The sequence below is a fragment of the Lolium perenne genome, chromosome 2 (genome assembly GCF_019359855.2).
Source record: "Lolium perenne isolate Kyuss_39 chromosome 2, Kyuss_2.0, whole genome shotgun sequence".
Taxonomy (NCBI): Eukaryota; Viridiplantae; Streptophyta; class Magnoliopsida; order Poales; family Poaceae; genus Lolium; species Lolium perenne.
In genome coordinates this window covers 96,314,582-96,386,670 of record NC_067245.2, presented here as the reverse complement: position 1 = coordinate 96,386,670, position 72,089 = coordinate 96,314,582, and the positions used below count along the sequence as shown (strand labels likewise).

Below are 72,089 nucleotides of genomic sequence, written 5' to 3'. Positions count from 1 at the left end.
TCTGCTGCGCCGGGAAGCGTCCAGCCTAGTCTTCGCGTGGTGCTCTGGGACGGCGTCGAGATGGTGGAGGCGACGTCGCGTCGGAATAAGGATGCTGGAGCTCGATCCCCATCTCGGCAAGGCCACTTGTGGCGGCGCCGGCGAGCTGCTGGCCTGGTTTCCTCTCAGATCTGCGGATCGGGGAGGGTGGATTCCCGGCACGGCCGAATTCGACCATGCCGTGGAGTTTGCGGAGTCTGTTGCGGTGTCGGAGGAGTGCTGCTGTTGTTGCCTTCTCCTCGGGCGGCCGTGGTGGCGAGGGAGAGGAAGGAGAGGGCACCACCTTGTCTTCCTTTTTAGGGTTTGTGTTCTTACGGTGGCTTGCGGCTGTCACGTCTTGCAGCTTCTTACGGCCGGCCTTGGTGGCGAGGAGGAGGCGGTCCGACGTGGCGACGCCAAAATCGGCAGGATGGTCGGGAGAAAGACCCTTCTTCCTCCTTGTCGGTATGATTTGTCTTGCTGTTTTTCTTCCTCCTCGGCGCCGATGCCGGAGGGAGTTCTGGTTTGCCGGGCGGATGGCCCGGCCGCGTCTTTGGACCGGTCGGTTGACTCGAGTTCCCTTCCTTCCGGAAGGGACACTTTTCGCGGTACTCAAAGCCAAAGATGGCGACGGCTGCTGCAGGCGTGTTGGATTGGTGTCCATGCCTTCTCGGCACTGGTGTCAAGGAAGGAGGAAGCAGCGTGGTGGCAATTGCACCGTGGTCGAAGATGATGACCTGCTTGCGCTTGGTTGTAGTTCTTTCTGCAGGGGTCTTCTCTCAAGTTTATGGGATGATGACACAGGGCTCCGGAGATCTTCATGGGCTATGGTGGTCTTAGGGTGTTCTAGGTGTTTTTGGTCCTTTGTATTTGTGTTTCTCTGTGCTTGTAAGGGTCAACAACTTTGTATCTTTCCGTGATATGAATGCAGAGGAATTCTCAAAAAAAAAATAATGCACATTGGGAAAAAATAGACATTAGTATTCAATTGAGTCTCAACTATTCGTAAGGCCGTTATACTTCCGTCGCCTAAGTTTCCTTTCGTGATGAGGCAATTGCTGTTAAGTAATTTAACCGTCCTCTTGCCAATTTGATTCCACCTTACGCTATCGAGAGCATGTGCATACACGGATAATGCTTGATGCAAATGGTTATCAGTCCGCGAATAAAGAAGTTACTTCCAAATTTTGGTTTGCTGGGTTGGCCTTACTTTGGAAACAGGATTAGCCATATCAAATAATAGCTCCACTTCGAGCATGTGCATATAGGAATACTTTTTCATTTATACTTTTATAGTATTCCCTCAGTCTCACGAGACTTATCTGAGATTGTTCAGAATTTGAATGTACCTAGATGCTATTTAGTGTCTAGATTCATCTCAATTTAGGTAAATCTAAGATAATTTTGTTGGGATAAAGCGAGTACTTTGTTTGTAGGAGTAACCGTGCTCAATGAGCTTCAATGCTTCAACTATTATTCAATTTGTTCGGAGCAAGATCCATTTAAATTTACATCGAACAAACTTTTTAAATTTACGTTTGTACATCCCAATATCCCATCTCTTCCGATCCTAGTACTATCGTGGATAGATAAATAAAGCAAAACAAAAGCAGCTCACCCTTTGAAGCACATTCGAGGAAGCATGCATGCACCCAAAGGAATGTTCCTCCAAGGCTCGCTGCTACTCTAGAATATTATTGATATCCATCGCAGCAAGTGGCATCTTTTGACAATATACTTTTGGAGCACGCTTTGCCCGTAACCACAATACAAAATTGGTGTGGAGACGCACATGCGCAAATGGCAGAGTATTTTACTTGTAGGAAAGTACAAAGCTCCTTAACCAGCAATGGAGGCAAACGCGTGTCTGTGGGATGATCCCAGGGTTTTCTTTTTCTTTAGTGCACCGCTATGGAGCTCCACTGAATTAGAGGACAAAGCATATGCCAACTCTTTGAGTTGAAGCTAAAACAAAAACCACGAATTCGTTCCAATACTTCCGAGCTAGAGATTCTTTTGGAGATATATTGGATCTCGGGGTGCTTGGATGATTACATGACAATCTGGCATCTTTTTCCAGGCCAAAAAGAACTAACAAAAGAACACAACGATCAGACTCCAACCACTTCGGTTGGAGCTACGTATGTACTCAACTACATACACAATCAACACCAATTGAATCAATGTATAGTACAATACTACGCTAACACACCACACGTTTTTCTTCTTCGTCTTGGTCTCGCAAATTGCTGCATCTCATTAATTTAAACCAAAATCAAACAAACAAACCATATAGTACAAAATTTTGTGACCAAAAAGAAAGATGTGGAGAGGGAAAAATAAAGGGGATATTCTACAATCCGAGCAGCCCGGGTCGATCCGGTTTCAGCTCAGCCGGGGAGAGATCCCGTTGGGGTCAGCCGGGGAATCCCGTTCGGCTCCAGACGGCGTCGCGCACCCGGGACGCGTCCCGGCCCTTGAGGGTGCGGCCGACGCCCTCGACCACCGACGCCCTGGCCTGGCGCCGCGCCAGGTACACGTGCGGCGGCACCCACCCGTCGGCGTCCTCCTGCTCGCACGGCGCGACGGGGTCGGCCGGCGCCAGCTCCGCGAACCGGCTCGGCCACGCCGGCACCTCGACCGGCGCCGACGTCGCGACCTGGCGCCCGTCCGCGAACGCCCGGCTCAGCCCGCCCACGCGGCGCGGCGCCCCGCCCGCGCTCTGCTCCTCCTCCCGATCGGCGGCGACGGCAGCAGCGGTCGGCGAGTCCGACGGCTGCGAGTACCAGATGTCGGATTCGACGAGGTCGGGCAGGTCGTCGTCGGGGAACGGGGCGACGGTGGCGGAGCCGGGCCGGGCGCTGAAGCCGAGGAAGCGCTCGGCGGCCGTCGGCTTGCGCGCCTTCGCCATCAGCAGCTGCGTACGGCCTTCGCCGGCGCCGGCGGGCTCCTCCGGTGGATTGGTTCGGCTTCTGGCGCGCCGGGTCGGAGAGCGGAAATCAGGACTCGTACGCACGGGAGACTTGAGGTTGATGGCAGGTGGTTTGGCGCCCGGGGCTACCTGGCGGGGATTTATAGGCCACGGCGGCGGCGGTGGGGCCCGCGGCGTTTGTCGTGAGGGGCTCCCCGCAACTACCAGCTTCACATTATAGTTTACGTGTCCGCCCCGTATTCCTGGGTCCTCTCTGGCCTCTATTTTTTTTTCTTTATTTTCTGATCGTATAATACGGGTCAATTCTAGCCTAGGCTAGTGGTGGTTGCTTCTCGCTTTCTATTACAGTCTACACGGCGCACAATTGGATTAAGAGATGTGTACGTATGTGTCTGTACGTGCCGTCCTTGGACTTAACACGGATTACTACTGTAATACACGTACTTCGTACGTATGAAAGGGAGTGGATAACCTTGGTACGACTTTCGAATACGTGCGTGGTGCCACGGGGATCAACGTCCTCTGTACGCCTGGGTCGTATACCTGCAGGTGGAGGTATGGGGATCGATGCACCTAGTTTGATCATTTGACATGTTAGATTAGCCATAATGAGAGTATCATAACTAGTATCATGCACTACATACATGTAAAAATCTAATGTGGCACATCAATTAATGATGAAAGAGATGATAGTGGTATCATAGATACATATTGTATCATAGCACGTAGAACTAGAAAAATTAATGCCAAACAAATCTTGTACACACTTTTGTATTGAGATTCTACAAATCATTAAATACATGTAACATATAATACTCCCTCCATTTTTGTATAGAAGGCGCAGCTCAAATATCTCTGGGACCAAGGTACTTGGCGATTGGATGATTTCCGTTAGCGTGGGAGAAGAAAATCAGTTCGCTAATTAAGGAGACATGCCTAACGAAGAGGAAAGAAAACGCCTAGTAACCCCCACGGCCAATGAATAAGCAGTTATCGCATGCAGAATTGCAAAGTATGGCATGCATTGGTGGAGACCAAATTTTCGCCTCCAAAATAGCGAGTTTCTTTCTCCCCCGCGCGCTTTCCTTCTTCGTCACGCGAATTGCTGACGAAAATTTCGCCTCAAATCCTCCCGCCGATGATCCCCGCTACGAAAATGAAATTCGAACAGAAATTAGAGGCGCGATTTCTGCTCCTTTTATACCTACGAAGATTGGCAGTCGAGCAGACGGCGCCCAACCTCTCTCCTCCTCGTTCCAATGGCGCCAGGAGATGATCGCCGGCCTCCTCCTCCTCTTGGCCTGCGTGGTCTTTCACGGGTGGCCTTCCAACCCAGATCGCCGGCGGCAGGAGGACTTCCACCTCTAGGTCTGACAGGACGCGGACCGGTGCCCTCCTTCTCCATTGGCACGGCTGCCTTCGAGCCGGTGGCAGCGGGTCCAACCAACATCCCACGGCGCCGCGTCGGACTTTCCCGTCCATCTCGCCCTCCGGCACCTAATGAGGCCGGTTCGTCTAACTGGGCGGCGTTCATCGGCGGCGGGAGTGGCAGTGCGAGCAACGCACGATCTTCTTTCGTGGGTTTTAGTCTGGCTAATGGCAGCGGCGGGATCTCCTTTGGCGGTGGCGGCGGGATATCGTTTGGCGGCGGCGGCAGCGAGTCCCTAGGAAACACGTTCAGTACGGGCGTCGGTGGCAATCAGCGACAAGGTATTTGCTGTTTTTCTGAATGATCATGTCGTGAAGTAGATCACCAAGTTTCGGATGTCCTTCTGTTTCTGTTATTTGCCCATGCTGATCTGATATTGTTTTGAACTTCTTTCTGTAAGTTCATGAACTTCTATTTGTAAGCTAATGAACTTCTCTCCTTAAGCTACTCAACTTGTTTCTGTAACATCTATTTATTTCTGTAGTTGTAAGAATTTAGCCAGACGATCATCAAGAATTTTTTGCTTTGCTTGTCACATGCAGCACAATCTGTAATCATGTACTCGTGTAATCATGTAATCATGCACAATCTGTAAGCATGTACTCGTATAATCATGTAATCAAGCATTTTTTTGCAAAGTTGTTTTCTTAGTTCATCATCAAGCATTATTTTTGTAGTTTCAATCTGTAATCATGTACTCGTGTTGTAAGGAACTACAATCGGTGTTGGTGGACACAACGGGCAGATCATGATGAATGGAGAGAACACCACAGGTTCGGCCTTGTGAACATATAAAGCAATCAGCGAGAAGGAAACTATAAACTTATGTTTCATATGCTTCATTTATCTGTTATTACAAGGTATTGGTGGAAATGATGGTACAATTGGCTATAGAGGGGAGGGATACAACCCAAATTTTGCTCATGCCGACGAATACCCTCCAAGTCAAGAGCAAGTGCACACCCAAAAAGAACCAATCGATTTGAGTAAGCAATTTTCCCATCATTCTTATTTAACTTCGATTTGAGGACGTGTGTATTTCTTCTCTAATTATTTGTGCAATGCATTCAGATGCTATGTCAAACAAGGAGACCAGACAAAGATAAAGTACAAATGACAAGAGACACATATATGCTGAGATCGTAGCCCGTAATGGAACTGGTAGTAGGTTGAAGCATGGGGTGTCAAAAGCCGTTGCAATAGCTTGTGAGTGTCCTAGGAGAGTAGTGCAAAGGGTATGGCAGGAAGCTAAAAAAGGTGGCGGAATTACAGGGGTTAAAAACAATAGGAAGCTCAAATCAGGAAGGAAGAAGATAAATTTGGACTTAGATGCATTGGAGGCCATCCCACCTAGAGAGAGAACAACATTACAACAAGTTGCTGGACATTTGAACCTCTCTACAACCACTGTTTGGCGTAGGTGAGACTAATAATTTTGACTTGATGTAAAATTTGTTGATGTCAACATTCTTTTATTTATATGTACATGTCAATGATAGGTTGAAGACGAAGGAAATTCGACGAATAACAAGTGAGTTGAAGCCCGCCTTGACGGATGCAAACCAGAGAGCTCGTCTGGAGTATGCGCTTATGCATCTTGAGCGATGTAGCATAACAGCTCTAGGTGGTATTAATCCCACATTTAGGGCTGATATGGACGTCGTTCATATTGATGAAAAATGGTTTTACCGTACGCGCAAGACACAGAGCATGTACTTGAGTCATAGAGGGGAAGCACCACATCGAGAGTGTAAACATAAAAATCACATTCAAAAAATTATGTTCTTGTCCGCAATGGCTAGACCTCGTTATGATGCACAAGGCAATTGCGTGTTTGATGGCAAGATTGGGGTATGGGCTTACACAGAGTGGGTGCAAGCTCAAAAGAAGAGTCACAATAGGTTGGTACTTCTTTGTACATGCTTATGAAGTTCTTTGAAGTGAATTGCTTATGAACTATGTGCATATTATGATGTACTTTCTCCTATGTTTGACCATATTTGTTTGTACATCCGTAGGTTGAGGGGGGCATGGGAGCTGAAGCCCGCAGATAAAGTGGACAGAGAGAAAAGTAGAGAATATTTAGTGAAATATGTCCTGCCAGCTATAAAGGAGAAGTGGCCGGAGAGTGATAGATGGAGTACCATCTATGTGCAGCAGGACAATGCTAAAACACATATAAAGCCAGATGATCCAGTTTTTTTGCAAGAGGCTGCTAGAGGTGGTTGGGATATTAGGATGATATACCAACCACCTAATTCTCCAGACACAAACATTTTAGATCTTGGATGGTTTGCCTCAATTCAAGCAATGTTCCACAGAAAGATGCCGAAGACCCTACCCGAGATTGTCCAAAAGGTATTCCATCTATCACACTTATTCTAATTCCTACATACTAAGATTGTCATACAAACACATGAACTAGTCATGCTTACATAATAAGATTTTCTCATGTGTCATAGGTTAATCAATCCCTAGCTGAGTATCCCCATCAAAAGCTTAATAGGATCTGGTTGACTCATCAATCATGCTTGAGAGAAATCATCAAGCATAAGGGGTCTATCCACTATGAGGTTCCTCACTTGAAGAAAAAAGCACTAGAGAGAAAAGGGCTTCTCCCGGTTCGTTTGACAATGGATAGAGAGTATGTTGAGCAGGCAATTCAACACTTGAACTCAAGATGAATTGTAATGGAAATTGGGCACTTGAACTCAACATGACTTGTAATGGCAATTGAGCTGAACTTCTCTGTTAATTGCTTATGAACTTCTCTGTTAATGGTTATGAACTTCTCTGTACATGCTGCTGAACTTCTTATGCAATGTTATATTACATGTTAATTGCTTATGAACTTCTCTGTTAATGGTTATGAACTTCTCTGTACATGTTGATGAACTTCTCTGTTTCTTCCTCAGCATGAACACAATCCATTGCGACAGTACATAAAGGGCAAATAAATTCATTCCATATGATCAACATGAACATAATCCATTGCGACAGTACATAAAAGGCAAATAAATTCATTCCATAGTTCACATCCAAGATCAAGTGATGTCTTTCTCTTCCCCAACTTGAACCCTAATTGAACTCGGTTTCAGGCACGAATTCATTGTCTTCTTCGGCAAGTGCAGTGGTGTTGCGACCGCAACGGGAGCACACACCGTCTTCACCTACTCCGATAGTAGTCGAGCAATCCTTGCACCAGTAGTCGTCATAGAGGAGTGGATTTGCACACATCTCACAAGGTAGCACGTCCATAGGAACCGGCATAGAGCAAGCAAGGCAACGGAATATCGAAGAATCGCCACGGACACCACACTTACGGCACATTGGAGGGAACATGCATGCATCACATGAAGATTGGAACGTCGCCCTCCGTCGCATTGCGAGATTACTTGTGCGGATGTACCGTGCCCTCGCCGATATCCTTGAATGACCAGTTGAGAGATTAGTTGCAGCATCTATTTTCTGAAACAGATCTTCAATGGTTGTGTAGACCCTCTGGAATTCGTCCTCCAATTCTTCCACTTGGCCTTCTGTCAGCTCCACCTCGTCATCAGAAGCCTCCACCTCGCCGTCGACGCCATCAGAAGGCTCCACCTCGCCGTCGACGCCATCAAACTCACCGTGGAGGCCATCCACCTTGCCGTGCTCGCCCTTCACCTTGCCGTCCTCGCCTTCCATCTTGCTGTGCTCGCCGTCCACCTTGCCGTGCTCGCCCGACACCTTCCCCTCCTCGTCCTCCGCCTTGCAGTGCACCTCCTCAACATCTCTTGGCTTCTCCATGTTGGCTTCTTGCTCGTTGGCTCAAAGAAGAGGAACGAATGGCTCATCCCTTTATACATGAACGGAAGAGGACACGGTGGAAAAAAGAGCCCAACAGTTTGCATGCAACTCATCCCTTTTCACACCTCCACAAATCTCTACTACGTTCCCACTTGCATGCACACAACGGAAGGAGAAAGGAAATAGAGAATTAATCGTTAGTAATTAATGCAGGCGCCTCAATTCTGAAAAAAATGGGAACTGGAGGTGCGCCCTCTTTTAAAAAATGGAGGGAGTACTAGTATATGATACTCCTAGTTGTGACTAGTCTAAGTAATATCATGCATGACATGTTGGCAAAAATCTGATGTGATGCACCAATTAATGAGCTGAGAGATGAGAGTGGTATCATAATATGATACCGTATCATAGCACGTAAAACTAGAAAACTTAATGGTAACACATCATGTACTATAAAACATTAAATATGATGATACTATGACCTATGTTATGATACTATGCATTATAAGGTAGTATCATAAACTAGTATCATGTGGATGATACTAGTGTATGATATTTCTATTGTGACGAGTCTTATCACTACTAGTAGTGGAGTACTCCTTCCATTTTTAAATAAGTGTCAAAACTTTCCTATACTTCCTCCGATTCATATTACTTGCAACTACTGTGGATATACTAGAATAAAATATATCGGTAGATACATTTATATTAGTATCAACTAATAACGACCAGGGGAGTATTAAGACACACCTTAGTGTATATTGTATAGAGATATTCATATATACAAAAAAAAGCTGCGGCATTTATCTTCAAATGAAGGTAATACCATTTTTTATGCAAGTTGTTGCAAGTTTATATAGATTCACATGTATCTACACACCAAAACATATATAAAAAAATAATTGTAAATTCTAATACATGTCTAGATTCGCATGTGTCTCTCTTTTATACTCAACTTTATCCATATATGTATATCTACACACAAAAAAATCACCTAGAGAGTCGTGTATTCAGATAAAGTAGAACAAACCAATTCAAAATCGGAGGGATACATACACATGTGACCGTCACCATGAAACCATTGGTTCGAGCCCTCGTTTTGTCGGGCACTAGGTACTCCCAACACATCTCATTTCTTTTACTGCTTACCTCGAAGCTTCGTGCTTCATTCTAATGCATGCATACCTCGTGCCTGCGAATGACGACAGATTAGCACATTCAGATAAGGTTTTACTGTGCGAGGTAACCACGGTCTACGAAAGACCGGGTCCACGGCGATAGGGATGAGGCGCCTGCCGCGCTGCGCGGCACGATGCAGACGCAGACGCGGGTGGGGCAGCCGTCGCCCACGTGGAGCTGCAGCTCGAGTGGCCGACACGGAAGCTCGCGCTACTGGCTGCTGGGACGTGGGGCCCACCGCCGGCCTGGATGCCGCGCTGGACGGGTCGCCAACAGGAGCGGCGTAGGTGATGACGTCACCTTTCTTGGCTCGGTACGCAGGCGGCGTTCGTTCGTGCACTCGTGCTACTACGTACTGTAGTACTTTCACGTGCGGGTTCACCGGTTCGTACCCAGCACGAGGGTTAACCTAAGCCCGTGATTAGATTACGATGAGGGAAAGGTCTAAAGTGCTCCAACTAGTAATTGGTTTGATGTACCTGGACGGGTACCTGCGCAAGGTACTGCACGGGTCATGGACTTCTTCTGGCCGTTGGTATGTACGCAGGCCCTTTTCCGCCGAGATATAATTTGCTTTATGTATTTAAATTTTAGAACGTGAAGCCCTGAGACGACCGGAAGGTAAATTCATTCTGGTCCGATGAATGTCCATGCGAGAACAAATGGTCCAAGTTCGATGAACCCGTGGCTCCTTGACAGGGTCTAATGGCGACCATCCATGCCAAAACATTGTAACTAGTGCAAAACGCCAAAATAGGAGCACTGAACTTCTTGGCCGCCAAGTTCCTGGGTACTCCTGTACTGCTTGCTGGAACATAAATGCAGTGGGCAGAGCCAAAATCTGACTCATCACGAGGTACGCGGGAGGATGCCACTTTGACTTTGGACGTGCTGCTGCGGTACGAGTATATCCAATGCTGAGATTCCACGGTCCTTCGCTGGCATCATTCTCTGCCATACTAATTCGGTTTAGTGGTGCAAGTGAAAGTGCATAAACTAATTACTATAGTGTGTGGAATAATTATACCCTCCGTTCATAAATAGATGTCTTATATTTTTCTAAATTTGGATGTATCTATACACTAAATAGTGTCTATATACATTTAAAATTTGATAAATCTAAGACATCTATTTATGGATAGAGGTAGTAGTATACTGTCTATATGAATCTACAGATGATGTGAATGATTATAGAGTGGAGCCGAATTGAATTTCCGGTCTATAGAGTGGTGTTTTGGAACATGGGAGTATATGCTCCCTTCATTGTAAAATGCATTTTACACATATTTTCAATTTTAAAAAAAATTAAAACAAAATTCTCACATACATCTTCACTTGTACACGCTCATAAAGTCGTTTCAGAAAAAATAGACTTATCATGTGGCGTGTGTAAACAAGACAAAATCCAGTGCTGAGAATAAGGTTTTTCACAAGATAATTTTTCTGTTTTTTACATAGACCATAAAAAATATTGAGTTTTTCATGAAACTTAGCAAACTCACATATATTATGTAGATATACATGTAGATTTTTTTGTAATTTTTTTTGACACACCCGGGAGCCGAATTGAATTTCCGCTCTATATGTATCTACATATTCAAAACCCGTGGAAAATCTTCTTAAAAATATTTTTAAAGAGGAAACATATAGTTTTAAAAGCAGAACGACCCTGACAAAACCTACATCTAATGGTTTTGATAAAATTAAGTTGTTTGGGTTTTAAAAATTAGAAGAACACTTTTGTAAACTCAAAAGCATATAGCATGTAAAGCTATCTCAATAAGTACATGTACAAAGATAAACCCAATATAAGAACTACTATCTAACAAGAGGAATGCATTAACACTATGTAAATTTACCTCACTTTAAATATATTAAAGTTGCAGTGATTAATTATTTAATTGAATCTAAAAGGTTAAGATATTCCCGTGCACTTTTGGCATCATACACTACTAGGAAAAGGCCTATAGATGGAATAGCACCCCCGGCGCACCAGCAAATTCATGCGCCGGTGGCAAATAGTGCCGGCGCACCTACATGTCGCCTCGCCGGCGATGGTGTCTTACTGCCGGCGCACAGAAAATGATAGAAAATTCAAAAAATTAAATCCTTTGAGATTCCCATGTAATATGTCATCTAGGTTTAGTGAAATTTTAAAAAATGAATTTTGATATATTATGCAAAATGGCATCATCTTTCGGTAAAACGGGATTTCTGGTTGCATACGACCTCCGATGAAAAACTTTTTTATATCAAAATCTATCTACGCGAAATTTCCTATCCGAATTCAACTGCCTACAGCCGTTTGGACAAAAAATGGATTCGTCAATTGGAAAACAGAAACAGGACTTTTTCAAGTTTAAGATTTGGGTGAAAAAAAGAAAAAAACACCCCCGGCGCACCACCTTAATAGGTGCGCCGGCGGTAAGCTGTACTACATATTGGATCGGGCCCTCCTCTCTCTTGTCCTTCCTCACTTCTCCTCTTTCCCTCCTCCTCTTCTCCTTACAATACTCACTGACGGCCTCCTCCTCCTCCTACTCTGGTGACCTCCTCCTACTCCGGTGACGTCCTCCTCCTCCTCCTACTCCGGTGAACTCCTCCTCCTACTCCGGTGAACTCCTCCTCCTCCTACTACTACGGTGAACTCCCCCTCCTCCTCCTACTTCGGTGACGTCCTCTTCCTCCTCCTCCTACTCCGGTGAACTTCTCCTCCACCTCCGGCCATCTTCTCCTCCTCCTCCACCCCCGGCCATCTTCTCCTCCTCCTCCTCCTCCTCCTCCTCCTAAACCACCTCCTCCGGCCTAATCATCCTCCTCCTCCTTCTAAACCATCACCTCCGGCCTCATTCTCCTCCTCTTCCACCTCCACCGGCGCGGCAACGACGACAAGGCGGCGCACGACCACTGTTTTCGAGGACCCGAGCTAGATCTAGATCTGGATCGGGCTTTTTTTTTGAATTTCGAAAAAACATACCGCCGGCGCACCAGGCATGGTTCGCCGGGGATAATTCATGTTACCGCCGGCGCACCAGGCATGGTTCGCCGGGGATAATTCATGTTACTGCCGGCGCACCAGCTGGTGCACCGGCGGTAACTCATTACCACCGGCCTGTTGCCACCGGCGGGCTCTGGTGCGCCGGTGTAACACCCCAATTTTCAATAAAAAGAAAGTTAGAGAATTCCAGAGAGCAAAATTCCAAACCAACAAAAACTTTTCAAAATTGCATATAGTACCCTGAATAGGACTTGTGCATTTGATTGATATGCCATGATGAGTGTTATTATTTGTATATGCTATACTCTAAAACCCTAATGTGATCATATGAAGATCACCAACCCAATTAAATCAAAGAGAGAAAGAAATCAAATAAATGAAAAACCCTAAAACCCTAACATATGCTCTATGGCATTTTTATAAATTTTGACCCTAGACCAATTTGGTCTTCACCATTAGTTGAATAATGTTACTAAACACTTATTACAACTTTTGGAATCAAAGAAACACAATTCAAGTGAATTTCAAATACAAAACTTGCTCACATATGAAAATGGTCAAAACTGAAATTTATAGTCTGATCACCACTTTGAGCCCTTGCCATTCATTTTTCCCAAACCAACTCTTGCTAACTCTTTGCACCATTTCAAAGTCAACATCAAGGTGAACAACTTTGATGAAGATCACCATGCCAAATTCATCTTTGATCATGAGCAAGGCTCATCCAAAGTCCCCACTTTTTAACATATGGAACATTCTCCACTTAGCCAATTTTGCAAATTTTGGAATTCTAAAAATTCCACCACCACCTCAAATCACCTCTGGTCAATTACAACTTATCTAAACCCACACATTTCAAATAGATGCACCATTTGAATTAATTCAAATTTAGACATTTTTCACAATTTCCAAATATGGCACTATTTACACACTATAGCAAATAGTGATCTAACCCAACAAATCTACTCTAACCTACACCCTTTGGTCCCCTGGTCCCCTCTCACTCTTAATGTGCATAGTAACCCTAAGAGGGAGGGCACACATGGCATAGCCATGGCCATGCCGGCCATGGGCACGTGCATGCCCCTCCTCTCTCTCCCTTCTTCCTCAGCCACGGCCACTGATACGTCTCCGACGTATCGATAATTTCTTATGTTCCATGCCACATTATTGATGTTATCTACATGTTTTATGCACACTTTATGTTATATTCGTGCATTTTCTGGAACTAACCTATTAACAAGATGCCGAAGTGCCAGTTCCTGTTTTCTGCTGTTTTTGGTTTCAGAAATCCTAGTAACGAAATATTCTCGGAATCGGACGAAATCAAGATCCAGGTTCCTATTTTCACCGGAAGCATCCAGAACACCCGAGAGCCGCCAGAGGGGGGCCCAGTGGGCCCCAGATGATAGGGTGGCGCGGCCTGGGCCCTGGCCGCGCCAGCCTATGGTGCCACCGCCTCTTCGACCCTCCTGCGCCGCCTCTTCGCCTATATAAAGCCCCTGGATCGAAAACCCTGATGCGTTCGACGAAAACCACAGAAACCTTCCAGAGCCGCCGCCATCGCGACGCCAAGATCTGGGGGACAGGAGTCTCTGTTCCGGCACGCCGCCGGAGCGGGGAAGTGCCCCCGGAAGGCTTCTCCATCGACACCGCTGCCATCTCCACCGCCATCTTCATCACCGCTGCTACTCCCATGAGGAGGGAGTAGTTCTCCATCGAGGCTCGGGGCTGTACCGGTAGCTATGTGGTTAATCTCTCTCCATGTACTTCAATACAATGATCTCATGAGCTGCTTTACATGATTGAGATTCATATGAGTTTTGTATCACAATTCATCTATGTGCTACTCTAGTGATGTTATTAAAGTAGTTCTATTCCTCCTGCACGTGTGTAAAGGTGACTAGTGTGTGCACCATGTGGTTCTTGTCGTAGGCTATGATCATGATCTCTTGTAGATTGTGGAGTTAATTATCATTATGATGGTATTGATGTGATCTATCTGGTTATGTTGATCTATCTTACACTATAAGGTTACTTAAATATGAACAAATTGTGGAGCTTGTTAACTCCGGCATTGAGGGTTCGTGTAATCCTACGCAATGCGTTCATCATCCAACAAGAGTGTAGAGTATGCATTTATCTATTCTGTTATGTGATCAATGTTGAGAGTGTCCACTAGTGAAAGTATAATCCCTAGGCCTTGTTCCTAAATATTGTTGAGTTACTACTGCTTGTTTACTGTTTTACTGCGTTACTACTGCTGCAATACTACCACCATCAACTACACGCCAGCAAGCTATTTTCTGGCACCGTTGCTACTGCTCATACTTATTCATACCACCTGTATTTCACTATCTCTTCGCCGAACTAGTGCCCCGAGTAGGTGTGTTGGGGACACAAGAGACTTCTTGCTTTGTGGTTGCAGGGTTGCATGAGAGGGATATCTTTGACCTCTTCCTCCCTGAGTTCGATAAACCTTGGGTATCCACTTAAGAGAAAACTTGCTGCTGTTCTACAAACCTCTGCTCTTGGAGGCCCAACACTGTCTACAGGAAAGGAGGGGGAACGTAGACATCAAGCACTTTTCTGGCGCCGTTGCCGGGGAGGAAAGGTAAAAGGCACTCATACTCCGGTTCCAGGTAAAGTACTTTTCTGGCGCCATTGTGTTTGTGCTCGAAGCTATTTCCTTTAGATCCTGCAATTGCATCTTTTTGTTTCTTGTTTACACTAGTAAGGCATAATGGAAAACATCTGTGAGCTCTTTGTACTATTTCCTGAGTCAAGACATGAATGGTTTAATGCGAAAATTAAAAAACCCATGGAACATGTTAGCATGAATACTTTGAACACCATTGTTGCTAATGATATGGAAAATTCTAAGCTTGGGGAAGCTGGTTTTGATGAGCATGATCTTTTTAGTCCACCAAGCATTGAGGAGAAAATTTTCTTTGATGATACTTTGCCTCCTATTTATGATGATTATAATGATAGTAGTCTTTTGGTGCCACCTACTATGGAGAGTAAATTTTGTTGTGATTATACTATGCCTCCTACACTTGATGAGAATAATAATGATAGCTACTTTGTTGAATTTGCTCCCACTACAACTAATAAAATTGATTATGCCTATGTGGAGAGTAATAATTTTATGCATGAGACTCATGATAAGAATGCTTTATGTGATAGTTATATTGTTGAGTTTGCTAATGTTGCTACTGAAAGTTATTATGAGAGAGGAAAATATGGTTGTAGAAATTTTCATGTTACTAAAACACCTCTCTATGTGCTGAAATTTTTGAAGCTACACTTGTTTTATCTTCCTATGCTTGTTGCATTATGCTTCTTGAACTTGTTTATTTACAAGATTCCTATGCATAGGAAGCATGTTAGGCTTAAATTTGTTTCATACTTGCCTTTTGATGCTCTCTTTTTGCTTCAAATACTATTTCTTGCGAGTGCATCATTAAAACTGCTGAGCCCATCTTAATGGCTATAAAGAAAAGAACTTCTTGGGAGATAACCCATGTGTTATTTTGCTACAGTACTTTGTTTTTATTTTGTGTCTTGGAAGTTGTTTACTACTGTAGCAACCTCTCCTTATCTTAGTTTTGTGTTTTGTTGTGCCAAGTAAAGCCGTTGATAGAAAAGTAAGTACTAGATTTGGATTACTGCACAGTTCCAGATTTCTTTGCTGTCACGAATCTGGGTCCACCTCCCTGTAGGTAGCTCAGAAAATTAAGCCAATTTACGTGCATGATCCTCAGATATGTACGCAACTTTCATTCAATTTGAGCATTTTTATTTGAGCAAGTCTGGTGCCATTTTAAAATTCGTCAATACGAACTGTTCTGTTTTGACAGATTCTGCCTTTTATTTCGCATTGCCTCTTTTGCTATGTTGGATGAATTTCTTTGATCCACTAATGTCCAGTAGCATTATGCAATGTCCAGAAGTGTTAAGAATGATTGTGTCACCTCTGAATATGTTAATTTTTATTGTGCACTAACCCTCTAATGAGTTGTTTCGAGTTTGGTGTGGAGGAAGTTTTCAAGGGTCAAGAGAGGAGGATGATATACTATGATCAAGAAGAGTGAAAGCTCTAAGCTTGGGGATGCCCCCGGTGGTTCACCCCTGCATATATCAAGAAGACTCAAGCGTCTAAGCTTGGGGATGCCCAAGGCATCCCCTTCTTCATCGACAACATTATCAGGTTCCTCCCCTGAAACTATATTTTTATTCCATCACATCTTATGTGCTTTTTCTTGGAGCGTCGGTTTGTTTTTTGTTTTGTTTGAATAAAATGGATCCTAGCATTCACTTTATGGGAGAGATACACGCTCCGCTGTAGCATATGGACAAGTATGTCCTTGGTTTCTACTCATAGTATTCATGGCGAAGTTTCTCCTTCGTTAAATTGTTATATGGTTGGAATTGGAAAATGATACATGTAGTAATTGCTATAAATGTCTTGGGTAATGTGATACTTGGCAATTGTTGTGCTCATGATTAAGCTCTTGCATCATATGCTTTGCACCCATTAATGAAGAAATACATAGAGCATGCCAAAATTTGGTTTGCATATTTGGTTTCTCTAAGGTCTAGATAATTTCTAGTATTGAGTTTGAACAACAAGGAAGACGGTGTAGAGTCTTATAATGTTTTCAATATGTCTTTTATGTGAGTTTTGCTGCACCGGTTCATCCTTGTGTTTGTTTCAAATAAACCTTGCTAGCCTAAACCTTGTATCGAGAGGGAATACTTCTCATGCATCCAAAATCCTTGAGCCAACCACTATGCCATTTGTGTCCACCATACCTACCTACTACATGGTATTTTCCGCCATTCCAAAGTATATTGCTTGAGTGCTACCTTTAAAATTCCATCATTCACCTTTGCAATATATAGCTCATGGGACAAATAGCTTAAAAACTATTGTGGTATTGAATATGTAATTATGCACTTTATCTCTTATTAAGTTGCTTGTTGTGCGATAACCATGTTCACTGGGGACGCCATCAACTACTCCTTGTTGAATTTCATGTGAGTTGCTATGCATGTCCGTCTTGTCTGAAGTAAGAGAGATCTACCACCCTATGGTTAAGCATGCATATTGTTAGAGAAGAACATTGGGCCGCTAACTAAAGCCATGATCCATGGTGGAAGTTTCAGTTTTGGACATATATCCTCAATCTCATATGAGAAAATTATTAATTGTTGTTACATGCTTATGCATAAACGAGGAGTCCATTATCTGTTGTCTATGTTGTCCCGGTATGGATGTCTAAGTTGAGAATAATCAATAGCGAGAAATCCAATGCGATCTTTCTCCTTAGACCTTTGTACAGGCGGCATAGAGGTACCCCTTTGTGACACTTGGTTAAAACATGTGCATTGTGATGATCCGGTAGTCCAAGCTGATTAGGACAAGGTGCGGGCACTATTAGTACACTATGCATGAGGCTTGCAACTTATAAGATATAATTTACATGATACATATGCTTTATTACTACCGTTGACAAAATTGTTTCATGTTTTCAAAATCAAAGCTCTAGCACAAATATAGCAATCGATGCTTTCCTCTTTGAAGGACCATTCTTTTACCTTTATTGTTGAGTCAGTTCACCTATTTCTCTCCACCTCAAGAAGCAAACACTTGTGTGAACTGTGCATTGATTCTTATATACTTGCTTATTGCATTTGTTATATTGCTTTGCATTGACAACTATCCATGAGATATACATGTTACAAGTTGAAAGCAACCGCTGAAACTTAATCTTCTTTTGTGTTGCTTCAATGCCTTTACTTTGAATTATTGCTTTATGAGTTAACTCTTATGCAAGACTTATTGATGCTTGTCTTGAAGTGCTATTCATGAAAAGTCTTTGCTTTATGATTCAGTTGTTTACTCATGTCATTACCATTGTTTTGATCGCTGCATTCACTACATATGCTTTACAAATAGTATGATCAAGTTTATGATGGCATGTCACTTCAGAAATTATCTGTGTTATCGTTTTACCTGCTCGGGACGAGCAGAACTAAGCTTGGGGATGCTGATACGTCTCCGACGTATCGATAATTTCTTATGTTCCATGCCACATTATTGATGTTATCTACATGTTTTATGCACACTTTATGTCATATTCGTGCATTTTCTGGAACTAACCTATTAACAAGATGCCGAAGTGCCAGTTCCTGTTTTCTGCTGTTTTTGGTTTCAGAAATCCTAGTAACGAAATATTCTCGGAATCGGACGAAATCAAGACCCAGGTTCCTATTTTCACCGGAAGCATCCAGAACACCCGAGAGCCGCCAGAGGGGGGCCCTGTGGGCCCCAGATGATAGGGTGGCGCGGCCTGGGCCCTGGCCGCGCCAGCCTATGGTGCCACCGCCTCTTCGACCCTCCTGCGCCGCCTCTTCACCTATATAAAGCCCCTGGATCGAAAACCCTGATGCGTTCGACGAAAACCACAGAAACCTTCCAGAGCCGCCGCCATCGCGACGCCAAGATCTGGGGGACAGGAGTCTCTGTTCCGGCACGCCGCCGGAGCGGGGAAGTGCCCCCGGAAGGCTTCTCCATCGACACCGCTGCCATCTCCACCGCCATCTTCATCACCGCTGCTACTCCCATGAGGAGGGAGTAGTTCTCCATCGAGGCTCGGGGCTGTACCGGTAGCTATGTGGTTAATCTCTCTCCATGTACTTCAATACAATGATCTCATGAGCTGCTTTACATGATTGAGATTCATATGAGTTTTGTATCACAATTCATCTATGTGCTACTCTAGTGATGTTATTAAAGTAGTTCTATTCCTCCTGCACGTGTGTAAAGGTGACTAGTGTGTGCACCGTGTGGTTCTTGTCGTAGGCTATGATCATGATCTCTTGTAGATTGTGGAGTTAATTATCATTATGATGGTATTGATGTGATCTATCTGGTTATGTTGATCTATCTTACACTATAAGGTTACTTAAATATGAACAAATTGTGGAGCTTGTTAACTCCGGCATTGAGGGTTCGTGTAATCCTACGCAATGCGTTCATCATCCAACAAGAGTGTAGAGTATGCATTTATCTATTCTGTTATGTGATCAATGTTGAGAGTGTCCACTAGTGAAAGTATAATCCCTAGGCCTTGTTCCTAAATATTGTTGAGTTACTACTGCTTGTTTACTGTTTTACTGCGTTACTACTGCTGCAATACTACCACCATCAACTACACGCCAGCAAGCTATTTTCTGGCACCGTTGCTACTGCTCATACTTATTCATACCACCTGTATTTCACTATCTCTTCGCCGAACTAGTGCACCTATTAGGTGTGTTGGGGACACAAGAGACTTCTTGCTTTGTGGTTGCAGGGTTGCATGAGAGGGATATCTTTGACCTCTTCCTCCCTGAGTTCGATAAACCTTGGGTATCCACTTAAGGGAAAACTTGCTGCTGTTCTACAAACCTCTGCTCTTGGAGGCCCAACACTGTCTACAGGAAAGGAGGGGGAACGTAGACATCAGCCACCGTGCCCAAACGACGCCACCTCATCTCCTAGCACCGCCTAGCATCGCCACGGTCGAGGAGGAGCTCGACACTGGCCAGACCAGCTCGCGCCCATGGCGGCCTGTATGCCGCTCATGTCGCACGTGGCGCGCCATAGGCACGCCCTGTCCACCTCGCACACGCCCTGGACCACCTCGCTGCAGGTTGAGCACCGCCTGGCGACCAGGAAGCCACCAGACACGTCCACGACAGCGACCCGTGCCCGCCGCCGCCGGAGATGGAGACGACATCCCGCCGCGGACGCGCCAGAACCCGCGACAGCCCGACCAAGTTAGGCACCGCCTGGACTAGCTAGCGCCGCCTATCGGACCGCCTGGACACACTGAGCAGTACGCCGCCCTCGCCTAGCTCGCTAGACCGCCGGAGACGCCGCGCCCTTGTCGAGTTCGCCGTAGAGCCTCGGGCACTCGCTCGCCTATAAAAGGAGGCCTCGCCTCGTCGATTCCTTCACACCACCACTCCTCCCTCTCCTTCCTTGATCTCCCAGCCACCTCGCCGCCCCACATTGACCACCAGAGCCGCCCAATTTCTACCTCACTGCCGCACGCCGCCGCGGAAGCTCGCCGACGATTGGAGCCACCTCAGGCGACGCCACCGGTACCTGGAGCTTCGCCGTCGTCCACATCTACCCCAAGCACACTGCCATCCCTCGCTGGAGCACTGGTTAGCTCGCCGACCCCCTACTGCCGCCGTCGCATCGTCGGGTTCTCGTCGGCGACGACGATGAACCACGGCCGTTGATCTGGATTCTAATCCAACGCTCCCCTTTAAAACATACCGCTTCGGGCGTTATGAGCCGCTGACAGGCGGACCCCACCCTGTCAGGCAGCCCGCGCGTCTGTGGACCGTGGTGGGCTGGACTGGGCCGTTTTATTTCGAATCTGGCACAGTTTAGTTTCCCGCCGGCCTTTTTAATTCAAACTGGATTTAATTAATTTAAATAGTTTTCAATACTGCCTCCACTTTGAAAATCAATAGATTCAAATTGGCTAAACCAAATTTAGTGAATTTTATGTTGTTGGAAAGCTACTGAAATTCTCTACAACATGCCACTAGTCCCATGACCAGATTCATTGTAGAATTAATGTGATAAAAATAACAAGACAGGGACTTTTCCCTATTCAAATAATTCTTAAAAATCAACCAAAATAGATATTAAGTTAATTCCAACTCTAATAGCTCACATTTGACTTACACTAATTGTTTATGCAATAAAATGGTGTGGTCACTTTGCATGATCATGCCCTAGTTTAATTAGTGGATCATTTGACTAGTTTAACTAGTTGATATTGTCCAAAACTATTAAAGTAAATTATGTGGAGTATTACACTTCATTTAAACTTGTCTCACATGAATTCATGGGATGTTTGGACCCCTGGTCCCAAACTCTGTTATATGAATTACTTGAGATTTAAATCATATGTAGAGTTATTAAATGATATGAGGTGATCTACCTCATTTAAATCATTTTCACAAATGCTGATGATGAACATTTGACTTAGGTCAATATGAGTTCATATATGATTGTTTGAGAAATTAAATCTTAAGAAGATTTCAATGAGAGGAAATTATTTCTCAAGAAACCTATGGAAACTATCATTTACATATGGAATACAAAGAAATGAATTCTACTCAAACAACACAACCCATGCACCCTAAGTAGATTATTTGTGTGCATAGAATAGTTTGTGTGTTTATATGTGATATATGGAATAGCCATTGAATTAGTGAGTAATTATCCTCGTATTCAAATTTAGACGGTAGCACCGGAGAGTACGCCGAAGAAGAAGGTTGCTACCAAGAGGAGGAGGAGGAGGAACAGTTTGAGAACTACCAAGGCAAGCTAATATTCTTGCAAAGTGCAAAGCCCCTTGGGGCAAGGCACCATGAACCTTACCTTTTCTTACATGATCCTATCCCAAGTTTTTACGTTACAAGTTTTACTTGTTTTCTAAATGAGTTACATTTATAGTTAACTTTGGTCAAAGTACAGGTTGGTTACTAGAGTAGTGAAGTTAGTCTCTTCCAAGCAAAGCAAGATAGCACCCCTCATGATTTAGAGCTAGTGCTAATGAAATAAAACTTGACTACTCTGGATGGGAACAATGTGAATTTTGAAATGAATTTGAAACCTTGGAATGATGAAGCATTCCATTGAATGATTTTTGAAGGTGAATATGGCCAAGAGAAGATGGTGATTTTTGATAAACAATGATGTTGGTTTGAATGCGATACCTTTCCAATTATTAAGTACCCCCACAATACCTGATTATGGGTAGGGCTTAACTGGAAGTTTATGCGTCTTAGTATGGGTTCCCTCTGAACACACGTCATAGGGGTTACGCTTGAGGCTGCCTCCGTTGTTGAGAAATGATGTGAAATTGAGGTGAATTGTACGGCCAAGCCCTGTGCAGTTCCCAGGTTGACAGTTGGTCTTCACTGGGAGGCCAAGCTCATGGGGAGAGGTGCTCATACTAGGGTTTGTAAGTGAAAGGTTATGGTTGATGATCCGCGTACTGTGTTACGATGATTCGGGGTAATCCCGACGGATGAAATCAAATGTTGTGGCACAAGTGTGCAACCTCTGCAGAGTGTAAACCTATTCGAATAGCCGCATCCACGGTTACGGACGGTTGGAAAGGCCATACAGTTTCCGATGTCATATCTTTGAAAAGGAGGTTGAAAAGGGTGATGGTGAAATGACTTGTGGTGAATTGAATTGAAATCACCACTTGAATGGTGGGAATGACACTAATGTTCCCACTTGAGTTAGTTAGCACTTGAATAAGCTTTTCTAAAACTTTGTGAACTAAAACTAGCTTTATGCAAATAAACTAGAGCTTAGCAAACCATACTAGAATGTCTAGCACTTACATTAGTATTAGTTTGCGAGTACTCAACGTACTCACGGCTTTGTCCCTGGCTATTCAAATGGCCAGAGTATGAAGAGGATCAAGGAGATGACCAGCAGGACGCCTACGACAACTAAGCGCTTTCCGACGTCAAGCGTTGGCCTGTGGACTAGAGAGTCCTTGTATCTTACGCTTCCGCTATGTTGAACTATGAACTTGTGTTTGTTCGTTGATCCATAGATCAACTATTCGTGTAATATGGATCATGTGATTCCAATTTGTAAGACTTATGGTTTGTAATGAATGATGATTGTGATACTTAACTATTATGCCTCGCAACAACAATATTCCTGGGATTGCGATGTATGACATAATAGGCATCCGGACTTAAAAAAATCCGGGTGTTGACAAGTTGGTATCAGAGCATTTGTTTGACCTTAGAAGACCTTAGTTAGAATGGGCGTTCTGAAAATCTTAACTTTGAAATCAAATGAAAGAAACTATTTGTGAAAATTTACTACACTCTTGTCTTTGAGACTTTGCCAAAATTTGATGAATCATGTTCTATCTTATTTGAATCCAACTTAAAATGTTGCCACACTTGCGCTCTCTAACTTACTCATCCAATTCTCTTTCAGATGGAGCCAAATGAACCCATCAACACCAAGTTTTATCAGCTTGGGAACGGAGGGAGCTTGATCTTCGAGCACGACCTCAACGCCGTCTCTGACTTCCTTGGGCGCCCACACCCCGAGTTTCACGGGGTTCAGCTGGACGACACGCCCGGAGGAGAGTTGCAGTGGGTGATCACTGCCGACTTGAGGGGCAAGATGGAGCCTCCCACCTCGGAGAGGATCCTCTTCTCCTTCCGCGAGAGCAACTGGCTCGACGGACTCGCACGTGGCCTACAGGAGGCACTTGCGCGCCTCTGTGGACAGAACGTGGTGCGCATCCTCGCCTCTCGCTACGCCCACCTTGTGAGGCGTGATGCTACGGGAGTGCCCATGGAGCTGCAGCCGCACCCGGAGTTGAGGCACCATGCTGAGCACCTGGACTTCATGCTCTACCAGACTCAGAAGGACCTCGACGCCTCTCGCGCTTACGCGAACCAGACCCATGCTCACATCACCGAGCAGGGTGAGGCGATCAAGCTACTCAACAACGACCGCAAGAGCCTTCGCCAACAGCGTGCCAAGAAGGACGCTATGATTCGTCGCCTTCACGCCCGGATCGCGTCACTTGAGGCCACTGTCAAGGCCCAGGAGGATCAGATTCGTCAGCTGGAGGATGACGATGGAGGCATCGACATTCAGGGAGGAGACGCCTTCCTGAGTGACGACAACGACTTTGAGGAGGACGAGAACACCGAGGAGGAGGACTACGAGTTCCTGGAGGCAGGACCCGACGACTACGTCCCGATCGATGTCGATGATGAGGAGTAGTTGCACTAGTTCACTTATAGTAGGTGTGAGTTGTATCTCGTCCCTTGTATCGTAGCATGAGAATGGTTCTTAAAACCATTGGAGTATGTGTGTAGTTGTACTATGTGTTGCATGAATGAATGAATGTTATGTTTGTCATGAAAAGATTACAAGTTTTCAAATTGTTTTCAAACTTAACCAAAATGAACCATAGAATGTTCCCTCTTATCTCATAATCTTCTACATCTTCAGATGGCCCCTCCAAATCGCACCAACGATGCGATGCTGCAACTGCTGCAAACCATGCTTGCAGACCGGGAAACCGAAAGAGCCGAACGCCAAGCCAACCTCACCGCCTTGCAAAACATCGCCAACCAAGGCCATGGAAATCATGACCACCCCGGATCCAAGCTCGAGAACTTCCAAAACACCAACCCTCCGGTGTTTAGCAAGACCGAGGAGCCCCTCGACGCCGACAATTGGCTCCAGACTATGGAGAACAATCTGAAAGTAGCCGGAGTAGAAGCCAACGAGAAAGTCCTGTTCGCCACACACTATCTCGCTGGACCAGCCCGCGCTTGGTGGACAAGCACCCGTGCCATGAACGGAGGTCAATTCATGACTTGGGAGGATTTCAAACTCAAGTTCAGCAAGTACCATGTACCCCCGGGTCTTATCAAGAAGATGAGGGATGAATTCCGTGAGCTGAAACAAGGTCGCATGACGGTGGTTGAATACCGCGACAAGTTTCTCACTTTGTCAAGGTATGCCCCTGATGAGACCGACACCGTTGAGAAGAGGAAGGAGAGATTCCTGAACGGACTGCATGATGAGATGCAGACTGTCCTCGTCAACATCCCCTTCGCCGACCTCGAAGCCCTTGTTGACTCCGCCATCCAGATGGAGGGCAAGTTAAACCAAGCCAATGAGAACCGCAAGCGCCGCATGGCAAATCAAAGTGGATCAAGCCACCCCCAGAAGTTTCGCCCTAGCTCAAGCGGAGGTTTCACTCCGAGAAACAACAAACCCCAGATGCAGAACTCTCGCCCCGGTTATCAGAACCGGAGTGGAGGAAACTCCAAGCCAGGAGGCTACAACAACAACTACAACCACAACAACAACTACAACCGCGCTCCACCCCGAGCCCCTAACAACAACAACAACAACAACACCAACACCGCTCCCAGAACCGGAAGCAATGCCGTTCCCGTTGCGAACAAGCAGGACAAGACCACTATCACTTGTTATGAGTGTGGTGTAGTGGGGCACTACTCCAACGAGTGTCCCAAGCGTCTTGCCAAGCTCGCTGGCAACACCGCTGCACCTGCTCAGCAGCAACGCCGTGTCTCCACCGGCAAGAAGTTCGCCCCCAACAACCCCAACAACCGCAACGGCCGCCTCTACCACATGAACGCCGAAGAAGCCCAGGAAGCACCAGATGTTGTACTGGGTATGTTTTCTGTCAATCACATCCCTGCCAGAGTGTTGTTTGATTCCGGAGCATCTCATTCGTTTGTCACCGAAGACTTTGCGTCAACAAGTAAAATTCAACCTCTCAGTTTGAAACATGTTATGATAGTTCAAATCCCCGGATCAACCACCAAAGCCAGAAAATTTTGCAAAAATGTGCCAATCAAAATCCATGATGTAGATTTCTTTGCAAATCTAATCATACTTGGAACCAAAGGTTTGGAAGTTGTCCTAGGAATGGACTGGATGTCCAAGCACAATGGATTGATAGACTGCGCCAAGAAAGCCATAACCATGACTAGCAGCACCGGTATCGTAGTTGAGCACGTCTCTGAGAAACTACCCAGAAAATTTACCTGCAACCAAAGTGTATCCAAGCCAACTCTGGATCAAATCAGGGTCGTTTGTCGCTACCCTGATGTGTTTCCGGATGATCTACCCGGTATGCCCCCGGATCGGGATATCGAGTTTATCATCGAGTTAATCCCCGGAACTGGACCCATCGCACAGAGAGCCTACAGCATGAACGCAACCGAGCTTGTGGAGCTGAAGAAGCAAATAGATGACATGTTAGCCAAAGGTTTGATTAGACCAAGTGCATCCCCCTGGAGATCCCCCGTCTTGTTTGTCGACAAGAAAGATGGTGCAAATCGTTTATGCACGGACTATCGTAAGCTTAACGATGTCACCATCAAAAACAAATACCCCTTACCCAAGATCGAAGACTTGTTTGACCAACTCACCGGATCCAGAGTTTTCTCCAAGATAGATCTTAGAACTGGATACCACCAACTGAAGATCCGAGCCACCGACATTCCAAAAACTGCCTTTACCACCAGATATGGGTTGTATGAGTACAACGTCATGTCGTTTGGACTGACCAACGCCCCCGCTTATTTCATGAATCTCATGAATAAGATCTTCATGAACTTTTTGGACAAGTTTGTCGTTGTATTCATCGACGACATCCTCGTCTACTCCAAGTCCGAAGAGGAACATGAACAACATTTGGAGATTGTCTTAGAAACCCTTAGACAGCACAAGTTGTATGCCAAGTTTAGCAAGTGTGAGTTTTGGCTGGAAGAAGTTGGATTCCTCGGACACATCTTGTCTGCAGGAGGAATTGCCGTAGATCCCGCCAAAATCAAAACTGTTATGGAATGGCAAGCCCCAACCACGCAAACCGAGGTAAGCGCTTTTCTTGGATTAGCCGGATACTACCGCAGATTTGTAGAAGGTTTTTCGAGCATCGCTCGACCAATGACCCAACTGCTGAAAAAGGACAGAAAGTTTGAGTGGACCGATAAATGTGAAGAGAGCTTTCAACATCTCAAGAGTAGATTGACAACAGCCCCAATCCTGATCATGCCAGATATCGCAAAGCCCTTTGACGTATATTGCGATGCCTCCAAGATTGGTCTTGGATGTGTGCTTATGCAAGAAGGCAAAGTTGTATCCTACCTTTCAAGACAGCTAAAACAACATGAACAGAATTACCCAACCCACGACCTCGAGCTTGCAGCCGTGGTCTTAGCCTTGAAAGTTTGGCATCATTACCTCATGGGTAATCGATGTGAAATCTATTCCGACCACAAAAGCCTCAAATACATATTCACCCAGAAAGAGTTGAACATGAGACAACGCCGATGGATCGAACTGATCAAGGATTACGACATGGAGATTCACTACCACCCCGGCAAGGCCAATGTGGTAGCGGATGCTTTGAGTCGATCGCCGTGCAGTTGAACTCCATGCTCGCAACCGAACAGCCCAGCTTGCATCAAGAGTTTGAACAGTTCAGACTTGAACTTGTTAGTGAAGGATTCCTAGCCAGCATCGAACTGCAACCCACCTTGGTTAGTCAGATCAAGGAAGCCCAGAAAGACAACGCTAGCATTGACGGAATCAAGAAACAGATAGCCGCAGGAAAAGCCCCCGGATTCACCGTAGACGAAGCCGGAGTTCTTTGGTACAAAGAACGTCTCTGCGTACCATCGGACTCTGACTTGAAACAAGTCATCCTGCAAGAAGCCCATGACACCCTTTACTCAATCCACCCCGGAGGTACCAAGATGTACCAAGACCTGAAAGAACAATTTTGGTGGCACGGAATGAAGAGAGAGATCGGTAGCTATATCGCTAAGTGTGACATCTGTCAGAGAGTCAAGGCAGAACATCAACGACCCGCCGGACTGTTACAACCCCTCCAGATTCCGGAATGGAAATGGGACTCCGTAGGAATGGACTTTATCACCGGACTGCCCAAATCCAGCAAAGGCAATGATTCAATATGGGTAGTGGTCGATAGATTGACCAAAGTCGCCCATTTCATCGCCGTCAAAACCACCTATCAAGGCCCCAAGTTAGCTGAACTTTACATCTCCAGAATAGTCGCTCTGCACGGAACCCCCAAATCGATAGTGTTAGATAGAGGATCACAGTTCACCTCAAGGTTCTGGCAGAAAGTGCATGAAGGACTAGGCACCCGCCTAAATTTCAGCACCGCCTATCACCCTCAGACCGACGGACAGACTGAGAGAGTCAACCAGATATTGGAGGACATGCTTAGAGCATGCGTACTGGAATATGGATCCAAGTGGGAAGACTGCTTACCTTACGCAGAATTCTCTTACAACAATAGTTACCAAGCCAGCCTACAGATGGCCCCCTTCGAAGCCTTGTACGGAAGGAAATGCCGCACACCCCTGAACTGGTCAGAAGTCGGAGAGAGCCAAGTTTTTGGCCCAGACGTTCTTCGTGAAGCCGAAGAGAAAGTCCACAAGATTCGCGAGTACCTCAAGACGGCGCAGTCAAGACAGAAGAGCTACGCCGACAAGAGACGTCGGGAGATGACCTTCGAGATCGGAGACTTCGTCTATCTCAAGGTATCCCCCTTGAAAGGAATGCAGAGATTCCAACTGAAAGGAAATCTTGCACCCAGATATGTCGGACCTTTCAAAGTCCTCAGCCGCCGAGGAGAAGTATCCTATCAACTGGAGCTACCGGACGAGATGTCGGCGATGCACGACGTGTTTCACATCCCACTTCTCCGGAAGTGCCTTGAAGTCCCGGAGAAGACCGACGTGTTCAAGAACATCGACCACCGATCGGTGGATATCAACAAGGATCTGACTTACCGCGAAGTGTTGATTCGCATCCTGGAGGAAGCTTACCGAACCACCCGCACCCGAAGCATCAAGTTTCTGAAGATCCAATGGAGCAATCATACCGAGGATGAAGCCACATGGGAACGCGAAGACTTCATGAAGAAGGAGTACCCAGATCTCTTTAGTATCTAACTTTCTTTTCGATCTCGGGACGAGATCTTTTGTAAGGGGGAAGGGTTTGTAACACCCCAATTTTCAATAAAAAGAAAGTTAGAGAATTCCAGAGAGCAAAATTCCAAACCAACAAAAACTTTTCAAAATTGCATATAGTACCCTGAATAGGACTTGTGCATTTGATTGATATGCCATGATGAGTGTTATTATTTGTATATGCTATACTCTAAAACCCTAATGTGATCATATGAAGATCACCAACCCAATTAAATCAAAGAGAGAAAGAAATCAAATAAATGAAAAACCCTAAAACCCTAACATATGCTCTATGGCATTTTTATAAATTTTGACCCTAGACCAATTTGGTCTTCACCATTAGTTGAATAATGTTACTAAACACTTATTACAACTTTTGGAATCAAAGAAACACAATTCAAGTGAATTTCAAATACAAAACTTGCTCACATATGAAAATGGTCAAAACTGAAATTTATAGTCTGATCACCACTTTGAGCCCTTGCCATTCATTTTTCCCAAACCAACTCTTGCTAACTCTTTGCACCATTTCAAAGTCAACATCAAGGTGAACAACTTTGATGAAGATCACCATGCCAAATTCATCTTTGATCATGAGCAAGGCTCATCCAAAGTCCCCACTTTTTAACATATGGAACATTCTCCACTTAGCCAATTTTGCAAATTTTGGAATTCTAAAAATTCCACCACCACCTCAAATCACCTCTGGTCAATTACAACTTATCTAAACCCACACATTTCAAATAGATGCACCATTTGAATTAATTCAAATTTAGACATTTTTCACAATTTCCAAATATGGCACTATTTACACACTATAGCAAATAGTGATCTAACCCAACAAATCTACTCTAACCTACACCCTTTGGTCCCCTGGTCCCCTCTCACTCTTAATGTGCATAGTAACCCTAAGAGGGAGGGCACACATGGCATAGCCATGGCCATGCCGGCCATGGGCACGTGCATGCCCCTCCTCTCTCTCCCTTCTTCCTCAGCCGCGGCCACCGTGCCCAAACGACGCCACCTCATCTCCTAGCACCGCCTAGCATCGCCACGGTCGAGGAGGAGCTCGACACTGGCCAGACCAGCTCGCGCCCATGGCGGCCTGTATGCCGCTCATGTCGCACGTGGCGCGCCACAGGCACGCCCTGTCCACCTCTCGCCTGGCCACCTCGCACACGCCCTGGACCACCTCGCTGCAGGTTGAGCACCGCCTGGCGACCAGGAAGCCACCAGACACGTCCACGACAGCGACCCGTGCCCGCCGCTGCCGGAGATGGAGACGACATCCCGCCGCGGACGTGCCAGAACCCGCGACAGCCCGACCAAGTTAGGCACCGCCTGGACTAGCTAGCGCCGCCTATCGGACCGCCTGGACACAATGAGCAGTACGCCGCCCTCGCCTAGCTCGCTAGACCGCCGGAGACGCCGCGCCCTTGTCGAGTTTGCCGCAGAGCCTCGGGCACTCGCTCGCCTATAAAAGGAGGCCTCGCCTCGTCGATTCCTTCACACCACCACTCCTCCCTCTCCTTCCTTGATCTCCCAGCCACCTCGCCACCCCACATTGACCACCAGAGCCGCCCAATTTCTACCTCACTGCCGCACGCCGCCGCGGAAGCTCGCCGACGATTGGAGCCACCTCAGGCGACGCCACCGGTACCTGGAGCTTCGCCGTCGTCCACATCTACCCCAAGCACACTGCCATCCCTCGCTGGAGCACTGGTTAGCTCGCCGACCCCCATCGCCGCCGCCGCATCGTCGGGTTCTCGTCGGCTACGACGCTGACCCACGGCCGTTTCTCTTGATTCTATTCCAACGCTCCCCTTTAAAACATACCGCTTCGGGCGTTATGAGCCGCTGACAGGCGGACCCCACCCTGTCAGGCAGCCCGCGCGTCTGTGGACCGTGGTGGGCTGGACTGGGCCGTTTTATTTCGAATCTGGCACAGTTTAGTTTCCCGCCGGCCTTTTTAATTCAAACTGGATTTAATTAATTCAAATAGTTTTCAATACTGCCTCCACTTTGAAAATCAATAGATTCAAATTGGCTAAACCAAATTTAGTGAATTTTATGTTGTTGGAAAGCTACTGAAATTCTCTACAACATGCCACTGGTCCCATGACCAGATTCATTGTAGAATTAATGTGATAAAAATAACAAGACAGGGACTTTTCCCTATTCAAATAATTCTTAAAAATCAACCAAAATAGATATTAAGTTAATTCCAACTCTAATAGCTCACATTTGACTTACACTAATTGTTTATGCAATAAAATGGTGTGGTCACTTTGCATGATCATGCCCTAGTTTAATTAGTGGATCATTTGACTAGTTTAACTAGTTGATATTGTCCAAAACTATTAAAGTAAATTATGTGGAGTATTACACTTCATTTAAATTTGTCTCACATGAATTCATGGGATGTTTGGACCCCTGGTCCCAAACTCTCTTATATGAATTACTTGAGATTTAAATCATATGTAGAGTTATTAAATGATATGAGGTGATCTACCTCATTTAAATCATTTTCACAAATGCTGATGATGAACATTTGACTTAGGTCAATATGAGTTCATATATGATTGTTTGAGAAATTAAATCTTAAGAAGATTTCAATGAGAGGAAATTATTTCTCAAGAAACCTATGGAAACTATCATTTACATATGGAATACAAAGAAATGAATTCTACTCAAACAACACAACCCATGCACCCTAAGTAGATTATTTGTGTGCATAGAATAGTTTGTGTGTTTATATGTGATATATGGAATAGCCATTGAATTAGTGAGTAATTATCCTCGTATTCAAATTTAGACGGTAGCACCGGAGAGTACGCCGAAGAAGAAGGTTGCTACCAAGAGGAGGAGGAGGAACAGTTTGAGAACTACCAAGGCAAGCTAATATTCTTGCAAAGTGCAAAGCCCCTTGGGGCAAGGCACCATGAACCTTACCTTTTCTTACATGATCCTATCCCAAGTTTTTACGTTACAAGTTTTACTTGTTTTCTAAATGAGTTACATTTATAGTTAACTTTGGTCAAAGTACAGGTTGGTTACTAGAGTAGTGAAGTTAGTCTCTTCCAAGCAAAGCAAGATAGCACCCCTCATGATTTAGAGCTAGTGCTAATGAAATAAAACTTGACTACTCTAGATGGGAACAATGTGAATTTTGAAATGAATTTGAAACCTTGGAATGATGAAGCATTCCATTGAATGATTTTTGAAGGTGAATATGGCCAAGAGAAGATGGTGATTTTTGATAAACAATGATGTTGGTTTGAATGCGATACCTTTCCAATTATTAAGTACCCCCACAATACCTGATTATGGGTAGGGCTTAACTGGAAGTTTATGCGTCTTAGTATGGGTTCCCTCTGAACACACGTCATAGGGGTTACGCTTGAGGCTGCCTCCGTTGTTGAGAAATGATGTGAAATTGAGGTGAATTGTACGGCCAAGCCCTGTGCAGTTCCCAGGTTGACAGTTGGTCTTCACTGGGAGGCCAAGCTCATGGGGAGAGGTGCTCATACTAGGGTTTGTAAGTGAAAGGTTATGGTTGATGATCCGCGTACTGTGTTACGATGATTCGGGGTAATCCCGACGGATGAAATCAAATGTTGTGGCACAAGTGTGCAACCTCTGCAGAGTGTAAACCTATTCGAATAGCCGCGTCCACGGTTACGGACGGTTGGAAAGGCCATACAGTTTCCGATGTCATATCTTTGAAAAGGAGGTTGAAAAGGGTGATGGTGAAATGACTTGTGGTGAATTGAATTGAAATCACCACTTGAATGGTGGGAATGACACTAATGTTCCCACTTGAGTTAGTTAGCACTTGAATAAGCTTTTCTAAAACTTTGTGAACTAAAACTAGCTTTATGCAAATAAACTAGAGCTTAGCAAACCATACTAGAATGTCTAGCACTTACATTAGTATTAGTTTGCGAGTACTCAACGTACTCACGGCTTTGTCCATGGCTATTCAAATGGCCAGAGTATGAAGAGGATCAAGGAGATGACCAGCAGGACGCCTACGACAACTAAGCGCTTTCCGACGTCAAGCGTTGGCCTGTGGACTAGAGAGTCCTTGTATCTTACGCTTCCGCTATGTTGAACTATGAACTTGTGTTTGTTCGTTGATCCATAGATCAACTATTCGTGTAATATGGATCATGTGATTCCAATTTGTAAGACTTATGGTTTATAATGAATGATGACTGTGATACTTAACTATTATGCCTCGCAACAACAATATTCATGGGATTGCGATGTATGACATAATAGGCATCCGGACTTAAAAAAATCCGGGTGTTGACAGCCGGCAATAGCGTTTTTTGGTGCGCCGGCAATAAGGCTTTTCCTAGTAGTGATAGGCATCAGGGCATGCCCAATGCACTGCCCTAGAGGTACTGCCTCACACCTTTAGCTAGGTTCGGATGATCCAAAGTAAGTTCAGATGAGGAGGCAACCTCCTCTTGAGGAAGTGGGATCTTAAGCCTTAAAAGCATGATTTTTTGAGAGAGAAAGAGATACATAGTGTCATATTTGTGGGATCCCTTCTCTCTTTTTCACACTAAAGTTGTAGCTTCCATTGGAGAGATAAAATTCACCATGTTGCTTCTGACAACTTTTTTTACATGAAGCAGCTAGTTGTGTATGCCACCAATGCTCATGCCCTCAATCGGCACGTCAAAAAAGGAGGAACATAAAGTACACAAAATGCTCGTTGGGCTACAATGGGAATCGAACATGCAACCACATAGCCATCCAATTACTAGTCGTGAGAAGGCCAAAGCCAAATGGGCTTTATTGCTTCTATAATTATTTCTTCTATTATAACTTATATAAAGGGAAGTCCCCAAATTTCGTGGGCCCTGCGCGGTAGCACGGGACACACTACCATGGGCTCGGGCCTGCTCTTGTCAAAAGGATATACCAAATTTAGAGTTTGTTCGAACAAGTGCACACATATTGAACCTGGTATTTTTGAACATATCAAAAAAATTATCCAAAAGGTACAACATATAACTTTTTGCCCATACACATCAAGATTTTTTTTTGAACCTGCAAAATGTTGAAAAAAGGTGCAATGTATTTTGATTGACGCAAACCACGAGAATGTTGAAAAAATACATTGCATTAAAAAATTGGATTTCACTTTTTTTTGTCTTGACCGCATGTAATTAATATGGTAGTTGGATAGTGAATTCCACTGCCGGTTGTAGTTCATATGCTTTTTGGGTAGAACACTATATGATCTCTAAAATGCTAGGAAAAGAAAAGGGTATCTTGAATCATATATTATATGTTTTCTTTTGAGTGATAGTTATGTTGTACTCACTCTGTTTCATAATTCTTGTCGCAGATTATCCAAATCCGTCACAAGGTTGATGGAACGGAGGGAGTATATACGAAATGTGCATGCAAAGTGTAAGTTGGTTGATTGCGAAACCTCTCAAAGAGCATCTGAAAATCGAACATGTTTCGTAATCTACGAGTAGATCTATGAGGTAGAGTTACTATAGATGAAAATGTGCATGCAAAGAGTAAGTTGATTTATTGCAAAACCTCTCAAAGTGTATCTAAAAATCGAACATGTTTCTACCTTTTCTTCACACAAACACCTCTTTTGTATCCACAGGAAAAACCTTGCGTGGGATTTCCGGACCATCGAGAGATGAATGATACGTCTCAAACGTATCTATAATTTCTTATGTTCCATGCTAGTTATATGACAATACTTACATGATTTATTCATATTTTATATCATTTTGATGCATTTTCCGGCACTAACCTATTAACAAGATGCCGAAGCGCCAGTTCCTGTTTTCTGCTGTTTTTGGTTTCAGAAATCCTACACAGGAAATATTCTCGGAATTGGACGAAACAAAAGGCCACGTTCCTATTTTTCCAGGGGCTTCATGGAGTCCGAAGGAGAGATGAAGGGGGCCGCGAGGAGCCCACACCCTAGGGGGGCGCGGGCCACCCCTTGGCCGCGCTGCCAGGTGGGGACCCCACCTCGGGACTCCACCGACATCGCCCCTTCGCCTATATATGCTCCCAGATATGAAAACCCTAGAACACCAGACGATATTCCACGAAGAGTTCCGTAGCCGCCGCCATCGCGAAGACAAGTTTCAGGGGACAGAAGTCTCTGTTCCGGCACGCCGCCGGGACGGGGAATTGCCCCCGGAGTCATCTCCATCGACACCACCGCCATCTTCATCGCCGTTGTTGTCTCCCATGATGAGGAGGGAGTAGTTCTCCCCCGAGGCTGAGGGCTCTACCGGTAGCTATGTGGTTCATCTCTCTCTCCCATGGTGTGATCTTTATGAATATGTAGATGTTACTCTTGTCTATTATGCACTCTAGAGGTTACTTTAATATGAACTCCGGATGTTGTGGAGCTTGTTTACTCCGGCTTGAGGTGTGCTCTTGTAGCCCTACACAATGAATGGTGTTTGTTATCCAACAAGAGAGTGTTTGAGAGTAGCACTTATTTGTTCATTGATACGTCTCCGACGTATCGATAATTTCTTATGTTCATGCTACATTATTGATGATATCTACATGTTTTATACACATTATATGTCGTATTTATGCATTTTCCGGCAATAACCTATTAATAAGATGCCGAAGAGCCAGTTGCTGTTTTCTGCTGTTTTTGGTTTCAGAAATCCTAGTAAGGAAATATTCTCGGAATTGGACGAAATCAACGCCCAGGGGCCTATTTTTACACGAAGCTTCCAGAAGACCGAGGGGGAAAGGAAGTGGGGCCACGAGGCGCCGCCACACTAGGGCGGCGCGGCCCAGGCCTTGGCCGCGCGGCCCTAGCGTGTGGGGCCCTCGTGTGGCCCCCTGCGTTGCCCTTCCGCCTACTTAAAGCCTCCGTCGCGAAACCCCCAGTACCGAGAGCCACGATACGGAAAACCTTCCAGAGACGCCGCCGCCGCCAATCCCATCTCGGGGGATTCAGGAGATCGCCTCCGGCACCCTGCCGGAGAGGGGAATCATCTCCCGGAGGACTCTTCACCACCATGGTCGCCTCCGGAGTGATGAGTGAGTAGTTCACCCCTGGACTATGGGTCCATAACAGTAGCTAGATGGTCGTCTTCTCCTTATGTGCTTCATTGTTGGATCTTGTGAGCTGCCTAACATGATCAAGATCATCTATCTGTAATTCTATATGTTGTGTTTGTCGGGATCCGATGGATAGAGAATACTATGTTATGGTGATTATCAATCTATTACCTATGTGTTGTTTATGATCTTGCATGCTCTCCGTTATTAGTAGAGGCTCTGGCCAAGTTTTTGCTCTTAACTCCAAGAGGGAGTATTTATGCTCGATAGTGGGTTCATGCCTCCATTAAATCTGGGACAGTGATAGAAAGTTCTAAGGTTGTGGATGTGCTGTTGCCACTAGGGATAAAACATTGATGCTATGTCCGAGGATGTAGTTATTGATTACATTACGCACCATACTTAATGCAATTGTCTGTTGTTTGCAACTTAATACTGGAAGGGGTTCGGATGATAACCTGAAGGTGGACTTTTTAGGCATAGATGCATGCTGGATAGCGGTCTATGTACTTTGTCGTAATGCCCAATTAAATCTCACTATATTTATCGTATCATGTATGTGCATTGTCATGCCCTCTCTATTTGTCAATTGCCCGACTGTAATTTGTTCACCCAACATGCTATTTATCTTATGGGAGAGACACCTCTAGTGAACTGTGGACCCCGGTCCTATTCTTTACATCGCATACAATCTACTGCAATACTTGTTCTTTACTGTTTTTTGCAAACAATCATCTTCCACACAATACGGTTAATCCTTTGTTACAGCAAGCCGATGAGATTGACAACCTCACTGTTTCGTTGGGGCAAAGTACTTTGGTTGTGTTGTGCAGGTTCCACGTTGGCGCCGGAATCCCTGGTGTTGCGCCGCACTACATCCCGCCGCCATCAACCTTCAACGTGCTTCTTGGCTCCTCCTGGTTCGATAAACCTTGGTTTCTTTCTGAGGGAAAACTTGCTACTGTCTGCATCACACCTTCCTCTTGGGGTTCCCAACGGACGTGTGTTAATTGCACGCATCATTCATCTATGTGATCATAGGCTTTGCAATCTAGATGTCATATGCTATTCAAGTGTTTTATTATGTGAACTTTGGAGTTACTGTGACCTCGGTGTAATGGTGACAGTGTGTGCGCCGTGTGTAACTCCCTTATGAATTGTGGTGTGTTAGTACCTCCTATGAATGCTCACGGTGACAGTGTGGGGTGTTTATTAGTACTTGGGAATACGCCTTTGAGGTGTGCTTTTGCACACTTGCCCAATGAATTTGAGTTCTTTATCCAATAAGAGAGTAGTATGATGAAGTGCTTATATTTATATTCAATTATGATTGCAATGTTAAGAGTGTCCACTAGTGAAAGTAGGATCCCTAGGCCTTGCTTCCAAATACTGCAAACATCGCTTATTTACTGTTATACTGCATCTTTACTTCCTGCAATATTTACTTCAGATCGCAATTACCGTTTACCACCATCTATACCACCTGCGTTTTAATATCTCTTCGCCGAACTAGTGCACCTATACATCTGACAAGTGTATTAGGTGTGTTGGGGACACAAGAGACTTCTTATATCTTAATTGCAGGATTGCTTGAGAGGAATATCTCTGACCTCTACCTCCCTGAGTTCGATAAACCTTGGGTGATTCACTTAAGGGAAACTTGCTGCTGTTCTACAAACCTCTGCTCTTGGAGGCCCAACACTGTCTACAGGAATAGAAGCGTGCGTAGACATCAAGCTATTTTCTGGCGCCGTTGCCGGGGAGGTAAGGTAAAAGGTATTCACATTCTCCGACTACTAAGCTATTTACTAGCGTTGTTGCTGGTGTGTGAGTGCTCGAAGGTATCTCCTTTAGATCCTGCAATTATATCTTTTTGTTTCTTTTTTTTATTTTCACTAGTTAGGCTTAATGGAAAACAACAACAAAATTAGAGATCTTTATGAACTTTATATTGAATTAGGACATGAGGTGTTTGAAGAGAAAATTTAAAAACCTATGGAACTTTATATGCATGCTAATGGCAATGTTATTAGTATGAATGCTTTGAACACCATTGTTGCTAATGCTATGGAAAATTCTAAGCTTGGGGAAGCTGGTTTTGAGGAGCATGATATTTTTAGTCCCCCAAGCATGGAGGAGAAAATTTACTTTGATGATACTTTACCTCCTATATATGATGATTACAATGATGACTATCATATTTTCAGTCCGCCTACTATTGAGGAGAAAATTAATTATGATTACAATATGCCTCCTATATATGATGATTATGGTGATGAGAATAATAATGATAGCTATCTTATTGAATTTGCTCCCACTACAATTAATAGTAGTGACTATGCTTATGTGGAGAGTAATAATTTTATGCATGTAGCTCATGATAAGAATGTTTCATGTGATAGTTATATTGTTGAGTTTGTTCATGATGCTACTGAAAGTTATTATGAGAGAGGGAAACATGGTTATATGCATCTTAATAATATTAAGTTTCCCCTCTTTATGTTGAGAATCTTGAAGTTGCGCTTGTGTTGCCTTTAGCTTGTTGCTTTGTGCTTTCAGTACTTGTTCCCTTACAAGATTCCTTTTCATAGGAAGTGGGTTAGACTTAAAATTGTTTCTTATTTTCTTTTTATGCTCTCTTTTGCTCCAACTCTTATTTCTTGCGAGAGCATGATTAAAATTACTGAGCCCATCTTAATGGCTATAAAAAAAGCACTTCTTGGGAGATAACCCATGTTTTTATTTTGCTACTGTTTTGTTGTGTCTTGGAAGTTGTTACTACTGTAGCAACCTCTCCTTATCATATTGTTGTGCCAAGTAAAGTCTTTGATAGTAAAGTTGATACTAGATTTGGATTCCTGCGCAGAAACAGATTTTTACCTGTCACGAATTTGAGTAGATCTCTCTGTAGGAAACTCGTAAAACGCTGAAAAATTTCATGCATAATCCTCAGATATGTACGCAACTTTCATTAAATTTGAGCTTTTTCGTCTGAGCCTGTTAAGTGCCTCTAAAAAATCCGTCTTTACGGACTGTTCTGTTTTGACAGATTCTGCCTTTTATTTCGCATTGCCTCTTTTACTGTGTTGAGTGGATTTCTTTGTTCCATTAACTTTCAGTAGCTTTGGGTAATGTCCAGAAGTGTTAAGAATTATTGTGTCCTCGCTGAACATGTGAATTTTTGATTATGCACTAACCCTCTAATGAGATTGTTTTGAGTCTGGTGTGAAGGAAGTTTTCAAGGGTCAAGAGAGGAGGATGATATGATATGATCAAGAAGAGTGAAAAGTCTAATCTTGGGGATGCCCCCGTGGTTCACCCCTGCATATTTCAAGAAGACTCAAGCGTCTAAGCTTGGGGATGCCCAAGGCATCCCCTTCTTCATCAACAACTTATCAGGTCACCTCTAGTGAAACTATATTTTTATTCCATCACATCTTATGTGCTTTACTTGGAGCATCTGTGTGCTTTTATTTTCATTTTGTTATTTTCATTCTCTGAATAAATTGGATCATACCTTGTTTGGGAGAGAGACACGCTCCGCTTTTTCATATGAACACTAGTGTTCTTCGCTTTTATTTTTAATGTTCAATGGCAAAAGTTGAAAGCCGCTGCATTTATTGCTATTTGGTTGGAAACAGAAAATGCTTCATGTGGTAATTGATATATTGTCTTGAATAATTTGATACTTGGCAATTGTTTTGAGCTCTCAAGTAGATCATGTTTAAGCTTTTGCATCATGTAGTTTAAACCTATTAGTGGAGAACTACCGTAGAGCTTGTGGAAATTTGGATTGCATGATTGATCTCTCTACAGTCTAGATATTTTCTGGTAAACGTGTTTGAGCAACAAGGAGACAGTGTAGAGTCTTATAATGCTTGCAATATGTTCTTATGTAAGTTTTGTTGTACCGGTTCATACTCGTGTTTGCTTCAAACAACCTTGCTAGCCAAAGCCTTGTACTGAGAGGGAATTCTTCTCGTGCATCCAAAACCTTGAGCCAAAACCCATGCCATTTGTGTCCACCATATCTACCTACTACATGGTATTTCTCTGCCATTCCAAAGTAAATTGCTTGCGTGCTACCTTTAAAATTGCATTCCTTGTCTTTGCAATACATAGCTCATGGGAAAATAGCTTAAAAACTATTGTGGTATTGAATATGTCGCTTATGTATCTTATTTCTTATAAGTTGCTTATTGAGCGGTAACCATGTTTCTGGGGACACCATCAACTGTTACACCTTTGTTGAATATCATGTGAGTTGCTATGCATGTTCGTCTTGTCTGAAGTAAGGGTGATTTATCATGATTAAATGGTTTGAGTATGCATATTGTTAGAGAAGAACATTGGGCCGCCAACCAAAGCCATGTATCATGGTGGAAGTTTCAGCTTGGACATTAATCCTCAATCTCTTATGAGAATATTATCTGTTGTTGAATGCTTAAAGCATTAAAGAGGAGTCCCTTATCTATTTTCTATGTTGTCCCGGTATGGATGTCCTTAAGTTGAGATCTATCAAAACTGAGAAATCAAATGCGATCTATCTCCTTGGACCTTTGTACAGGTGGCATAGAGGTACCCGTTTGTGACACTTGGTTGAAACATATGTAATGCAATGATAATCCATGGAAATCCGAGCTAATTAGGACAAGGTGCGAGCACTATTGGTATTCGATGCATGCGGCTTGCAACTTATAGGATGTTTTATGCATAACACATATGAATTATTACTACCGTTGACACAATTGTTTCCATGTTTTCAAAATAAAAAGCTCTAGCACATGAGTAATCCTTGCTTCCCTCTGCGAAGGGCCTTTCTTTTACTTTATGTTGAGTCAGTTTACCTACTTCTTTCTATCTTAGAAGCAAACACTTGTGTCAACTGTGTGCATTGATTCTTACATGTTTACTTATTGCACTTGTTATATTGCTTTATGTTGACAACTATCCATGAGATATACATGTTACAAGTTGAAAGCAATTGCTGAAACTTAATCATCCTTTGTGTTGCTTCAAAACCTTCTATTAAGAATCTATTGCTTTATGAGTTAACTCTTATGCAAGACTTGTTGATGCTTGTCTTGAAAGTACTATTCATGAAAAGTCTTTGCTATATGATTCAGTTGTTTAATCATTATCTTTACCATTGCTTTGAATCACTTCATTCATCTCATATGCTTTACAATAGTATTGATCAAGATCATGTTGGTAGCATGTCACTTAAGAAATTATCCTTGTTATCGTTTACCTACTCGAGGGCGAGTAGGAACTAAGCTTGGGGATGCTTGATACGTCTCAAACGTATCTATAATTTCTTATGTTCCATGCTAGTTATATGACAATACTTACATGATTTGTTCATACTTTATATCATTTTGATGCATTTTCTGGCACTAACCTATTAACAAGATGCTGAAGCGCCAGTTCCTGTTTTCTGCTGTTTTTGGTTTCAGAAATCCTACACAGGAAATATTCTCGGAATTGGACGAAACAAAAGGCCACGTTCCTATTTTTCTAGGGGCTTCACGGAGTCCGAAGGAGAGACGAAGGGGGGCCGCGAGGAGCCCACACCCTAGGGGGGCGGGAGCCACCCCTTGGCCGCGCCGCCAGGTGGGGACCCCACCTCGGGACTCCACCGACATCGCCCCTTCGCCTATATATGCTCCCAGATGTGAAAACCCTAGAACACCAGATGATATTCTACGAAGAGTTCCGTAGCTTCCGCCATCGCGAAGACAAGTTTCGGGGGACAGAAGTCTCTGTTCCGGCACGTCGCCGGGACGGGGAATTGCCCCGGGAGTCATCTCCATCGACACCACCGCCATCTTCATCGCCGTTGCTGTCTCCCATGATGAGGAGGGAGTAGTTCTCCCCCGATGCTGAGGGCTCTACCGGTAGCTATGTGGTTCATCTCTCTCTCCCATGGTGTGATCTTTATGAATATGTAGATCGATGTTACTCTTGTCTATTATGCACTCTAGAGGTTACTTTAATATGAACTCTGGATGTTGTGGAGCTTGTTTACTCCGGCTTGAGGTGTGCTCTTGTAGCCCTACACAATGAATGGTGTTTGTTATCCAACAAGAGAGTGTTTGAGAGTAGCACTTATTTGTTCATCTATGTGATCATAGGCTTTGCAATCTAGATGTCATATGCTATTCAAGTGTTTTATTATGTGAACTTTGGAGTTACTATGACCTCGGTGTAATGGTGACAGTGTGTGCGTCGTGTGTAACTCCCTTATGAATTGTGGTGTGTTAGTACCTCCTATGAATGCTCACGGTGACAGTGTGGGGTGTTTATTAGTACTTGGAAATACGCCTTTGAGGTGTGCTTTTGCACACTTGCCCAATGAATTTGAGTTCTTTATCCAATAAGAGAGTAGTATGATGAAATGCTTATATTTATATTTAATTATGATTGCAATGTTGAGAGTGTCCACTAGTGAAAGTAGGATCCCTATGCCTTGCTTCCAAATACTGCAAACATCGCTTATTTACTGTTTTACTGCATCTTTACTTCCTGCAATATTTACTTCAGATCGCAATTACCGTTTACCACCATCTATACCACCTGCGTTTTAATATCTCTTCGCCGAACTAGTGCACCTATACAGCTGACAAGTGTATTAGGTGTGTTGGGGACACAATAGACTTCTTGTATCTTAATTGCAGGGTTGCTTGAGAGGAATATCTTTGACCTCTACCTCTCTGAGTTCGATAAACCTTGGGTGATCCACTTAAGGGAAACTTGCTGCTGTTCTACAAACCTCTGCTCTTGGAGGCCCAACACTGTCTACATGAATAGAAGCGTGCGTAGACGTCAATGACCAAGAGAGAAAAATAATTATACTCCTCTTTTTTTCTTAACATTCAACCGAAGATTTATGAGAACCATTGGGTCTAAGTTTTTCACCTACGAAGGAGTCACTAGATGATTGTAGATATTTTTAGTAAATGTTCTTTGGAACCTTTGAGCCAGGACATATAAGTTTATGTTCATATCGTTTTAAGAGTTTTTTTTCGAAACTTCCAAGAAGAAATTTCACGGTGCTACCAAGCATCACTCATATGCCTTGGGTAGTCACTTCCTTTTATTTATTCAGAACCTCCTAACGCCCCTTCCCGATACCTGTGAGGTGATACAATTTTTGGTCTTCTGAATAGTCCAGTACATCCAGGTATCATGGCTGGTACTTCCAAGACATTACCATTGCAACACGTGCAAGAAGGAAGGAGAGGCGTACACACCAATTGTGAAAATTACACATATACAAGGGATACACAAAGATACACAGAAAGAGCAACATAAGGTACACACCTTACACACTAAATTAAGAAGTACACTGTACACCCACACATCAACATGTGAATTATCGATACAAACACGAGAAAATACACACACAATTACGAGAAGTACACACCCAACCAGAAAGCACACACAAACACAAGAAATACACAATCATACATGAGCAGTATGCATAAAACACACACACTCAAGCATGCAAAGTACACACAAAACATGAAAAGCACACACAAAAGGACATCGATAGACTCACCATGCGAATTAGACACTAATATTAGAAGTATGTGCATAGTTCCGTGGAAAGTAGACATATGAATATGTACCTGTTATCATAAAATCCGAGAATATTAATTTGCATCATAAAAATCATGTCGAAACATATGAATATGTACCTGTTATCAAAGATTACGACGCGATAAGCGCAAGATGAAAATTGTTCCTAATTCAGACAAATGGTTTTACTCTGTAAGATATTTCATTTTATAATTTTAGTCCCATAAGAAGTGCACTTGCTATAACCCAACCATCGTATGAACTATACACTAATATTACCAAATGAGAAAAACACACTCATACAAAAAGAAGCAAAGAGATAATAACTCGGGACATACGTACAGCACATGAAGTACACATGCACTAGTGTGTGAAGTACGTCTTATGTCAAAATATCGCCGGAACCAATCAAGCAAACCCAATGATGAAAATAATTTATAATTCAGACAAACGATTCAAGAGTTATGTCGTTTTGAACATCCCATCTGTTTTGGGAAACAAAATTATAAAAAAATCGTGATACTTCTCAAGCTTGCTCCACGCAAGACAAGCAAAACTGAACTCTTTTTTTTAGAACAATTGATATTTTTCTAACCTTTGCCAACGGACACATTATAAGTGTAGTGCTCAAATTTTGCCAAGACTAGTCATAGTGGGGAGTAACATATAGTAGTAACATGGTGCATGTTACTATCCTATGTTGCTACATTCATAGTGGTTAGTTACATATATGTGGTATCATGCATGTTATATTTATTAGATTGTAGACTTATTTTGTCTTGAGAAGTGTGATGTTATGGTAACATAGCTAGTTACCACCCCACTCTCTTTCTTCATTTATTGTCATGCCATGTCACCAAAATGTCTTGGGGTGTGTGATGTTACTACCTACTCCCTCCGTTCTGATTTAATCTACATTCTAGAAAAAAATGAGACAAATTAGTAGTGCATTTATTAGTACTACTTAGATATTTGAACAACCAATCCAAGCTACATTGAAAATAACAACATCCAATAAAGAGAGTAAAATCACCTCGTTTTCAGTGTTGTTGTTGACTAAAAGTTAGAATGTAGAGTATTTCAGAACAAACTTTGGGGCTAGAATGTAAACTATTTCAGAACGGAGGGAGTATGTTACTCCCACTATGAGCAGTCTAAGAAATGGGGCTTGTGACTATTTGATGGGCTTATCAGGCCACCAAAGTATTGGGTCAGGAATTAATACTAGTAATAAAACTTGTTTGGGGCATCATAAAAGGCTTTAAAGCCCACTAGTGCTTCGAACGTCCTCGTCTCTATTTCCCAGTTCCCACCATCCTCAAGAAAAAAAATCTCTATATCCCTCAGTCCCACTCCCCTCCCAAAATCCTCGCGCAATCACACCCACAGTCGCCTCTGCCATTTCTCCAGCGTTCTTCCCCGCCCCCGCCGCCGCCGCCGCCGCCGGGACCCTGCCCATTAGGGTCTCCGTCTACGGCAGCGGCGTTGTGCCACAGCTCCTGCCGGTCCCCCGGTGGCATCTCCTTCGGCGGACCCTTCGCATTTGCCTACAGCTCCGTGACCGCCGGTTTGTTCTCGCCGGAGCGGCATATCTGCTTCCCTGCGCTACACTGCTCAGACTGGTGAAGAATGTGAGTCTTATCGTTTCTTTTACAGTGATCTGTTCGCTTACCTGAAGGATTTGATAGACTGTGTACCTAGGTAGCAATCATCTTCAATCTTTCTTGCTCTTCTGCAGCGAAGAGGTTGCGGTGGAGATGGGAGAGGCCATATTCGGTAACCTCAACGCCCTCCTACACCGCCGTGTAGCTTCAGAAGCCCGTGCTCTCTGTCTCCGCTTAGGCGAAGCTGGTGTCCGGATCTGATGCACCGGCGAGGCGGCCGGAGTTGGAGATCGGGGAGTGGCATAGCTCCGACGACGGCGTCCGTGTCACAGCTTCCGCTCGCCCTCGCGTGTGAAATCTCCGTCAGCAGGGTAGGCGAAGAATCACCGCTCTTGGTCCACTTCTACTACATTCCTTCCTTCCACAAGCAGACGACGGCGCTTCAGTTGGATCCCTTTACTGCGCGGGCCTACAAATTGGCATTTCGCCGACGGCATTAACCACCGGAGTACGGCATTCGCCACAGCAGACAAGCGGCCGTCCGATGGCAGCAGTCATCTCCTCTGCCGTCGTGGTCGCTCTGTTCTGCCTGCTCGCGGCCCATGGATGTTGCGGCTGCGGCTTTCTGCCTGATCTGTTCTGTTACCCACCTCCACCTGCGCCCACCACCAATGTCCCTGCAACCAATGTCCCCGCAACCAATGTCCCGGCCACCATTGTCCCCGCCTCCAATTCCAGCTCCGGCGGCACCAATGCAGACGACGGCAGCTGGATCGCTGCCAGGGCCACCTGGTACGGCGCTCCAAACGGCGCCGGGCCGTATGACAACGGTACTGCCACTGCTTTGTCTATCAGTTGTTCTGTGTGAATTGCATTGCTGAATGCTGATTATGGTCCCTGTATGTCGACACCAAATCACCGGATGCAGGTGGTGCTTGCGGGTTCAAGAACGTGAACCAGTACCCCTTCTCCTCCATGACGTCGTGCGGCAACCAGCCCATCTTCAAGGACGGCAAGGGGTGCGGCGCATGCTACCAGGTTAGCTACCTACTGTCGGCGGCCGGCATATGCACTCTCGTTTCACACTGACAGTATAATGTGCCGACGCTGTCGTCTCGTGCGATTTCTTTCCCCTAGAGACAGCCTGTGATGGAGAATAATTTGATTCCATGGATCTTGGATTCTTGCGTGCGATGCAGATTAGGTGCCTGGCCCACCGTGCCTGCTCCGGCGTGCCGGAGACGGTGATCATCACGGACATGAACTACTACCCGGTCTCGCGCTACCACTTCGACCTCAGCGGCACCGCCTTCGGCCGCATGGCCAAGTACGGCCGCAACGACGAGCTCCGACACGCCGGCATCATCGACATGCAGTTCAAGAGGTCATCATCTTATCTTACTACTTAATGTTAGCATGCTTAACTTTAACCTTACATGGCATCCGTCCTCCATCCATGGCATCCGGCTTTCCTTCGCCACCATTGGCTACTTTCCTTGCGACGGCCGCTTCTGTACAAAAGCAAACTTATAAAATCAGCTTTGTTCTTTGCCTGCACTTTCATGTTTCATCTCGCTAATTGTCAATTGCACATCCTACCTTTACGGTTATAAAAATATTCTAGTGGCAGATCTTTTATTATCAGAAAGCAGAAAACACCAAAAAGCAGATTTGTTAGCATGCTGCTCTTGCTGTTCATTCATGGTTGCTCCTGAAACTGACACTGGAAAACGTTCTTCTTCATCCCAGGGTGCCCTGCCAGTACCCGGGGCTCACGGTGACGTTCCGCGTGCAGCACGGCTCCAACCCCAACTACCTGGCCATCCTGGTGGAGTACGAGGACGGCGACGGCGACGCCGTGCAGGTGGACATCATGGAGTCGCGGCTGCCGGACAGGGTGCCCACGGGGTTCTGGACGCCGATGAAGGAGTCCTGGGGCTCCATCTGGCGCCTCGACAGGCTCCGCCCGCTGCAGGGCCCGTTCTCGCTGCGTGTCACCGACGAGTCCGGCAGGTCGCTCGTCGCCGACCAGGTCATCCCCGCCTTCTGGCAGCCCAACGCCGCCTACAGGTCCTTCGTCCAATTCGACGAGACGCTGCCGACGTCTCTTGTGACATCCGGTGCCAACAGTGTGACATCTCGTGCAAGCCGTCGTCTTGTTCTACCTATGTATTCTGGCCCGCTCACGTATCTGTGGCGCTGTGTACGTTCGATACTGTCTCTATGATCTATTCTGGAAGAAGAAGCTGGTATATTGTTGCCAACAATGGCAGAGATGAACTCACAGGAACACGAACAAGGCAACCAGAGAGAGACAGAGTATTTTGCGTGGTGTACAATTAACCACTTCTCTGTTTTTTCTCCTTTTATTTGAGGCTCGGTTACAACTGAAAACGCTGAAAACTGGGATCAAAGACTGGCTTACTGACAGTGCCATCCCACCATCGCCATGTCCATCTCCCCTACAAACTCGCCACGCCCTCCACAACTCGTGCCATCCCACGAGGATCAGACGTGGTTTAAGTCTAAACAAACGTTAACTTAAACTTAGCTACTGACAGACGTGTTTGTATACAAACACACAGACCACTGCACTTTATTGTAACTGAAGAAACTGAACTGACACTTGAGCAGTAGCGACAGCGGACAGACGTGTTGATGTTAGTGTACAAACACACAGACCACGGCTTCGGGCGACCAGAATAACCGATCGGCGCTATCAGCCAATGACCATCTTTGTATTGCAGCTTTCTATAGCAGCTGAACAATTTATGAAAATCGAACAATTTATCTATTTCTAGCTGGCTTGGCAATTGGCATTGCAAGTTTAGCCACGGTCAACAACATCTTCAGCAGCGAATCGATTAAGACTTGGGAACATAGTGACCCAGATTTGCATAATCCTTGCCAGGAAGTAATAGGTAATTGAGCTTGATGCCAGCGCGTGAGACCGATGCTTGCTGCTGGCCCGCGGCTGCCTGCCGACGGCAGCGTCCTGGTCGGAGACAAACAGGCAGCATGCTTTGCTTTATAAACCTGTCTCCTGAATGCGGATTAGCCCATTTCAGTATAGGTCTTGGCTGGGCCGGGCTGCCATCAGGGGCCGACGAAGGAACGTATTCTCCATGTTTTGTTAGTGGTTTTTTTTTTTATGTTTTTGGTACCACTTGTTAGATTTTTTCGATAAGGGGCGCTCTATTACTCAAAAAGTTTTAAGCATTACGAGACACACAACCGTTCAGAAGTCTAGGATCCATCGATATGCGATACCAAAAAGATAAAAGCCAACTACTATGACACTCCGTTGGCTTCAATTCTCCGATTATGCAGCCACCCATGTTGGGAAATAAACTCCGTGTCCGTGTTCTCCAATCGTGTAGACACCTTCATAAAGAGGTCGCGATCCTCCAAACGCTGAAGTGACGACCATGAACGGAGCAAAGCCGTACACCGGTAGATGACCTGCATAAGAGAAGAATTTTTGTCATTAAAAACCTTGTCATTCCTATATAGCCAAAGCGACCATACAACTGCAATCGCTCCCACTCTGATAATCGTTTTGTACCTAGAATCAACCCCATTAAGGCAATTGCCAAAAATGTTTGCAATGCTACGGGGAGGGTATAAGGTAGAACCTATCTGAGTGATTGACCATATAGATCTAGCAACTCGACAGTTGAAGAAAATGTGTTTTATTGTCTCTTCCTCGTGACAGAACACACATTTCGTACAACCTTGCCAGTTGCGCTTTACAAGGTTATCAATAGTAAAAATCACACCTCGACGAAGATACCATGCAAAGACCTTTGTTTTGAGAGGTATCTGTTGGAGATATGCCCAAGAGGCAATAATAAAAGTGGTTATTATATATCTTTGTGTTTATGATAAATGTTTATATACCATGCTATAATTGTATTAACCGAAACATTGATACATGTGTGATATGTAAACAACAATGAGTCCCTAGTAAGCCTCTTGTATAACTAGCTTGTTGATTAATAGATGATCATAGTTTCATGATCATGAACATTGGATGTTATTAATAACAAGGTTATGTCATTGTGTGAATGATGTAATGGACACACCCAATTAAGCGTAGCATAAGATCACGTCATTAAGTTATTTGCTATAAGCTTTCGATACATAGTTACCTAGTCCTTTCGACCATGAGATCATATAAATCACTTATACCGGAAAGGTACTTTGATTACATCAAACGCCACTGCGTAGATGGGTGGTTATAAAGGTGGGATTAAGTATCCGGAAAGTATGAGTTGAGGCATATGGATCAACAGTGGGATTTGTCCATCCCGATGACGGATAGATATACTCTGGGCCCTCTCGGTGGAATATCATCTAAATAGCTTGCAAGCATATGAATGGTTCATAAGAGACCACATACCACGGTACGAGTAAAGAGTATTTGTCAGGAGACGAGGTTGAACAAGGTATAGAGATACCGATGATCAAACCTCGGACAAGTAAAATATCGCGTGACAAAAGGAATCGGTATCGTATGTGAATGGTTCATTCGATCACTAAGTCATCGTTGAATATGTGGGATCCATTATGGATCTCCAGATCCCGCTATTGGTTATTGGTCGGAGAGAGGTCTCAACCATATCTACATAGTTCGCGAATCGTAGGGTGACACACTTAAGGTTTGATGTCGTATTAGTAGATATTGAATATGGAATGGAGTTCGAAGTTTTGTTCGGAGTCTCGGATAGGATCCAGGACATCACGAGGAGTTCCGGAATGGTCCGGAGAATAAGATTCATATATAGGAAGTCATTTTATAAGTTTGAAAATGATCCGGTGCATTTATGGAAGGTTCTAGAAGGTTCTAGAAAAGTACGGAAGAAATCACTATGGAAGGCGGAGTCCCGGAGGGACTCCACCTAGCATGGCCGGCCAACCCTAAGGGGTGGAGTCCCAGGTGGACTCCACCAAAGGTGGCCGGCCACCCCCATCATGGAAAGGTGGGAATCCCACCTTGGGTAGGTTTCCCTACACATGGAAGGTTTTGGGTTTGGGTCTTATTTGAAGACTTGTAGTCCAACACTTGGGGGTTCAACCTATATAATGAGGAGCAAGGAGTGGGGGCCGGCCACCCCAAAGCCATAGCTTGGCCGCACCCCTAAGTGGCCGGCCACCCCCTCTCCCCAAACCCTAGCCGCCCCTCTTCCCCCACCTCTCCTGCATACGCTTAGCGGAGCTCCGCCAGAGATCTCCATCAACACCGCCACCACACCGTCGTGCTGCCGGGATTCAAGGAGGATCTACTACTTCCGCTGCCCGCTGCAACGGGGAGAAGGACGTCGTCTTCATCAACACCGAACGTGTGACCGAGTACGGAGGTGCTGCCCGATTGTGGCACCGTCAAGATCTTCTACGCGCTTTTGAAAGCGGCAAGTGATCATCTTCAGCAACAACGAGATCTAATCTCGTAGGCTTTGGAAATCTTCAAGGGTTAGTCTCGTTCATCCCCTCATTGCTACCGTCTTCTAGATTGCATCTTGGCTTGGATTGCGTTCTCGCGGTAGGAAATTTTTTGTTTTCTATGCTACGAATCCCTACAGTGGTATCAGAGCCGTGTCTATGCATAGATGGTTGCACGAGTAGAACACAATTGTTTTGTGGGCGTTGATGCTTTGTTGTCTTTAGTTTGAGTCTTTTGCATCTTTGTGGAATAGTGGGATGAAGCAGCTCGGGCTAACTTTACATGACCGCGTTCATGAGATTTGCTCCACGCTCGACATGCAACTTGTATTGCATAAGTGGCTTTGCGGGTGTCTGTCTCTCCTACTATAGTGAAGATTCAATTTACTCTTCTATTGACAACACTAGTATCACCGTTGTGGTTCATGTTCGTAGGTAGATTAGATCTCACTCGAAAACCCTAAACCACGTAAAATATGCAAACCAAATTAGAGACGTCTAACTTGTTTTTGCAGGGTTTGGTGATGTGATATGGCCATAATGTGATGATGAATATGTATGAGATGATCATTATTGTATTATGGAAACCGGCAGGAGCCTTATGGTTGTTTTTAAATTTCATGTTGAGTAGTATTTCAAAGAAGTTGTAATAGTTGCTACATGTGAGAACAATCATGAAGACGACGCCATTGACCTTGAAGCTACGCCGACGATGATGGAGATCATGCCCGTTGATGATGGAGATCATGTCCGTGCTTTGGAGATGAAGATCAAAGGCGCAAAGACAAAGGGGCCATATCATATCACATATAAATTGCATGTGATGTTAATCCTTTTTATGCATCTTATTTTGCTTAGATCGCGACGGTAGCATTATAAGATGATCCCTCTCACTAAAAAATCAAGATAATAAAGTGTTCATCCTTAGTAGCACCGTTACCAAGACTTGTCGTTTCGAAGCATCTCGTGATGATCAGGTATGATAGATTCAACAAGTGCATACAACGGGTGCAAGCCAGTTTTGCACATGCGGATACTAAGGTTGCCTTGACGAGACTAGCATGTACAGACATGGTCTCGGAACACGTGATACCGAAAGGTAGAGCATGAATCATATGATTGATATGATGAACACTTCGAGTGTTCGCCATTGAAGTTACTGTAGGATAACGTTGCATAGAAAACAAAAATTTTCCTACCGCGAACACGCAATCCAAGCCAAGATGCAATCTAGAAGATGGTAGCAACGAGGGGGTATCGAGTCTCACCCTTGAAGAGATTCCAAAGCCTACAAGATGAGGCTCTTGTTGCTGTGGTAGACGTTCACTTGCCGCTTGCAAAAGCGCGTAGAAGATCTTGATCACGATCGCTTCCGGCGCCACGAACGGGCAGCACCTCCGTACTCGGTCACACGTTCGGTTGTTGATGAAGACGACGTCCACCTCCCGTTCCAGCGGGCAGCGGAAGTAGTAGCTCCTCTTGAATCCGACAGCACGACGGCGTGGTGTCGGTGGCGGTGGAGAACTCCGGCGGAGCTTCGCTAAAGCTACGCGGGAGATATGGAGGAGAGGGGGGGCGGCTAGGGTTTGGGAGGGGGTGGCCGGCCACTTCAATGGGGCGGCCAGCTTGTGGTCTTGGGGTGGCCGGCCCCCTCCCTTGGCCCCTCATTATATAGGTGGAACCCCAAGTGTTGGACTCCAAGTCTTCGAATAAGACCCGAAACCAAAACCTTCCATCTGAAAAGGAAACCTACCTAGGGTGGGAATCCCACTTGGGGTGGGATTCCCCCTTCCATATGGGGGGGTGGCCGGCCCCCATAGGGGGAGTCCACTTGGGACTCCTCCCCCACTAGGGTTGGCCGGCCATGGAGGTGGAGTCCCACCGGGACTCCACCTTCCTTGGTGGTTTCTTCCGGACTTTTCTAGAACCTTCTAGAACCTTCCATAGAACCTTTCGCATCATTTTAATTCACATAAAATGACATCCTATATATGAATCTTATTCTCCGGACCATTCTGGAACTCCTCGTGATGTCCGGGATCTCATCCGGGACTCCGAACAAATATTCGAACTCCATTCCATATTCAAGTTCTACCATTTCAACATCCAACTTTAAGTGTGTCACCCTACGGTTCGTGAACTATGCGGACATGGTTGAGTACTCACTCCGACCAATAACCAATAGCGGGATCTGGAGATCCATAATGGCTCCCACATATTCAACGATGACTTTAGTGATCGAATGAACCATTCACATACAATACCAATTCCCTTTGTCACGCGATATTTTACTTGTCCGAGGTTTGATCTTCGGTATCACTCTATACCTTGTTCAACCTCGTCTCCTGACAAGTACTCTTTACTCGTACCGTGGTATGTGGTCTCTTATGAACTCATTCATATGCTTGCAAGACATTAGACGACATTCCACCGAGAGGGCCCAGAGTATATCTATCCGTCATCGGGATGGACAAATCCCACTGTTGATCCATATGCCTCAACTCATACTTTCCGGATACTTAATCCCACCTTTATAACCACCCATTTACGCAGTGGTGTTTGGTTTAATCAAAGTACCTTTCCGGTATAAGTGATTTACGTGAATCTCATGGTCATAAGGACTAGGTAACTATGTATCGAAAGCTTATAGCAAATAACTTAATGACGAGATCTTATGCTACGCTTAATTGGGTGTGTCCATTACATCATTCATACAATGATATAACCTTGTTATTAATAACATCCAATGTTCATGATTATGAAACTAATCATCCATTAATCAACAAGCTAGTTAAGAGGCATACTAGGGACTTCTTTGTTTGTCTACATATCACACATGTACTAATGTTTTGGTTAATACAATTATAGCATGACATATAAACATTTATCATAAACATGAAGATATAAATAATAACCACTTTATTATTGCCTCTAGGGCATATCTCCTTCAGTCTCCCACTTGCACTAGAGTCAATAATCTAGATTACATTGTAATATACCTAACACCCATGGCATTCTGGTGTTGGTCATGCTTTGCCCTAGGGAGAGCTTTAGTCAACGGATCTGCTACATTCAGACCAGTGTGTACTTTGCAAATCTTTACTTCTCCATCTTCGATGTATTCGCGAATCGAGTGGTAACGCAGCTTGATATGCTTCAGCCTCTTGTGTGACCTTGGCTCTTGTGCATTGGCGATGGCACCCATGTTATCACAGTAAATGATTAATGGGTCCAATGCACTAGGAACCACACCGAGCTCTACAATGAACCTCTTCATCCATACCGCTTCTGATGAAGCCTCTGAAGCCGCTATGTACTCTGATTCTGTTGAAGACTTCGCCACCGTGCACGGCTTCGAGCTTGCCCAGCCATCGCAGCACCATTCAATATAAACACGTACCCAGACTGTGACTTAGAGTCATCAGGATCAGTGTTCCAACTTGCATCGGTGTAACCACCTACAACGAGCTCTTGGTCACCTCCATAACAAAGAAACATATCCTTAGTTCTTTTCAAGTACTTCAGGATATTCTTGACCGCTGTCCAGTGTTCCATTCCTGGATCACTTTGATATCTGCTAGTCAAACTAACAACATGTGCTATATCCGGTCTAGTACATAGCATGGCATACATGATAGATCCCATTGCCGAGGCATAGGGGATATTACTCATCCTTTCTCTTTCTTTCGTCGTAGCCGGTCCTTGAGTCTTACTCAAGACCTTGCACAGTAACATAGGTAAGAACCCTTTCTTACTTTCGTCCATTCTAAACTTCTTTAGAATCTTGTCCAGATATGTACTCTGTGATAGCCCTATTAGGCGTCTTGATCTATCTCTATAAACCTTGATGCCTAATATATACGATGCTTCACCAAGGTCTTTCATTGAAAAACTATTATTCAAATAACCTTTTACACTGCTTAATAGTTCTATATCATTCCCGATCAATAATATGTCATCTACATATAATATCAGGAATGCTACAGAGCTCCCACTCACTTTCTTGTAAATACAGGCCTCTCCATGACACTGTATAAACCCGAAGTCTTTGATCACCTTATCAAAGCGTCGATTCCAACTTCTCGATGCTTGCTTCAGTCCATAGATTGAACGCTGAAGTTTGCATACTTTGTCAGCATTTTTAGGATCGACAAAACCTTTGGGTTGTACCATATACAACTCTTCCTCAATGTCTCCATTAAGGAACGCCGTTTTGACATCCATCTGCCAAATCTCATAATCGAAAAATGCAGCTATTGCTAACAAAATCCTCACAGATTTTAGCTTCGCTACAGTTGAGAAAGTCTCATCGTAGTCAACTCCTTGAATTTGTCGGAAACCCTTTGCGACAAGTCGAGCTTTATAGACAGTAATATTACCATCAGCATCTGTTTTTCTCTTGAAGATCCATTTATTCTCGACAGCCTTTCGGCTATCAGGTAAGTCTACCAAAGTCCATACTTTGTTATCATACATGGATCCCATTTCGGATTTCATGGATTCTTGCCATTTGTTGGAATCTGGGCCCATCATCGCTTCTTCATACGTCGCAGGGTCCTCATCATTGTTATCCACAATCATGACATTTAGACAAGGATCATACCAATCAGGAGTGGTACGTTCCCTTGTCGATCTGCGAGGTTCGATGGTTTCCTCGTTCGAAGTTTCATGATCATTATCATTGGCTTCCTCTGTTGCCGGTGTAGGCGATGCAGTACGACTTCGATCTTTGCGCTACTCGATCAACGAGTATAGATTCATCAATCTCATCGAGTTCTACTTTTCTTCCAGTCACTTCTTTAGTGAGAAATTCTTTCTCAAGAAAGGTTCCGTTCTTAGCAACAAAGATTTTGCCTTCGGATTTGTGATAGAAAGTATACCCTATAGTTTCCTTAGGGTATCCTATGAAGATGCATTTCTCCGCTTTGGGTTCTAGCTTGTCCGGTTGTAACTTCTTTACATAGGCTTCGCAACCCCAAACTTTCAGGAACGACAGCTTAGGTTTCTTATTAAACCATAATTCATACGGTGTCGTTTCTACGGATTTTGATGGTGCTCTATTTAAAGTGAATGCAGCTGTCTCTAATGCATAACTCCAAAATGATAACGGCAAATCAGTAAGAGACATCATAGAACGAACCATATCTAAGAGAGTTCGATTACGACGTTCGGACACACCGTTACGTTGAGGTGTTCCCGGCGGTGTCAATTGTGAAAGTATTCCGCATTTCTTTAAATGCATGCCAAACTCATAACTCAGATATTCACCTCCACGATCAGATCGTAGAAATTTAATCTTCTTGTTACGTTGATTTTCTACTTCACTTTGGAATTCCTTAAACTTCTCGAAAGTTTCGGATTTATGTTTCATGAAATAGATATACCCATATCTACTCAGATCATCTGTGAAAGTTAGAACATAACGATAACCACCGCGCGATGCTACGCTCATTGGTCCACACACATCGGTATGTATGATTTCCAATAAGTCAGTAGCTCGCTCCATCATACCAGAAAATGGAGTCTTTGTCATTTTTCCCATTAGACATGCTTCGCATCTATCAAGTGACTCAAAGTCAAGTGATTCAAGTAATCCATTAGTATGGAGTTTCTTCATGCGTTTCACTCCAATATGACCAAGACGACAGTGCCACATATAAGTAGAATTATCATTCAATTTAATTCGCTTAGCATCAATGTTATGTATATGCATATCACTACTATCGAGATCTAACAGAAATAAGCCATTCTTTTGTGGTGCTCGACCATAAAAGATATTATTCATAAAAATAGAACAACCATTATTCTCAGACTTGAATGAATAACCGTCTTGCATTAAACAAGATCCAGATATAATGTTCATGCTCAACGCGGGTATAAAATAACAATTATTTAGGCTTAAAACTAACCCCGAAGGTAGATGTAGAGGAAGTGTGCCGACAGCGATCACATCGACTTTGGATCCGTTTCCAACGCGCATCGTCACTTCATCTTTCAGTAGTCTTCATTTATTCTTTAGTTCCTGTTTCGAGTTACAAATATGAGCAACCGAACCAGTATCAAATACCAGTGTACTAGAACGAGAACCAGTGAGATAAACATCTATAACATGTATATCAGATATACCTTCTTTCTTCTTCTTGACAAGGCCGCTCTTCGGATCAGCCAGATACTTGGAGCAATTACGCTTCAGTGTCCCTTCTCCTTGCGATAATAGCACTCAGCATCAGGCTTAGGGCCGTTCTTAGGTTTCATAGGAGGCGTGGCAGCTTTCTTGCCACCCTTCTTGAATTTTCCCTTAGACTTGCCCTGTTTCTTGAAACTGGTGGTCTTGTTGACCATCCACACTTGGTGCTCTTTCTTGATCTCAATCTCAGCAGCTTTTAGCATGCCAAAGAGTTCAGGTAACTCCTTGTTCATGTTCTGCATATTGTAGTTCATCACAAAGTTCTTGTAACTTGGTGGCAGTGATTGAAGGACACGATTAATCCCCAGTCTGTTAGGAATCACTATTCCCAAGTCACTGAGTTTCTTCGCATGCCCGGTCATGGCGAGCATGTGCTCACTAATGGAGCTGCCTTCTTCCATCATATAGCTGAAGAAATGTTTCGATGCTTCATAGCATTCCACGGCCGCATGAGTCTCGAATATAGCTTTCAGCTCATTCATCAACTCATGAGGATCGTGGTGCTCAAAACGTTTTTGAAGATCGGATTCCAGACTGCACAGGATGGCACACTGAACTTGAGAGTACCGAGTTTTCCGAGTCTCGTAAACAGCTTTTACTTCATCGGTTTCGGTTTCTGCAGGAGGGTCACCTAGCGGTGCATCAAGCACATATTGCAGATTTCCGCGAGAGAGTAAGATCCTCACCTGACGGAACCAGTCGGTGAAGTTGCTACCGTTGCTCTTAAGTTTTTCTTTCTCTAGGAACTGGTTAAAATTGATTGGGGACGCCATCTCTACAACATATATTTGCAAAAGTTTAGACTAAGTTTATGACAAATTGAGTTCAAATTTTAATTCAACATAATTAAAAATCTAGGTGAACTCCCACTCAAAACAATATCCCTCGCATTGTCTTAGTGATCACACGAACCAAATTCACCGCACCTATGTCCGATCATCACGAGACAAGGTGTGATTTCAATGGCGAACACTCAAAGTGTTCATCATATCAACCATATGATTCATGCTCTACCTTTCGGTATCACGTGTTCCGAGACCATGTCTGTACATGCTAGGCTCGTCAAGGCCACCTTAGTATCCGCATGTGCAAAACTGTCTTGCACCCGTTGTATGCACTTGTTGATTCTATCACACCCGATCATCACGAGATGCTTCGAAACGACAAGTCTTGGCAACGGTGCTACTAAGGATGAACACTTCATTATCTTGAGATTTTAGTGAGGGATCATCTTATAATGCTACCGTCGCGATCTAAGCAAAATAAGATGCATAAAAGGATTAACATCACATGCAGTTCATATGTGATATGATATGGCCCTTTTGTCTTTGCGCCTTTGATCTTCATCTCCAAAGCACGGACATGATCTCCATCATCTTCGGGCATGATCTCCATCATCGTCGGCGTAGCGTCAAGGTCAATGGCGCCGTCTTCATGATTGTCCTCCATGTAGCAACTATTACAACTACTTTGAAATACTACTCAACATGAAATTTAAAGACAACCATAAGGCTCCTGCCGGTTGCCACAATACAATGATGATCATCTCATACATATTCATCATCACATTATGGCCATATCACATCACCAAACCCTACAAAAACAAGTTAGACGTCTCTAATTTGGTTTGCATATTTTACGTGGTTTAGGGTTTTCGAGAGAGATCTAATCTACCTACGAACATGAACCACAACGTTGATACTAATGTTTTCAATAGAAGAGTAAATTGAATCTTCACTATAGTAGGAGAGACAGACACCCGCAAAGCCTCTTATGCAATACAAGTTGCATGTCGAACGAGGAACAAGTCTCATGAACGCGGTCATGTAAAGTTAGTCCGAGCCGCTTCATCCCACTATGCCACGAAGATGCAAAGTACTCAAACTAAAGATAATAAGAGCATCAACGCCCACAAACCATTGTGTTCTACTCGTGCAACCATCTATGCATAGACACGGCTCTGATACCACTGTAGGATAACGTTGCATAGAAAACAAAAATTTTCCTACCGCTAACATGCAATCCAAGCCAAGATGCAATCTAGAAGACGGTAGCAACGAGGGGGTATCGAGTCTCACCCTTGAAGAGATTCCAAAGCCTACAAGATGAGGCTCTTGTTGCTGCGGTAGACGTTCACTTGCCGCTTGCAAAAGCGCGTAGAAGATCTTGATCACGATCGCTTCCGGCGCCACGAACGGGCAGCACCTCCGTACTCGGTCACACGTTCGGTTGTTGATGAAGACGACGTCCACCTCCCGTTCCAGCGGGCAGCAGAAGTAGTAGCTCCTCTTGAATCCGACAGCACGATGGCGTGGTGTCGGTGGCGGTGGAGAACTCCGGCGGAGCTTCGCTAAAGCTACGCGGGAGATATGGAGGAGAGGGGGGGCGGCTAGGGTTTGGGAGGGGGTGGCCGGCCACTTCAATGGGGCGGCCAGCTTGTGGTCTTGGGGTGGCCGGCCCCCTCCCTTGGCCCCTCGTTATATAGGTGGAACCCCAAGTGTTGGACTCCAAGTCTTCGAATAAGACCCGAAACCAAAACCTTCCATATGAAAAGGAAACCTACCTAGGGTGGGAATCCCACTTGGGGTGGGATTCCCCCCTTCCATATGGGGGGGTGGCCGGCCCCCTAAGGGGGAGTCCACTTGGGACTCCTCCCCCACTAGGGTTGGCCGGCCATGGAAGGTGGAGTCCCACCGGGACTCCACCTTCCTTGGTGGTTTTTTCCGGACTTTTCTAGAACTTTCTAGAACCTTCCATAGAACCTTCCGCATCATTTTAATTCACATAAAATGACATCCTATATATAAATCTTATTCTCCGGACCATTCCGGAACTCCTCGTGATGTCCGGGATCTCATCCGGGACTCCGAACAAATATTCGAACTCCATTCCATATTCAAGTTCTACCATTTCAACATCCAACTTTAAGTGTGTCACCCTACGGTTCGTGAACTATGCGGACATGGTTGAGTAATCACTCCGACCAATAACCAATAGCGGGATCTGGAGATCCATAATGGCTCCCAAATATTCAACGATGACTTTAGTGATCAAATGAACCATTCACATACAATACCAATTCCCTTTGTCACGCGATATTTTACTTGTCCGAGGTTTGATCTTTGGTATCACTCTATACCTTGTTCAACCTCGTCTCCTGACAAGTACTCTTTACTCGTATGTGGTCTCTTATGAACTCATTCATATGCTTGCAAGACATTAGACGACATTCCACCGAGAGGGCCCAGAGTATATCTATCCGTCATCGGGATGGACAAATCCCACTGTTGATCCATATGCCTCAACTCATACTTTCTGGATACTTAATCCCACCTTTATAACCACCCATTTACGCAGTGGTGTTTGGTGTAATCAAAGTACCTTTCCGGTATAAGTGATTTACATGATCTCATGGTCATAAGGACTAGGTAACTATGTATCGAAAGCTTATAGCAAATAACTTAATGACGAGATCTTATGCTACGCTTAATTGGGTGTGTCCATTACATCATTCATACAATGATATAACCTTGTTATTAATAACATCCAATGTTCATGATTATGAAACTAATCATCCATTAATCAACAAGCTAGTTAAGAGGCATACTAGGGACTTCTTTGTTTGTCTACATATCACACATGTACTAATGTTTCGGTTAATACAATTATAGCATGACATATAAACATTTATCATAAACATGAAGATATAAATAATAACCACTTTATTATTGCCTCTAGGGCATATCTACTTCAGTTACATCTTGTCTCATGATGATCGGACTTGGTGTGGTGGATTTGGTTCGTCTGATCACTAAGACAATTCGAGGGATATTGTTTTGAGTGGGAGTTCACCTAGTTTTTAATTTTGTTGAATTAAAATTTGAACTTAATTTGTCATAAACATTAGTCTAAACTATTGCAAATATATGTTGTAGATCATGGCGTCCCCAATCAATTTTAACCAGTTCCTAGAGAAAGAAAAGCTTAAAAGCAACGGTAGCAACTTGATACGTCCATTTTGCATCACTATTTATATCATAATTTACTATTATTCAGTGATATATTTCGTATTTAGAGGTGATACTTATGTTATTTCATCTATTTTGCATGTTTCATGATTGTTGGAGAATCGCGCACCGGAGTGAGGATTCTGCTGGAAAAAGCGCTGTCAGAATGCAATATTTCGGAAGATCAACAATTGACGGAAATTATACTAAAAATCCTATTTTTCCAGAAGACGAAGAGAGCCAAAAGGAGGAGCCGAGGAGGGCCACCATGGGCCCCCCATAGGCCGGCGCAGGCCCTGGCCTGGCCGCGCCGCCATGTGGGGAGGGGACCACAGCCCCCTCTGGCCTCCTCTCCTTCACGTACTTCTTCGTCCCGAAAACCTAAGCTCCAGAGGATAGTCGCGAAGAGTCACAGCCGCCTCTGCGGAGCGGAAAACACCAGAGAGAAAAGAGCTCTCCAGCAGGCTGAAATCTGCCGGGGAAATTCCCTCCCGGAGGGGGAAATCGACGCCATCGTCATCGTCATCGAGCTGGACATCATCTCCATCATCATCACTGATACGTTTCCAACGTATCGATAATTTCTTATGTTCCATGCTACTTTATTGATGATACCCGCATGTTTTGTACATACTTTATGTCATATTTATGCATTTTCCGGCACTAACCTATTAACAAGATGCCGAAGAGCCAGTTGCTATTTTCTGCTGTTTTTGGTTTCAGAAATCCTAGTAAGGAAATATTCTCGGAATTGGACGAAATCAACGCCCAGGGGCCTATTTTTCCACGAAGCTTCCAGAACACCGAAAGGGAACCGAAGTGGGGCGACGAGGCGCCGCCACACTAGGGCGGCGCGGCCCAGGTGCTGGCCGCGCGGCCCTGGCGTGTGGGGCCCTCGTGGCGCCCCCTGACCTACCCTTCTGCCTACTTAAGCCTTCGTCGATAATAGCTCCAGTACCGAGAGCCACGATACGGAAAACCTTCCAAAGACACCGCCGCCGCCAATCCCATCTCGGGGGATTCAGGAGATCGCCTCCGGCACCCTGCCGGAGAGGGGAATCATCTCCCGGAGGACTCTTCACCGCCATGGTCGCCTCCGGAGTGATGTGTGAGCAGTTCACCCCTGGACTATGGGTCCATAGCAGTAGCTAGATGGTCGTCTTCTCCTAATTGTGCTATCATTGTTGGATCTTGTGAGCTGCCTAACATGATCAAGATCATCTATCTGTAATGCTATATGTTGCGTTTGTTGGGATCTGATGAATAGTGAATGCTATGTTATGTTGATTATCAATCTATCATCTATGTGTTGTTTATGATCTTGCATGCTCTCCGTTGCTAGTAGAGGCTCTGGCCAAGTTTTTGCTTGTAACTCCAAGTGGAAGTATTTATGCTCGATAGTGGGTTCATGCCTCCATTAAATCTGGGACAGTGATAGAAAGTTCTAAGGTTGTGGATGTGCTGTTGCCACTAGGGATAAAACATCAATGCTATGTCTAAGGATGTATTTATTGATTAGATTACGCACCATACTTAATGCAATTGTCTGTTGTTTGCAGCTTAATACTGGAGGGGGTTCGGATGATAACCTGAAGGTGGACTTTTTAGGCATAGATGCATGCTGGATAGAGGTCTATGTACTTTGTCGTAATGCCCAATTAAATCTCACACTACTCATCATAACATGTATGTGCATGGTCATGCCCTCTTTATTTGTCAATTGCCCAACTGTAATTTGTTCACCCAACATGCTTATTCTTATCGGAGAGACACCACTAGTGAACTGTGGACCCCGGTCCATTCTTTTACATCGAATACAATCTACTGCAATACTCGTTCTACTGTTCTCTGCAAACATCATCATCCACACTATACATCTAATCCTTTGTTACAGCAAGCCAGTGAGATTGACAACCTCTCTGTCACGTTGGGGCAAAGTAATTTGGTTGTGTTGTGCAGGTTCCACGTTGGCGCCGGAATCCCTGGTGTTGCGCTGCACTACACTCCGCCGCCATCAACCTTCAACGTGCTTCTTGGCTCCTACTGGTTCGATAAACCTTGGTTTCTTACTGAGGGAAAACTTGCCGCTATACGCATAACACCTTCCTCTTGGGGTTCCCAACGGACGCGTGCTGTACGCATAACAAAGCAATCAATCACCATCATCTTCATCATCATCACCGCCATCTCCACCGCTGCACCTCATCACCGCTATAACAATTAGGGTTGGATCTTGATTGTTTGATAGGGGAAACTCTCTCGGTATTGATTTCTACTTGTTATTGATGCTATTGAGTGAAACCATTGAACCAAGGTTTATGTTCAGATTGTTATTCATCATCATATCACCTCTGATCATGTTCCATATGATGTCTCGCGAGTTGTTCGTTTAGTTCTTGAGGAAATGGGTGAAGTCTAAATGTTAGTAGTGAATTATGGTTGAGTAATATTCAATGTTATGATATTTAAGTTGTGGTGTTATTCTTCTAGTGGAGTCATGTGAACGTCGACTACATGATACTTCACCTTTATGGGCCTAGGGGAATACATCTTGTACTCGTTTGCTAATTGCGGGGTTGCCGGAGTGACAGAAACCTAAACCCCTGTTGGTATATCGATGCAGGAGGGATAGCAGGATCTCAGAGTTTAAGGCTGTGGTTAGATTTATCTTAATTACTTTCTTGTAGTTGCGGATGCTTGCAAGGGGTTTAATCACAAGTATGTAGTAGTCTTAGGAAGGGCAGTGCATTAGCATAGGTTCACCCACACAACACTTATCAAAACAATGAAGATTAATCAGCTATATGAAGCGAAAGCACTGGACTAAATTCCCGTGTGTCCTCAAGAACGTTTGGTCATTATAAGTAATCAAACCGGCTTGTCCTTTGTGCTAAAAAGGATTGGGCCACTCGCTGCAATTGTTACTGTCGCATTTTACTTACTCGTACTTTATTCATCTGTTACATCAAAACCCCCTGAATACTTGTCTGTGAGCATTTACAGTGAAACCTTCATCGAAACTGCTTGTCAACACCTTCTGCTCCTCGTTGGGTTCGACACTCTTATTTATCGAAAATACTACGATACACCCCCTATACTTGTGGGTCATCAAGACTATTTTCTGGCGCCGCTGCCGGGGAGTGAAGCGCTATTGGTAAGTGGAATTGGTAAGGGAAACTTTTACTGTTCGTGCTGATTTTAATTCTGCCTGCTGCTATAATTCATTATGGAGAGATCCTCTCTTGAATTTTTATTTGGAAAATCTACTACTACTGCAAAGGTAGTGGATGAGGCGCCAGGTGAGAAAGAGGTTCCATACAAAATACCTATGAAAATTATTGAACGTGTTGTGGATAACCGCTATGAAGGGGATGGAACTGTCCATCCGGGTGATCATTTATTGTTCTTACATGAATTATGCGGCTTATTCAAGTGTGTAGGTATTGCTATGGATGAAGTTAGGAAGAAACTATTCTCTATATCGCTGTCTGGTAAAGCGGCGCATTGGTATAAATTACTGAATAATGGGGATTCTCTTGAATGGAATGATATTGTGCCCCTGTTTTATTCTAAGTTCTATCCTCCAAGTGAAATTCACAAGGACCGGAACCACATATATAATTTCTGGCCTCATGATGGAGAGAGTATTGCCCAAGCGTGGGGGAGATTGAAGTCTTTAATGCTCAAATGCCCCATTCATGAGCTTCCTGGTAATATTATTATTGATAATTTCTATGCAAGACTTTCTTTTCAAGATAAGACCTTGCTGGTGTTATCACCAGATTTTGGCCAAATCAGGAGGTGGGCCGTAAGAGAGATGGGCTTGGAAGATTACACGTGGGAGATCTCTGAAGCGGCCTTGCACGAAGAGTTTGGGCTAGATTGCCCGTGTATCTTTAATTATGGTAGATTGTATCTTAGATTAAAAGTTAGAGTTTGTATCGTACACGGTGGGGATTATTCCCACGTTAGAAAGTCCCCTGGACTATAAATATGTATCTAGGGTTTATGGAATAAACAACAACCAACGTTCAACCAACAAATCAATCTCGGCGCATCGCCAACTCCTTCGTCTCGAGGGTTTCTACCGGTAGGCAACATGCTGCCTAGATCGCATCTTGCGATCTAGGCAGCACAAGCTCCATGTTGTTCATGCGTTGCTCGTACTGAAGCCTTGTTGATGGCGAGCAACGTAGTTATCATAGATGTGTTAGGGTTAGCATAGTTCTTCGCGTAACATGCTATCGTAGTGCAACCCTTGCATATCTAGCCGCCCTTACACCTATCTTAGGTGTAGGGGCGGCACCCCGCTTGATCATTATTTAGTAGATCCGATCCGTTACGGTTGCTCCTTGTTCATCAAGGATTAGTTTAATATCTGCAATAGTTAGGCCTTACAAAGGGCTGGAGGATCCAGCGGCACGTAGGGTGTCGTTTGCTAGTCCTAGACAGGATGTTCCGGGGATCAACCTCGTGTTGGTTTTTAGGCCCTATCTAGGATCGGCTTACGATCACCATGCGTGGCCGCGAGGCCCAATCCTGAGTAGGATGATCCGATTATGCGGTGAAAACCCTAAATCGTCGTAGATCTCATTAGCTTTATCTTGATCAAGCAGGACCACCATATATTCGTGCACCTCGTACGAATCATGGGTGGATCGGCTCCTTGAGCCGATTCACAGGATAACCTGAGAGCCGATCGAGGCTCGTATTTAATGTTTACGTGTATGCCATGCAGGAAACTAAGCGAGGCATCTCCATTACCTTCCTGACCAGGTATAGGTCAGGTGGCACGCCCTTGCAATCAGCATCGGACGTGTGACCAGAAGGCTTTGCGGGCCGTCGCTCGGAGGGACCTCGGCCAGCCGCAGCCCTAGGTTGTTCCCGGCTCTACGGTGTTGCCCGTCGCTGCCCGCCGGTGGTTTTCGGACGTCAACACATTCTGGCACGCCCGGTGGGACAAGCTTCTACATCAACCACATCGCCATCTACATCTGAGATGGCGGACGGCACGCCAGTCACGTACGAGGATCTGACCGACGAGCTCAAGAAGAAGTATGACGAGATCAAAGTCATCCTCGAAGCCGACCTCATCGGCTCTTTCCACGTAACCCGTTCACATGGCATCGGTGGAAGGGGTTCTCGCCTAATGGTGCACTAGATGGGATAGACCTCTCTGCCCCGTCGGAGGAACGCACCAGGTCCCTGCGGCAGGAGATCAACTACTTGGTGGCTCACTCGCTACACCGCCACTCTGAGAACCTGGTAAACACGTTGGAGCGTGTCGCTCTTCGCGTGATCCAGGAGATCATGAGGCACCAGTACTCGCCGTCAGGACCAGCTCTCGGGACACATCAAGGAGAGTTGCCACTCCAGTCCCGTCCACCGCTGCCATTTGCATTGGCGGCGCCAGAAGTGCCGAATTCACCGGCATTCGTCGTCTACAAGATCGGTGGCGACCCTAGTGACTACCAGTTCTTGCTTGAGGCGCCTAAGGAGATCCCTCACGGGTACACGTGCACGTATGTGCCAGATTGTGGCAACTGGGCACTCACAAACCAGGCCACAACATCAGGGACTTCTGGGAAAACAGGAGGGACGTCAGCGACAGAGCTTGAGAACCAGACGTGGCTAACTAAGTACGCCACCCCGACGAACCTCCAGAGCTCAGCTCCTGCAGTTGGCTCAGAGCTGGAAAAGCAAACATGGCTGGCTAAGTACGCCACCCCGACGAATATCCAGAGTTCAACTCCTGCAGCCAGCACAGCGGATCAGATCAGTACCATACTGAGAGACCAGTTCGGCATGGTGCCGAAAAGAAGGGCAATCGGCTATTCCAAGCCGTACCCCGACGACTATGAGATGATCCCGCTACCACCTAAATATCGGCTCCCTGATTTCTCCAAATTCAGTGGATCAGATGGTTCCAGCTCCATCGAGCACGTGGGCCGATATTTAGCACAGCTAGGACCGGCCTCAGTGTCGGACCAACTACGCGTGAGGCTCTTTTCACAGTCCCTCACGGGATCGGCTTTCGGGTGGTACACCTCGTTGCCACCGGACTCCATCCGGACTTGGAAGCAGTTGGAAGAGCAGTTCCATATGCAGTACCATTCAGAGGCTTCCGAGTCCGGCATTGCCGATCTAGCACAACTACGTCAGAAGCGTGGAGAAACTGTGACAGAATACATCCAGCGGTTCCGGAATCTTAGGAACCGATGTTATTCGGTTCGTATAACGAAAAGGAAACGATCGAGTTGGCGATAGCGGGCCTTGCAACACCGCTCAAGGACATGGCCTCCCAAGCGGACTACCCCTCACCGGCGCACATGGTTCAGAAACTGTCGGCATATGAACAGCGCCACCCGGACCTGTACCAGGACAAATTCAAACGTGCAGTAGTCCTGGTCGATGCAGAGGAGGACGAAGTTTCTGCGGGAGAACAGGAGGTAGCAGTGGCTGAATGGACTCGGGGAGGAACCCCCGTGTCCTGCAAATGGGTAAAGCCACCAGGCCCGCCCAGGGGGTTTGATTTTGACGTGACCAAGACTGAGCAAATCTTCGACCTCCTGCTCAAGGAGAAGCAGTTGACAATTCCCGAAGGTCTCAAATTCCCCACGGTGCAAGAGCTGAACGGAAAGCCATACTGCAAATGGCATAACTCGCTCTCCCATGCCACCAACGACTGCAGGGTATGGCGTCAGCACATCCAAGCGGCGATAGAAAAAGGGCGTCTAATTTTCAACCAGTACGCCATGAAGGTCGACACCCAGCCCTTCCCCGCCGTTAACATGGTAGAATGCACTTACCCTGAAGGTTGCCAGCCAGGATCCTCGTTCAGCATCAACATGGTAGGACCTGGGCACCACTCTGGCAAAGATGTAGACGAGGGCAGCTGCTCTCGTAGCAAGGACACAGAGGAGGCCGCTCCACGCGATCGGCTCCATCATGATGGCAAGCGCTACGTCACAGAGGGAGAAGTGAAGAACATAAGATATCAGCGACCCCTCTCTGATCACCTCCTCAACAAGTATGTAAGTCAGTATGACCAACGCCGACGGTCCAGCTATGATGATGAAGGAGATCGTCTGGCTAGAGAAGCCAGAAGATATCGTCGGCATGATCGTGATGAGGAGGAGCACGAGCGCCATGCCATAGAAAAATCAAGGGAGCAAGACGACAACGACAGGCACTGGGACTGCCCCTTCTTCAGACACTGCTGGGATTCAGGAATGAGCCGATTGCCCAAAATCGGCAATTGCCCAGAATGCAACCAGAAGAAGAAGGAGGCAGCCAACGTATCTGTGTTCAGGCGCTTAGGGCCTCTCCCGCCACAAAGCAAACGCGCTGAGTCCCCTCGGTGGGCAGATCTCGAGGATTCTGGAGACGAGGGACAAGGAGAAGAAGAAGACAGGTACCACCGGCCAAGGTGGTGCCCTGATGGACTCAGCCGTTCACAAAAGCGCGGGGTTCAGCGATTGCGCGGCCTGGAGGAAGCCGAAAGGTTATACTTGCATACGTTAAGGAAGGCACGACCTGATCTGGCTGCGAAAGTTCAGCGAACCCTGGACGAAGAGGGTCGTCCACGGAAAATGGAGTGGCGCCCCAAGCAAAGGAAAGCCGATGATGAAACATCGGCTGGCACAAACATGGTGTTCATCCTCCCTTCGGAGTTCAGTGCTCCAGGATTAGACGAGGCACCTGTGGCACAACTTGACTGCGGTCCACGGCCGGTTATCTTTGAGAAGCCACGAGAAAGAAGCTACAGACATCTGAAGGCCCTGTACTTGCGAGGTTATATCGATGGGAGGCCTGTAAATAAGATGCTGGTGGACACCGGAGTGGCAGTCAACATCATGCCGTACTCTATGCTACGTCGGCTGGGACGCTCTAGCTCAGATCTAATCAAGACCAACGTGACGTTGAGCGATTTCAACGGCCAAGCGTCTGATGCACAAGGTGTTCTGAACGTGGATCTGACCGTAGGAAGGAAAACTATCCCTACAATGTTCTTCATCGTCGATAGCACGAGCACTTATGCTGTTCTGCTAGGAAGAGATTGGATCCACGCCAACTGCTGCATTCCCTCCACGATGCACCAATGCATAATACAGTGGGATGGAGATGAGGTAGAGGTCGTCCAGGCCGATGACTCAGCCGAAATTTCAACGGCTAGCATGAACGCATGGGAAGCAGCAGGCCAAGAACCTCTCTCAGGTATCAATTTGGACGACTGCGAGCGCATCGACGTGACGAAGGGAAGGGTTAAGCTGGTTTTATCCACTGGCCTGACCATGTAGCTGAAGCCAAGCGATGAGCAAACGTGACGAGGCTGATCCTTGTGATCGGCCCCAAAAAATCTATGAAGGGACATTACAGAACCTTCAGTCAGCGCTTCAATCGATATGGAGGCCGATCCCAGCAATCGGCTAAAATTATCTTCACCACATGTTCTGCTTGTGTTCAGCATCGAGCTACTGGGCAGCGGCCACGTCGGCGGATGAAAGTCAGCACGAATCCTCGCGGAGCCGACGTGCAAGTGCAGTGCCTTGGCTAACCACAAAGCCGATATCTGCAGTCACCTGGCAGATTCGGCTCGGGGGGCATATAGTCAGATGAACATGTGCAGATAAACATGTGTAAACATGTGTGCAGTGAAACACTGGGAGCCGATTAGGAAAAATTGGCCAGTAAAAAAAAAACACTGACCGTTAGAACTGAGAAACGAAGCCGATGCGCAGCCATCGACTCTAGTACAGTTACACAAGGCCAAGACCTACTGGCTATCTACAACATCGGCGCCCAGTGGAAGGAAACTGATCGATGGGGGCAAGTCTGGCTGATTCTTCATGGTGGCTATCTCGGATTGCCAGATTACCTAAGGTCAGAGCCTTTTTGTTTGATCTGTACATCCATGCCGGTGTTCTCGCCTTGATTGAGGCTCGGGGGGCAGCTCGCCTTCAAATATCTTTGTTTTGGAGAGCCGATTTCGTTGGAATCGGCTGGTTCCATATTAATAACTTGGAAGCCAATGGCAACGTGTTTGGTTGAGTCATCACTATTCTTGCCTTGGGTGAGACTTGGGGGGCAATGCGCCTGGAAGTTACTTGGCTCTGGAGAGCAAATTTGGTTGGAATCGGCTGGCTCTACATCGCAACTGTTCTGAAAAGGGGTGCTTTTGCTACAGAGGTATCAGCTTCAGCATCCAAGCCGATTCAGCGACAGTTCCAGGGTCTTTGTAAAGACACCTGCTCCAGACTAAACCCATGGCTTACTGCGATCGACAGTGCTGTCATCATTGGTAAGACTGGCTAATTTGGAGGGATGACTGAATTGACCTGTCTCGCAGATTATCGTAAGAGACCGATGCGTTGCCATCAGTCATTGGACATTGATTGGGCTAACGGTCGACAAAGTCAGATGAGGGAAAATCGGCTGAATCAGCATACAGGACATCGGCAAAGTCAAAAGAAGTTTTCATTGATAATAAAATTTCTTACAAGGAGAAGCTGATTGCTCAACAAAAGGGAACGGATTACTACTGCCAACCCTATGCTAGCAAATCCCTACTCTAAGGGCTGCTGCTGTCATTGCCGTCGCTAAGGTAGCTGCCGCCATTGCTGCTGTCGGCGAGTTCTTCGTTGCTGCTACTGTGACCTTCAGCAGGGGCCTCCTCCTCGTCATCATCACCATCCTCGTCTGACCAAGCCCAGCCCCGGATGCGCTTTGGTGGTGGTTCGTCGGAGGAGGTGTCTTCCTCCTGTTCCTTCTTCAGGCTGGAGGAGACGTCTTCTTCTTCATCGTCCTCTTCTTCTTTGGTGACGGAGGTGAATTTGCCCCGGAAGGGAGGGTCGTCGTCATCGCTCTCCGCCTCCAGTGCTCCGTCAACCAGGTACCGGAGGTCATCTTCCCCGTCGGTTAGGGGCATGGCCCCATCTGACCAGACGAGGTCCTCGCCCTCCGGCACAAAGTCGAAGTCCCACTCCCGCTTGTCCCAATGTTTGGGAGCCCGGCGGTTGTACGCCTCCATCTGGTCGTGCTCTGGAACCAACTCGCTTGAGGAAGAGGATTGGAGAGAGACGGAAGAGGAGGAAGAAGAAGACATGGCTGAGGGAGAAGAGGGTTTTTTGGGTGCCGATAGCTAGAACAGAGGAAGAGGATGAAGAGGGCTAATCGATCGGCGCGGATAAATAATGAGAGATCTGGTGGAAATTTAATGCCATTGTAGTTTCCGAGGAAGTGATGCCAAAGCTATCGAATTTTGCAGAGAAGTCGGAAAGACAGGGCATCATGATGAAGAATACTGCGACAGGTCTGCTCTGCCACGACATGACCCTTCGAAGGAAAAATAGAGTGGTTTTGAAATTATCATTGCCAAAACCAGGGGGGCATGTGTTATCACCAGATTTTGGCCAAATCAGGAGGTGGGCCGTAAGAGAGATGGGCTTGGAAGATTACACGTGGGAGATCTCTGAAGCGGCCTTGCACGAAGAGTTTGGGCTAGATTGCCCGTGTATCTTTAATTATGGTAGATTGTATCTTAGATTAAAAGTTAGAGTTTGTATCGTACACGGTGGGGATTATTCCCACGTTAGAAAGTCCCCTGGACTATAAATATGTATCTAGGGTTTATGGAATAAACAACAACCAACGTTCAACCAACAAATCAATCTCGGCGCATCGCCAACTCCTTCGTCTCGAGGGTTTCTACCGGTAGGCAACATGCTTCCTAGATTGCATCTTGCGATCTAGGCAGCACAAGCTCCACGTTGTTCATGCGTTGCTCGTACTGAAGCCTTGTTGATGGCGAGCAACGTAGTTATCATAGATGTGTTAGGGTTAGCATAGTTCTTCGCATAACATGCTATCGTAGTGCAACCCTTGCATATCTAGCCGCCCTTACACCTATCTTAGGTGTAGGGCGGCACCCCGCTTGATCATTATTTAGTAGATCCGATCCGTTACGGTTGCTCCTTGTTCATCAAGGATTAGTTTAATATCTGCAATAGTTAGGCCTTACAAAGGGCTGGAGGATCCAGCGGCACGTAGGGTGTCGTTTGCTAGTCCTAGACAGGATGTTCCGGGGATCAACCTCGTGTTGGTTTTTAGGCCCTATCTAGGATCGGCTTACGATCACCGTGCGTGGCCGCGAGGCCCAATCCTAAGTAGGATGATCCGATTATGCGGTGAAAACCCTAAATCGTCGTAGATCTCATTAGCTTTATC

At 45.2% G+C, this 72,089-nt stretch overlaps 3 protein-coding genes across 3 annotated transcripts; 2 read left to right on the top strand and 1 right to left on the bottom strand.

Moving 5' to 3' along the window:
- Nucleotides 1-2,251: 2,251 nt before the first annotated feature.
- Nucleotides 2,252-3,051, bottom strand: LOC127333323 (protein S40-6). The gene has a single exon (XM_051359710.2). The coding sequence runs from the start codon at nucleotides 2,927-2,929 to the stop codon at nucleotides 2,435-2,437; it is 495 nt and encodes a 164-aa protein (XP_051215670.1). The 5' UTR covers nucleotides 2,930-3,051; the 3' UTR covers nucleotides 2,252-2,434.
- Nucleotides 3,052-4,209: 1,158 nt separating this feature from the next.
- On the top strand, nucleotides 4,210-6,764 carry LOC139835546 (uncharacterized). Its single transcript, XM_071825403.1, has 6 exons — nucleotides 4,210-4,660; nucleotides 5,090-5,152; nucleotides 5,240-5,330; nucleotides 5,488-5,799; nucleotides 5,879-6,280; nucleotides 6,398-6,764. Exons 1-6 carry the CDS (start codon nucleotides 4,210-4,212, stop codon nucleotides 6,762-6,764), a joined length of 1,686 nt encoding a protein of 561 aa, XP_071681504.1.
- A 38,164-nt stretch (nucleotides 6,765-44,928) lies between these two features.
- Nucleotides 44,929-47,566, top strand: LOC127333322 (expansin-B3). Its single transcript, XM_051359709.2, has 5 exons — nucleotides 44,929-45,254; nucleotides 45,362-46,057; nucleotides 46,156-46,265; nucleotides 46,427-46,611; nucleotides 46,977-47,566. The coding sequence occupies exons 2-5, from the start codon at nucleotides 45,772-45,774 to the stop codon at nucleotides 47,452-47,454; spliced, it is 1,059 nt and encodes a 352-aa protein (XP_051215669.1). The 5' UTR covers nucleotides 44,929-45,254; nucleotides 45,362-45,771; the 3' UTR covers nucleotides 47,455-47,566.
- The last annotated feature ends 24,523 nt before the right edge of the window (nucleotides 47,567-72,089 follow it).

Bases quoted from the DNA above. Each gene is read 5' to 3' on its own strand.
- LOC127333323 (XM_051359710.2), bottom strand. From the start codon at position 2,929: ATGGCGAAGGCGCGCAAGCCGACGGCCGCCGAGCGCTTCCTCGGCTTC.
- LOC139835546 (XM_071825403.1), top strand. From the start codon at position 4,210: ATGGCGCCAGGAGATGATCGCCGGCCTCCTCCTCCTCTTGGCCTGCGT. The intron at 4,661-5,089 runs GTATTTGCTGTT...TCGTGTTGTAAG, and splicing joins CGGTGGCAATCAGCGACAAG to GAACTACAATCGGTGTTGGT. The intron at 6,281-6,397 runs GTTGGTACTTCT...GTACATCCGTAG, and splicing joins CAAAAGAAGAGTCACAATAG to GTTGAGGGGGGCATGGGAGC.
- LOC127333322 (XM_051359709.2), top strand. From the start codon at position 45,772: ATGGCAGCAGTCATCTCCTCTGCCGTCGTGGTCGCTCTGTTCTGCCTG. The intron at 46,266-46,426 runs GTTAGCTACCTA...CGTGCGATGCAG, and splicing joins GGTGCGGCGCATGCTACCAG to ATTAGGTGCCTGGCCCACCG. The intron at 46,612-46,976 runs GTCATCATCTTA...TCTTCATCCCAG, and splicing joins ATCGACATGCAGTTCAAGAG to GGTGCCCTGCCAGTACCCGG.